Genomic DNA, 72089 nt, shown 5'->3' with positions numbered 1-72089 from the left:
CCAGCCAGGTGGAGGAAAGGGATAATCGGATTTACTGGACAGTGTGGATCCGATGGCCTGGCACGTCAGACCCACAAGAGTATGAGGCTTTGGTGGACACTGGCACACAGTGCACCCTGATGCCATCGAGCTGCAGTGGGGTTGAATCCATTTGCATCTCCGGAGTGACAGGGGGATCCCAACAGCTGACCCTACTGGAAGCTGAAGTGAGCCTGACTGGGAAGGACTGGCATAAGCACCCCATTGTGACTGGCCCAGATGCCCCGTGCATCCTGGGCATGGACTACCTCAGGAGAGGGTACTTCAAAGACCCAAAAGGGTACCGGTGGGCTTTTGGTGTAGCTGCCCTGGAGGAGGTTGAACAGTTGTCCACCTTACCCGGCCTCTCAGAGGATCCCTCAGTGGTGGGGCGGCTTAAGGTTGAGGAGCAGCGAGTGCCAACTGCTACCAGGACAGTGCACCGGCGGCAGTACCGCACCAACCGAGATTCCCTGGTCCCCATCCATCAGCTGATCCGTCAACTGGAGAGCCAGAAGGTGATCAGCAAAGTTCACTCACCCTTCAACAGCCCTATATGGCCAGTGAGAAAGCCTAATGGCAAATGGAGGCTAGCTGTGGACTACCGTGGCCTGAATGGAGTTACGCCAGCAATGAGTGCTGCAGTGCCGGACATGCTAGAGCTCCAGTATGAACTGGAGTCGAAGGCAGCCAAGTGGTACGCCACGATTGACATTGCTAACACGTTCTTGTCCATTCCGATAGCACCAGAGTGCAGGCCACAGTTTGCGTTCACTTGGAGAGGCATCCAGTACTCTGGAATCAATTGCCCCAGGGGTGGAACCACAGCTCCACCATCTGCCATGGACTGGTCCATACTGCACTGGAGAAAGGTGGGGCTCCAGAACACCTGCAGTACATTGATGACATCATTGTATGGGGGGACACAGCTGAGGAAGTCTTTGAGAAAGGGAAGAAGATAACTGAAATTCTCCTGAAGTCTGGCTTTGCCCTTAAGCAAAAGAAAGTTAAGGGGCCTGCAAGGGAAATTCAATTCCTAGGAATAAAATGGCAAGATGGGCGTCGCCACATCCCAGTGGAGGTGATAAACAAGATAACAGCCATGGCCCCACCAACCTCTAAGAAGGAGACTCAGTCTTTCCTGGGCGCTGTGGGGTTCTGGAGGATGCACATCCCGAACTACAGCCTGATTGTGACCCCTCTCTGCTACATAACCGGTAAGAAGAACGATTTTGAATGGGGCCCTGAGCAACAACAATCCTTTGAACAGATTAAATGGGAGATTGCCCAAGCAGTAGCCCTCGGGCCAGTCCAGGAAGGGCAGGAGGTTAAGAACATGCTCTACACCGCAGCCGGGGAGAATGGCCCTACCTGGAGCCTCTGGCAGAGAGCACCTGGGGAAACCCGAGGCCGACCTCTAGGCTTTTGGAGCCGGGGATACAAAGGCTCTGAAGCTAATTACACACCAACTGAGAAGGAGATACTGGCAGCGTACGAAGGAGTTTGGGCTGCCTCAGAAGTGGTCGGCACTGAAACACAGCTCCTCCTGGCACCCCGACTGCCGGTGCTGGGGTGGATGTTCAAAGGAAAGGCCTCCTCCACGCATCATGCAACCGATGCCACGTGGAGCAAATGGGTTGCATTGATAACACAATGGGCTCGAATAGGGAACCCCAGCCGCGCAGGGATACTAGAGGTGATCACGAACTGGCCAGAGAGCAAAGACTCTGGGATGTCACCAGAACAGGAGGTGACACGTGCTAAGGAGGCCCCACCATATAACGAGCTGCCGGATGAGGAGAAGCGATATGCCCTGTTCACTGATGGGTCTTGTCGCATTGTGGGAAAACATTGACGGTCGAATGCTGCTGTATGGAGTCCCACACGACGGGTCACTGAAGCTGCTGAGGGACAGGGTGAATCGAGACAGTTTGCAGAGGTGAAAGCCATCCAGCTTGCTTTGGATATTGCTGAGCGGGAAAAGTGGCCAAGGCTCTACCTCTACACCGACTCGTGGGCAGTGACGAATACCCTGTGGAAATGGTTGCAGCAATGGAAGCAAAAGAACTGGCAATGTAAGGGTAAAACCGTCTGGGCTGCTGAAGTATGGCAGGACATTGCAGCCCGTGTGGAAAACCTCATTGTGAAGGTGCGCCATGTGGATGCCCATGTACCCAAGAGTCGGGCCACTGATGAACATCGACACAACCAGCAGGCAGACCAAGCTGCTAAGATTAGAGTGGCTCAGGTGGACTTGAACTGGCAGCGCAAAGGTGAACTGTTCATAGCCCGGTGGGCCCACGAGACCTTGGGCCACCAAGGTAGAGATGCAACATACAGGTGGGCTCGAGATCGAGGGGTGGACCTCACTATTGACACCATTGCAGAGATCATCCACAGATGTGAGATGTGTGCTGCAATCAAACAAGTCAAGCAGGTGAAGCCCCAGAGAAATGGAGAGCGATGGCTGAAATATAGATATGGAGAGGCCTGGCAGATCGACTACATCACACTGCCACAGACCCGCCACAGGAAGCGCCACATGCTCACAATGGTGGAAGTAACCACTGGATGGTTGGAAACTTACCCAACGCCCCACATCACCACCCGGAACACCATCCTGGGCCTCGCAACCCAAGTCCTGTGGTGACACGGAACCCCAGAGAGAATTGAGTCAGACAATGGAACCCACTTCTGAAACAACCTCATAAGTGCCTGGGCAGAAGAACATGGCATTGAGTGGGTCTACCATATCCCCTACCACGCACCAGCCTCTGGGAAGATCGAGCGCTACAATGGACTGTTAAAAACCACATTGAAAGCACTCGGAGGTGGGACCTTCAAAGACTGGGACATGCATCTAGCAAAGGCCACCTGGCTAGTCAACACAAGAGGATCTGCCAGTCAACCTGGCCCAGCTCAGTCGAAACCTCCATGTGCTGTAGATGGGGATAAAGTCCCTGTGGTGCGCATGAGGAATATATTGGGAAAAATGGTCTGGTTTAGTCCTGCGCCAGGCAAAGGTAAAGGCAAACCCATCCACGGGATTGCTTTTGCCCAAGAACCTGGGTGTACCTGGTGGGTGATGCAGGACAATGGAGAGGTCCGATGCGTACCACAGGGGAACTTGATTCTGGGTGAGAACATGCTGTGAATTAGGCTGTACCTTTGTAATTGTTATTTTGTTATTGTTAACTGCTAAATGGCAGCTGGACATGACGCAGATGGTATAGAATAAAGGAGTGGATTATGTCCTGATTCAGCTAGGATAGGGTTAAGTTTCCCCAGCAGAGAAGGGGGAAGGGATCTCCAGCCGGATTATTCATACCATGCTGATGTCAGGTCCAAGTGCGGGAATTTTTTCCTGGGTGGCTTTGGTGGCAGGGAGCTCACGGCAGGCTTGTTCCATAACCATTTGTGGTATTTCTCTGTATATCTTTTGTCTTGCTTACTGTTATTGCTGTTTATTGTCGTTATCATTGCTACTGTTGTTGTTCAGATTGTTTATCACATTGTTGTATTGAACTTCCTCTTATTTTAACCCAGGGTTTGTGCCTCACTTCCAGCCTGGCTGGCTGAGGGGGGGGAGGGGGGGAGGGGCAATGGCAATGTGGTCTCCGGTCCTGGCAGGGCTTAAACCAACACAACTGGAAGGGCTGAGGTGGTGACCCTCTGAAGAGCCCGCACTGCTCTAGACCAAACCCAGAAGAACAACAGCAGAGCGCAGCCATTGCTTACATACTTCTCAGCAGCATTTTGTTCTGCTCAATTGATACAATGATTACTTGTTTTGAGACTTATTTACTTATAGATAACTGCTTAACAATTTATTTACTTACTTAAAGTAACTTATAGTATTAATTATAATATTTCTGAATATTGCTAAGAATCGTGCTTGCCCAGACTGTTCTCTGAAATTTTACCAAGGACTACTGTGTGCACCAAAACAAAGAAGTTTACTGAGAAAATCTACCAAGAACGATAATGTTCAGCAAAATACCGGTTTTGCCCTTGGGAAACAGATGTGCTCTAACTAGTTGGGTCTTGGTAATGAGTAAAGATAGCCATATATGGATGGTAGAAGTTCTCTTTGGTCTCTTAGATAAGATAGAAGGAATAAACCAGCTGAAAAACACTTGTTATTCAAGAAATTGGCCAAGAGAATCTGCGCATGCTCTGGGGAAAAATACAAGGTGAGAAAGACTACGAGCCTTCCTCCCAAAGACCCCCGAAGACGCCCACCAGGAGGCAATGCGCAGGTGCAAAGAGAACATAAACTGCTGACACCAGTCTTTCAAACTAGCTGAGCCTTATTCATGCATATATATGTTTGTGTTATGTAATCCAGTGAATATGGATATCCACACTCCATCAGTTTTTCGTAAAATGTGCAGTGTGTGTGCAAGCTTTGTGGAGAAATCCTCTTGCACCCAGGCACCAGAGTAAACATACCTGCTTTATAACTCTATTCAAGTTGTAGAGTCTGTTTCCCACAAGGCAGTGTGAGAGCTGGCCCAGTCGGGCTCTTGCCTTCTGGCTGTGGGACAGTTTTTCCTAGTGGGGTGGTGCTGGGAGAGATGGGGTAGGGGCGTGAGCAGGGAGGTGTCCTGGTGCCCAGCCCCTCTGCAGAGCCCTGCTGCTCCTCTGGCTTTCTGGACAAAGTGCTGAGCTTCTAATTTGCACCTTTGCGAATAGACAAATCCTGTTGTTTTCAAGCTGGAATGATCTGCTGCTCTTTCACAGAAGAAGCTCTTGACATCTGCAGGCAGAGCAGAAGTCTCACACAACTGAGGTACAAGAAGTAATTGAATAGTAATTAAAGGACAAGTTTCTGTGTGCTGCTAAACTGGGAGTGCTTCTGGTTGGGAAATCTGGCAGCAGCACTTGCTCTGAGGCTGCAAACAGCCGGCAGAGCTCGTTCCATAGATGGCACTGATTCAATCTCCCCCATCAGCTTTCCTTCATCTCTACCACGCCCCCCCTGCAGCAGCTCTGCATAAAATAGTTGCTTTTATCTGCATGACGCTGTGGCTGTGGATTGCTGTAAATGTGCTGTAACCAGTTGCTATCAAGTTTCTTTGCAAGCTTGTCCTGCCCAATGTGCTGTCAGTCTGCAGATCGTCACCTCCTTCCTAGGTGAGGCTGGTGCTTCTCCTGTACATCCAGGCTGTTCAGGCAGCCTTGCTGCTGCTGCCCCTTCCCCATATCCAAAGCCTGACCCTGCTCCTGCCCCAGTGACAAACATCCCTGGGCAGCCGTGGCGAGTCCCCAGCTCCTTCCTTGCAGTGGCTGCTCCGTGCTGCTCCTGTGCCATCTTTCTGCCCGAGGGCGGCTACTGGGCTGCTCCTCATCCTGAGGAGACCACAGAGATGTGCAGAGGCTGCTCTGTGCTGGCCTCTTGGGACAGCTGCATCTTCTTACATGTTGAGAAAATGCCTGTGTGGAAATAGAATTAATCATCAGAATAATTGATAAGGAAGAATTAATCAAGATTTAAACAAAACCAGGCTCCTGTCCAGAACACCTGTGTCGTTTGCCTTGCCTGTTTTTTCTTCCTGTCGCCCTCAGGCTCCTGTTCAGTTCTGCTTTGCCCTGCATCTCTGCTTGTTCTCATCCCGACTCCATGTAGCCAGACTTCCTCGTCCTCCTTTTCCCTGGTTTTCTCCCCGTGAAAACTGTTTTCTGTAATTGCCTGGTCTTCATGGAAACACATCTAAAAACTGCTCTTGCAGACTCCCGCCTTCCAGGAGGTGCCTGTGGCTGCTGGGATGCCGTGTGAAGCAGGTGGGACAGGGCTGGTGTCTGATCTGGGTAGGGTTTGCACCCCTTGGGTGCTGCGGAGAGGCAGGGTGCTGCGGGCTCGTGGTGGTAGCTGGGGTTCAGAGCAGAACCGGGTCTTTGGGGAAAACATGAGTTTTCCTGAAGTGACTCCCTGTGCCTAAGGCTGGCTGGCGGCCTGCAGCTGGCGTGTGCCCTGTGCTGGGGAGCTGGCCGGGGGGGCTGTCAGGGGAGCAGAGAGGTCTGACAGGACCTTCCTGGGGCGCTGGCTGGGACAGGCTGGGGAGGTCTTCAGCTCTGTGTGTGGTGGTCAGGGGAGGTGATGCAGCAGGTGGGGCCGGCTCATCTCTGATCGACCTTTTCAGGCAATTTCTGTTGGGGATGTAGGTTTTAGGACAGATAACTGAAATGTAGTTTTATAAGATATTGCTGATCCATATGAAAAACCTCAGAATGGCAGTACATCTCAGAGGTGGGCTGCATCTGGATCCAGGTGATGTTCCCCTGTCCTTAGAACTTAAGGAAGGAAGCTTGCAGGTGTCAGTAGTGGGACTGTTTTTTCCAGAGCTGGGGAGCAGATTCTTACCCTGTCTATACTGCGTCTGCACTGTGAAAGCTTGTGCACAGCAATGCCTTGCTGCCTGTCCCTTCTGTTTCTGAGGTCTGCTGTCAGTTATTTAATACCCTACTCTGGTTACTGTTGTCATGGTCCTGTTTTCCTTCATCCTTCACTGACCGTGGTGAGCAGCAGGCATCTAAAGGTGATGATGAAAATGTGATGGCTCAGGAGAGGCAGCAGGACCACTGGCAGTGAAGGATTTGTCAGGTGTTCCGTCTCGCAGGAGAAGCAGCTGAGCTATTTCAGACTGGTGATTTGTTTGAAGATGGATCACCATAGTGATTAATTTTGTGTTATAAAGGGATTTTCCACTCTTAACCTTAGGCAAGTAGCAGTTATTTCTTAGTATTTTAAAAGCACTTAGAATCTCCTTTACTACTTTTGTCATCACCAGGTGTTGAATTGGCAGCTGAGAATCCCAGAGGTCTCGCTTCTGTCTCACCATCTTCCACATCACACCAGCTGTTCTTGTGTGGTTCAGCTGTGTGCATTGCTGAAGGGCCTGCACACATTCCTCTCTATCCCATTGTTTCCGACGGAGAAAAAAGGGAATTGGGAACAGTTGCATTTTGGGGATTCCATCCTGGCCAGGCAATGGGATGTGCCTGAAACTGTAGTCTGACTGTATGGAAATGTTGCAGAACCAGAGTGTAGGGTTGTTACCAAAATGCTGGAAATGAAAACTTATTGACACCAATTTGATGCAGATAAGCAGACACTTCTTTATTGACGGCTGGACATGTAGGGGAGTATCCTTACCAACAACACCTGCCAGGCACCAGAATCATACACCTTATATAGAACCTACTCATATATATTCATTAAGTCTTCATACATAAGCATACAACTTCCAAGAAATCATTAACACATTCTCCTCCTATTTCCGATTCTGTGCAGTAGAGGTTAGAAATGTCTAGAAATGGGTCTGGGGTGTAATGTGAGTAGGTGGTCCATGAGTCGGTGGTCGCGATCTCCCCCTGCCGGAATTACCTTTTGCTTAAGGACACAGTTTTCTTGGCAGGTACCTGCAAGCTGTTACGGTTGCTTCCCTTAGTTCCCATTAATCCTGGACCTTGACAACTGCTTGCATTCTTCTAGTCTTATATATGTATTATAAATCAGTTTACAAATCACCTTGTGTTTTGTTACCTAGGTTCTAACAATTCCTACTCAACAATTATGACCAATCCCTTCGGCCTTGGTACGGGGCTGTACAGGGGATTTTAGAGTAACAGTCGGTTGCTAGATTCAAAATACAATAAATGTAAAATAAATTATTCTTACTAAAATATCTCTTAGCTCTATACTTATATTAAAATCAAAACACAATCAAACACAATTTTATCAGTTGATAATAAAATCAGTAACATTTCCCCCCTTTGAAAGTGTTGAAAATCATTTCAATACTTTCACACTTTTGTTTTTCTCTTTGAAGCCAAAGTTTGTTTCTCAATATGATGGTGGTGGCAGGTTATACTCTGGTGGCATAGTGGGTGCTTCTCTTATAATTCTACGATGTATTGCAAGTCTATTAGTAAACTGTCTTTTAAGACATGCATACACCAGTATAATCATTAAAAAAGACGATCAGTAACAAAAACAAGAGTCTTGATTAGGGATTTCAGCCAAGAGCTCAAGTTCCAACCCAATCCACTAAAATGTATTCCTAGCCAATCTTCTGACATATCTTCTTGAATGGCTTCTGTTTCTTTTTCGATTTTGCCTAACAGATCTAGATCGCATTCTACATCCTGTGTAACATTCGGGATATGAATGCAGCAATGATCCAATCTGTCTTTGAGATATCCACACACTCCATGCTCCTTTAACAGAAGCATGTCTAATGCCATTCGGTTTTGAAGTGTCATTTGGGAAGTTGCTTGTAACTGTATGTTTAATTCTTTAAATCCTTTTCTTGTAACATTGGCCAATTTTTCTACTTGTCCTGTTAAGTGATAAAGCCATCCTCTATTCCTATAGGATGCTATTGGGTTCAAAAGAGACTCTAAAGCCCAAGCCAATTTTTACTCCTGTTGATGGTTCATTCCAGGTGTCATAATCTATTTCAGACCTTTTAATTCGTTCTAATTTTAAATTTTCCAGGGATCCCTTGAATGGCGATCTCTTCCAAATTGGACACAATGTTGGCAGGCCTAAAGTAATTTGTTTCACCTTACCATCTACTGGTAAGTGTGTTGTCCAGGTGGCATCACTTAATGCCCAAACTAAATGCCCTGGACTCTGAATTGTAGATTTCTTACAACAAAAAACATATCCTCTTCTGGGTGTAAAGATGCTAGTCATGGTGAGGTTATTATGAAAAGCTCGGCAATAACAACCAAACTTTAAAGCAGCTGCCAAATGAGGAATTCTTTGAATTATTAAGTCTGCATTGCTGCAATCGTATACCTTTTCACATTTCCACCATGGTACTACATGTTCTTTTTCTAGTCGGGTAGTGCCTTTATCTACTGTCGAGGGAAGGATTGTGAACACGCCTTTAATCCAGGTACCATCCCAAGTAAAACAGCAAGGGGTTCTGGCCATGTACTGAAATCGTGAGAATATGGACATAGACCATACAGAGTCCCACTGAGCCTGTCTTTGGGTACTTTGACCAGTTTTGTTATACTGCCATTCCATGATGCTCCTGCTCACATTGGTTTTAATCTGTTCATCATATGAACACCATCCAACAGCTGGAACCCCAGGAAGAGGGACCGGTTGGATTGCTTTTGTGAAATTGTAGTTTAACATTTTTTTACAATCAGTTTCTCTGCCCATTGATTTCCATTGTTTCCTAACAAGTTTTATCTGTTCATACCATTGAGTCACTGGCTTCTGTTTGCAGTATGTAGTAGCAGTCTCGTTTTTATGTTCCAAGTTGGTCAAATTCATAGTTAAGATTCCCCTAGGAACAGATTCACCTACTGCTCTTGGAATTGGTAAACCAGCTGTAATCTGGGTGACATTTTGTAAGTTGGCGAATCCCTTAATCAATCCTAACAGCAAATTTTCCTCAGGCATTTCTTTGGGAATTTGGATTAATTGTTCTGTATCTGATTGCCTTCTGTTCCTTGCCACCAGATCAACCCATGATTCCACCAGCGTCACCTTCCAAGCCAATATAAGGAAAATAATCACAAACTGATATGAAATATTAAACATGTTTTAAAGTCAGTTTTAAAGTCTTTGGGTCACGGCTTATAATTTTCCATGAAGCAAGTGCTTTCTTCACTCGGGTATAGTGTATCCCATCATCTGATTCTGCAATCTTAATAGCCGTAAATGTTGTTAACAGTATCTGGAAAGGTCCTTTCCAACGCTCCTGTAAAGGTTCAGAAGTCCACATTTTCACATAGACATAATTTCCTGGTTGAAAGTCATGCACTGGAGTTTCCAGGGATAATGGTCTATTCCACACCACTGCACTCCAAATCGCAGTCAATGTTTTTCCTAAAGAAATCAAATAGTTATACACATCCTGTTTTCCATTTACATGCGTGTTTGGATTTGGTTCTGGGGACTCGTAAGGTTTTCAATACACTAATTCATAAGGACTGACTGAGGTTCCATCTTTGGTTGTACTCTGATTCGTAATAATGCCAATGGAAGTGCTTGAGGCCACTTTAAATTGGTCTCTTGACCGATCTTACTTATTTGCCTTTTTAAAGCCTCATTCATTCTTTCTATTTTTCCACTGGATTGTGGCCTCCATGGAGTATGCAAATCCCAAGTGATGCCTAAAACTTTACCAGCGTTTTGGACTATTTCTGCCACAAAGTGTGGACCTCTGTCAGATGAAATTCCAAGAGGAACTCCAAAACTTGGAATTATTTCTCGCATTAACCACTTCACTACTTCACTGGCTTGTGTGATGCGACAGGGAAAAGCTTCTGGACATCCTGTAAAAGTATCAACCCCCACCAGAATGTATCGGTACCCATTTTGCCTAGGTAATTCTGAAAAATCTACTTGCCAATAATCTCCAGGTTCTTACCAGATTTTAATCTACCCATTTGAACTCTTTTCTTGGTTACTGGATTGTTTTTCAAACATACTTCACATTTTGCAGTTATTAATTTAGCCAGGTCTATAATTTTGACAGATATAACCTGTTTTTGTAAAGAAGTTACTAAAGCTTCTGCTCCCCAATGACATTCTTGGTGTTTGGTCTGCATTATTTATCTCATTAATAAAGGTGGAACTACTACTCATCCATGAGGAGTTATCCACCATCCTGCTAAATTTTTCTTAGCATTCAAAAATTGACCTAATTTTTCATCTTCTACTGAATATTTAGGCCTCTCCCTAGGAAGAGTTACTGTTTTGGAGGGAATGAATGCCATTTGGGATGCTTGTTCCTTTGCTATTTTCCTTGCTGTTCGGTCAGCCAAATTGTTTCCAATAATTTCTTTTGTATTTCCAATTTGGTGTGATTTACAGTGCATGATTGCTACTTGATCTGGTTTCTGAACTGCCTGTAATAATTGTAAAATTTCCTTTCGATGTTTAATATTTGATCCCTGAGAGGACAATATTCCCCTTTCCACAATTCCCCTTTCTTTCCACAAAGCTCCATGAAGATGTACCACCCCAAAAGCATACTTTTGAGTCTGTCCAAATATTTACTTTCTTCTTTTCACTTAGTTCTAGGGCTCATATCAAAGCAATGAGCTCTGCTTTCTGAGCTGATGTGGTACTCGTCAGTGTATATAACTGTGGTGCCTGTTGTTACCGCATATCCAGCGTATCGAACTCCTTGCTCCATAAAGCTGCTGCCATCTGTATACAATTCCCAGTCTGGTCGCTCCAGTGGTACATCCTTCAAATCTTCTCGACTGGAATAACCATACTCGATAGTAGCCAAGCAGTCCTGCTCCAGTTGTCCTTCTTCCTGTGTAGAGCTTAAAAAGACTGCAGGATTTACCAGGTTAGTTGTTTTTAAAATCACATCATCCTGTTCTTTTAGTATTACTTGGTACGTCATCATTCGGCTCGGAGATAGCCAATGTCCTCCCTTTTGTTCTAAAACAGTTATCACCATGTGTGGGACATAGACTGTTATTTTTCTTCCCAAAGTCAGTTTCTGAGCTTCCTGTATGAGCATCACTGTTGCAGCCACAGCTCGAAGGCAGTTTGGCCACCCTTTACTCACTGTGTCCAGTTGTTTAAAGAAGTATCCGACAGGTCGTTTCCAGCTTCCCATCTTCTGAGTCAGCACATCTGGTGCCAGGCGTTGTCTTTCGTGAACAAACAGCTGAAAATCTTTGGTTAAATCAGGAAGACCTAAAGCAGGTGCAGACATTAAGGTGTGTTTTAACTCTGTCAAAGCCTTCTGTTGTTGGGGGCCCCATAGAAAAGGAGAATTCTTTTGAGCCTCATACAATGGTTTAGCTATTAGACCGTAATTCATAATCCAAAGACGACACCACCCGGTCATTCCCAAGAATGCTCTGAGCTCATGAATATTTTTCGGCTCAGATATATTGCAACTGGTTTCTTTAGGATCTTTTCCTAATTGTCACTGTCCTTTTGAAATCTCAAAGCCCAGGTAAATCACAGTCTGGCTGGCTATTTGGGCTTCTTCCGAGATACTTTGTACCCATTCAGTCCCAGAAAATTCAGAAGGTCTATTGTCACCTATATGCAGGTAATTCTTTCTTCCGTAGCAATTACTATGTCATCCACATACTGTAAAATTAAATGTCCCAGCCTTGGTTGGTTCTGCTTCCAAATTTCAAGTTCTTTTGCCAACTGGTTTCCGAAAATTGTTGGGCTATTTTTAAATCCTTGGGGTAGTCTTGTCCATGTCAGCTGCATCTTTCATCTTGTTTGTGGATTTTCCCACGCAAAAGCAAACAATTTTCTGCTTTTCTTCTCCAAAGGTATACAAAAGAAAGCATCTTTTCAATCAAGCACTGTAAACCACTGATAAGTCTCCTTTAACGCTGTTAACAACGTATAAGGATTCGCCACCACAGGATATATGTCCTTGACTATTTGATTCACCGCTCTCAAGTCTTGCACTCACCTGTATTCACCCAAGGGTTTTTTGACTGGTAAAATAGGAGTATTATACTCAGATACACATTCTTCTAAAATTTTATACTTCAGAGATTTATCAATTAGTTTCTTCAATTCCTGTCTAACCTCTGGTTTATTGGATATTGTTTAATATTTACTGTCCCTGCACCCTCTTTTAAATCTATTTTCACAGGCTCTGCCAATTTTGATTTGCCAGGAATGTCTGTTTCCCATACTGTAGGAATCACTGCAGAATCTACCTCTGGCGGAAATTCTTGCTCCTTCACTTTTTCTGGTATCATCAGGATTTCTCCTGGTTTTGACTCAGGTATTTTTTAAAAAAAAGTTCCTCTTCCTCAAAAACAATTTGTGCGTTTAGTTTAGATAACAAATCTCTTTCTAACAAGGGTATCGGAAATTCTGGTACATACAAAAATTCATGTGTAATCATTTTGTTTCCAAATTTTAAATCCAGAGGTTGCAGGATTGGCCTATTTTCCTCCTTCCCTGTTGCTCCTATTATGTTTGTTGATTTTGTTCCAATTTTGCCTTTACAAGTATTTAATACCGAAAATGTTGCTCCTGTATCTACCAAAAATTTTACTTCCTTTTCTCCCAGCTTAATTACAACCAGAGGCTCAGCTGGGTTCCCCTCCGGTCCCCTTCACTCATCTAAAACCATCAATTTGGCTATTTCCTGCTGAACATTTCTATTTCTAGGACAATCCTTTTTCCAATGTCCTTCCTCCCTGCATAAGGCACACAGATTTATTCCTAAGGGGCCGCTAAAATTCTGATTGCCACAGTTCATAAATCCTCCCCTTCTGCGGATTCCTTGTCCTCTTCCTCTGCTTCTTCCTCTGCCTGCTGTCCCTGTCATTACAGCCAACAATCTATTTTCTCTGGTCTTCCTTTCCTCTTTTTTCCTATTATTATATACTTTACATGCTGCTTCTAGCATTTTATTCAGACTCCTTGAGTCCTCTCCTCCAAGTTTCTGGAGTTTCTTTCTTATATCTGGTGCCGATTGTCCCGTAAAAATCAAACCAATTGTATCTGAGCCACCTCTGTTTCTACTCTCAAGTCAGTGTATTTTCTGGCAGCTTCTTTCAGCCTTTCCAGAAACGCTGAGGGAGATTCATTCTTATCTTGTCTCACCTCATATAACTTAGACCAATTCAGCAATTTAGGCATGGCATGTTTAACTCCATATAAAATCCATTTTTGATACCGACTCAGTCTTCTCTGTGCTCCACATTATGTGGATCCCACTGTGGATCCCCAGATGGAAAATTCTGCTCTAATGTTCCACCTGTTGTCCCACTCAGTACAGCCACCTCTGCCTGTGCTTTGCTAGTTTTTAATACCATCTGCTTTTCTGTATCATCCAACAAATTATCTAGAATTACCTGTAAATCACTCCAATCTGGATTCTGCATTCTGATTATAGTATCTACCACTCTGCTTACTCTCTCAGGATCCTCTCTGTACACTCCCTGCTGCCTGCTTCCAAGCCATCAGATCCGTCACGGAAAAAGGCACCTTCACATACACCGGCCCATCATTGCCAACTCCCTGCCGCAGGGGAGCTATTGTTTGTACCTGCTGCTGAGTTCTTCAAGAAACAGGGGTATGAATTACAACCTCAGATGGCCCTTCATCCACATCCTCTATTCCACTACTCTCAGGTTCCTCTATGTGCTCTCTATATTCTTGCCTCCGATGCCGTTCTCTCTGCAGAGGGGATATATCTAATTCAGGCCCTTCATCCTTTTCAGCAGAAGCAATTATTTTCTTTATCTTTTCCAAGCTCATATGTTGAACAACACTTTTTCACCGATCTACCGTCCGTAGTCATAGCCATCACTAAATTATCTCTACTGATTAACTTACATTCCTTCTGCCATTCCTTCCTTTGCCTTAAATAAAAGAATAAATCAACATATGGCACCTCACTCCATTTTCCTTCCCTTCTGCAAAACAGCATTAACTGAAAAATGGTATTATAATTTAATGTCCCGTTCATGGGCCATTTTTCCTGATCATCCAATGTGTACAGAGGCCACCAATGATTACAATATTCAATCATCTGACTCTTTCGCAAATCATCCTGCAAATCTCCCCAATGTGCTAACAAACATCCTAATGGAGAAGTTTTCGGAACTTTGTCATTTGCAGCCAGATTACCCATACTTTTGCTTTTAAACAAATGAGTCAGCTTAGATGCCATCGTTCAATTATTTCGTTAACACAATATACAATCAATCACTTGCTCAAGTCTATCACTTCGTCCTTCTCCAGCTGCACCCCTCGTGGGATAACAGAACCATGGATCCTAACTCTGCACTCGCTTCGTGCTCAATTGCACGTCTCACACTTACAAACACACTCACATTCACACCTTTCCACAATTATTACCATAAATAAAGGTATGCCACACAATATAACACAGTTCTTAATCACCACACAATACTCAACCGAGGAAATAAACAGTACCACAATAAAGTGCATAAAAACGTCTAACTTTTCATTAGAGACACTACCTTTGAGAACTCTATACCGTATAGGTTCCTGTGCAGGTTTAGCTCCTGCCGGGATCGGAGAGCACGTTGCCGTTGCCCCTCCCCCACCCGCGGCCGGTCGGGCTAGAAGTTAGGCACAGACCCGGGCTAAAGTAACAAGGAGTTTAATACAACAGAGTGATAGAACAATCTGAACAACAACAGTAGCAATGATAATAACAATAAACAGCAATAACAGTGAACAAGATAAAAGATATACAGAGAAATACCGCTAGATGATCAAGGAGCAAGCCTGCCGCGTGTAAGCAACCCCCAAAAACCAGAAGCGAAAGTAAAAAAGGCTCCGCCCCTGGACCTGACGTCAGCATGGTATGAATAACCCAGCTGAAGATCCCTTCCCCCTCTCTCTCTGCTGGAAAAAAAAACTTGACTCTGTCTTAGCTGAACCAGGACATAATCCACCCCTTTATTCTATACCATCTGCGTCATGTCCAGCTGCCATTTAGCGGTTAAAAATAACAAAGTAATAATTTACACAGGCACAGCATAGTTTACGGCATGTTCTCACCCAGAATCAAGACCCCCTGTGGTACGCATCGGACTTCTCCATTGTCCTGCATCACCCACGAGGTGCACCCAGGTCCTTGGGCAAAAGCAATCCTGTGGATGGGTTTGCCTTTACCTTTGCCTGGCGCAGGACTAAACCAGACCATTTTTCCCAATATATTCCTCATGCGCACCACAGGGACTTTATCCCCATCTACAGCACATGGAGGTTTCGACTGAGCTGGGCCAGCTCGACTGGCAGACCCTCTTGTGTTGACTAGCCAGGTGGCCTTTGCTAGATGCATGTCCCAGTCTTTGAAGGTCCCACCTCCGAGTGCTTTCAATGTGGTTTTTAACAGTCCATTGTAGCGCTCAATCTTCCCAGAGGCTGGTGCGTGGTAGGGGATAAGGTAGACCCACTCAATGCCATGTTCTTCTGCCCAGGCACTTATGAGGTTGTTTCAGAAGTGGGTTCCGTTGTCTGACTCAATTCTCTCTGGGGTTCCGTGTCACCACAGGACTTGGGTTGCAAGGCCCAGGATGGTGTTCCGGGCGGTGGCGTGGGGTGCTGGGTAAGTTTCCAGCCATCCAGTGGTTACTTCCACCATTGTGAGCACGTGGCGCTTCCTGTGGTGGGTCTGTGGCAGTGTGATGTAGTCAATCTGCCAGGCCTCTCCATATCTCTATTTCAGCCATCGCTCTCCATTTCTCTGGGGCTTCACCCGCTTGGCATGTTTGATTGTGGCACATGTCTCACATCTGCGGATGTTCTCTGCAATGGTGTCAATAGTGAGGTCCACCCCTCGATCTCGAGCCCACCTGTATGTTGCATCCCTACCTTGGTGGCCCGAGGTCTCGTGGGCCCACCGGGCTATGAACAGTTCACCTTTGCGCTGCCAGTTCAAGTCCACCTGAGCCACTCTAATCTTAGCAGCTTGGTCTGCCTGCTGGTTGTGTCGATGTTCATCAGTGGCCCGACTCTTGGGTACATGGGCATCCACATGGCGCACCTTCACAATGAGGTTTTCCACACGGGCTGCAATGTCCTGCCATACTTCAGCAGCCCAGACGGTTTTACCCTTACATTGCCAGTTGCTCTGTTTCCATTGCTGCCGCTATTTCCACAGGGTATTCGTCACTGCCCACGAGTTGGTGTAGAGGTAGAGCCTTGGCCACTTTTCCCTCTCAGCAATATCCAAAGCCAGCTGAACGGCTTTCACCTCTGCAAATTGGCTGGATTCACCCTGTCCCTCAGCAGCTTCAGTGACCCGTCGTGTGGGACACCATACAGCAGCCTTCCATCGTCGGTGTTTTCCCACAATGCGAGAAAGACCCATCAGTGAACAGGGCATATCGCTTCTCCTCATCCGGCAGCTCGTTTTATGGTGGGGCCTCCTTAGCACGTGTCACCTCCTGTTCTGGTGACATCCCGGAATCTTTGCTCTCTGGCCAGTTCGTGATCACCTCTAGTATCCCTGCGCGGCTGGGGTTCCCTATTCGAGCCCATTGTGTTATCAATGCAACCCATTTACTCCACGTGGCATCGGTTGCATGATGCGTGGAGGAGGCCTTTCCTTTGAACATCCACCCCAGCACCGGCAGTCGGGGTGCCAGGAGGAGCTGTGTTTCAGTGCCGACCACTTCTGAGGCAGCCCAAACTTCTTCGTACGCTGCCAGTATCTCCTTCTCAGTTGGTGTGTAATTAGCTTCAGAGCCTTTGTATCCCCAGCTCCAAAAGCCTAGAGGTCAGCCTCGGGTTTCCCCAGGTGCTCTCTGCCAGAGGCTCCAGGTAGGGCCATTCTCCCCGGCTGCGGTGTAGAGCATGTTCTTAACCTCCTGCCCTTCCCGGACTGGCCCGAGGGCTACTGCTTGGGCAATCTCCCATTTAATCTGTTCAAAGGATTGTTGTTGCTCAGGGCCCCATTCAAAATCGTTCTTCTTACCGGTTATGTAGCAGAGAGGGGTCACAATCAGGCTGTAGTTCGGGATGTGCATCCTCCAGAACCCCACAGCGCCCAGGAAAGACTGAGTCTCCTTCTTAGAGGTTGGTGGGGCCATGGCTGTTATCTTGTTTATCACCTCCATTGGGATGTGGCGACGCCCATCTTGCCATTTTATTCCTAGGAATTGAATTTCCCTTGCAGGCCCCTTAACTTTCTTTTGCTTAAGGGCAAAGCCAGACTTCAGGAGAATTTCAGTTATCTTCTTCCCTTTCTCAAAGACTTCCTCAGCTGTGTCCCCCCATACAATGATGTCATCAATGTACTGCAGGTGTTCTGGAGCCCCACCTTTCTCCAGTGCAGTATGGACCAGTCCATGGCAAATGGTGGAGCTGTGGTTCCACCCCTGGGGCAATCGATTCCAGAGTACTGGATGCCTCTCCAAGTGAACGCAAACTGTGGCCTGCACTCTGGTGCTATCGGAATGGACAAGAACGCGTTAGCAATGTCAATCGTGGCGTACCACTTGGCTGCCTTCGACTCCAGTTCATACTGGAGCTCTAGCATGTCCGGCACTGCAGCACTCATTGCTGGCGTAACTCCATTCAGGCCACGGTAGTCCACAGCTAGCCTCCATTTGCCATTAGGCTTTCTCACTGGCCATATAGGGCTGTTGAAGGGTGAGTGAACTTTGCTGATCACCTTCTGGCTCTCCAGTTGACGGATCAGCTGATGGATGGGGACCAGGGAATCTCGGTTGGTGCGGTATTGCCGCCGGTGCACCGTCCTGGTAGCAATCGGCACTCGCTGCTCCTCAACCTTAAGCCGCCCCACCACTGAGGGATCCTCTGAGAGGCCGGGTAAGGTGGACAACTGTTCAACCTCCTCCAGGGCAGCTACACCAAAAGCCCACCGGTACCCTTTTGGGTCTTTGAAGTACCCTCTCCTGAGGTAGTCCATGCCCAGGATGCACGGGGCATCTGGGCCAGTCACAATGGGGTGCTTATGCCAGTCCTTCCCAGTCAGGCTCACTTCAGCTTCCAGTAGGGTCAGCTGTTGGGATCCCCCTGTCACTCCGGAGATGCAAATGGATTCAACCCCACTGCAGCTCGATGGCATCAGGGTGCACTGTGTGCCAGTGTCCACCAAAGCCTCATACTCTTGTGGGTCTGACGTGCCAGGCCATCGGATCCACACTGTCCAGTAAATCCGATTATCCCTTTCCTCCACCTGGCTGGAGGCAGGGCCCCTCTAATCCTGCTCATCATCACTCACTTCTTGTAAGAATGATTCACTGGTCCCCTCAAGAGGGTCAGACATAACGTTGGCCATTCTATTCTGTCTGGGAGATTTCCAACTGTACACTGGAGCTGCACTCCTCTTGGAGGACTCCCCTTTTGTGATGGTCTTCCCTTTCAGCTGCTCTACTTGTGCAGCTCGGGCAGCAGTGGGCTGTCCATCCCACCTCCTCATGTTTTCTCCATGGTTGCGGAGGAAAAACCACAGGGTGCCTTGTGGTGTGTGCCTTCTGCTGCCTTTCTCTTGGGTGGGGAAACGTTTACTTCTAATGGCTGAGACATCAGCCCGTGCAGGTGGAATGTAGGACATGTCCTCTTCCATTTTCTGGACCCTCTGAGACATTTCCTCCACAGCTGAGACCCAGGAATGTTGAGATGAAGGGAGATTTCCCTCATATTGCCGTAGCTTGCCAACCACTCCATCCACTGTTAGAGTGTGGGTGTCTGTCCACCAGGACACTATTGCCAATGCTTTCGAGTGTGCTTCTGGTGCGCTCTTCAGGAACTTTCGCCACATCAGGTGTGTGCAAGGGGCCTGATCTGGGTCCATGGGTGACTGCTCATCATTCAGATCACCATAGATCACCTCAAACACAGCCAGTTCCCTGAGGTTCTGGATGCCTTTCTCAATGCTGGTCCATTGGCTTAGCTGACATCGGATATCATCCTTGTAGGGGTGCCTCTCCCTTACACTGAGCAGGAGTCGCTTCCAAAGGCTGAGGGTTTGAGCCTGCTTCCCTATTTCCCTATCAATGCCAGCATCCTTGACCAAAGATCCCAGCTGCTTGGCCTCTCTCTCCTCCATCTCAAAAGCACTGGCTCCATTGTCCCAGCATCGGAGCAGCCAGGGGCAAATCTGCTCACCTCCCAGGCGGCCAAAATCTCTCCGCATATCTCGCAGCTCAGTCGGGGACAGAGATCGGACAGTCACCTCTGGTCCTTCCTCCTGTTCCCCTGATGGACCTGGCTCATCCTCATCCCTCACTCTGCGAACTGACTTTCTGGTATATTTTGTTTTCTGTACTGGGGCGACTGACACTGGCACTGCCTGGCTCTCTGGCCCAGTCTGTGTGCTGGTGGAGGCGACTGACACTGGCACTGCCTGGCTCTCTGTCTCAGTCTGTGTGCTGGTGGAGGCAACTGAGACTGGCTCTGCCTGTGCCCCTGGTTCAGATATTGTTTGTGTGGCCTTTTCTTCCATTTGAGGGCAGTGGGTGGTATTAAAGAGGACACGGTAGGCATGGGCAAGTCCCCAACACATTGCAGTGATTTGTGTCTCCTGGGTTTTGCCAGCTTGGTAACACACCCTTTCTAAGAACTCCATCAGCTTCTCAGGGCTCTGCATTTGCTCAGGAGTGAAGTTCCAAAGCATTGGAGGTGCCCACCAACTCAGGCCTTTGCCCATCTTTTCCCACACCCCTTGCCACTCACTATTATCTGACCTCGGGGCAGGTTTCCGGGCACTGCTATTGTTAGAGAAGTGCCGCATGGCCAAAACCAAAATCAGGCAGAAATTCAGAAGGCATAGTGCTGCAATCACAGTGGCCTGCAGGCTCCAAGGATAATTGAAACTCCCAAAAACCAAGAGGATCTCTTCCCCTGGCTCACCCACAATGGGGGTGGTACCCCTAACAAAAGCCCAAACGGCAAACAGGTACCGGCCCACCCCCACACACAGCGATGCAAAGGCAGCATAAGCGTTCGATAGCCCATATAACAACATAAGACCTTTTATACATTTTCCACCGATAACAAACACCACCACTTGGATTATACACTGGATATAAGGATTAATCCAGCCCCACCATGCAAGCAATGGGCCAGCCTTGCAAACATTTTCTTGTCAAATAAACACGAATACAAACAGAAAGATTACACCCAACATATTTCTCTATTACACTCTGGTCAGGGTCTGCCCCATGTTGGTGCGCCAATTTTTAATGTGCAGGTTTTGCTCCTGCCGGGATCGGAGAGCACGTTGCAGTTGCCCCTCCCCCACCCGTGGCCGGTCGGGCTGGAAGTTAGGCACAGACCCGGGCTAAAGTAACAAGGAGTTTAATACAACAGAGTGATAGAACAATCTGAACAACAACAGTAGCAATGATAATAACAATAAACAGCAGTAACAATGAACAAGATAAAAGATATACAGAGAAATACCGCTAGATGATCAAGGAGCAAGCCTGCCGCGTGTAAGCAACCCCCAAAAACCAGAAGCGAAAGTAAAAAAGGCTCCGCCCCTGGACCTGACGTCAGCATGGTATGAATAACCCGGCTGAAGATCCCTTCCCCCTCTCTCTCTTCTGGAAAAAAAAACTTGACTCTATCTTAGCTAAACCAGGACGGTTCCCTTGTCTACACTGTTGTCCAACCCTGCAGTAGCTTTCGCTTATGTCTTACAGGCAGACGCCTAGGCTTACACTTTATGCTAGGATACTTTGGTCCAACCCTGCGCAGCTTTCGCCGTCTGACAGGCAGACTTATACTAGTGGGACTCAAACCCACTTATTACAACAGTACCTTAAGAATGTAAAGAAGTGTCTTACCAAAATCCAGGGGACGTCGCGAAGAGCCTTATGGATCGGGGATCGATGGGTATCCCCGAGAAATCCTTGGTGCCGGCTGGAACCAATCAGGTCCCTGACTCCTCTGGTCACTCTCAGCGAGGTCCCACCTGAGTCTCCGGAAACTGTTACCAAAATGCTGGAAATAAAAACTTATTGACACCAATTTGATGCAGATAAGCAGACACCTCTTTATTGATGGCCGGACATGTAGGGAAGTATCCTCACCAACAACACGTACCAGGCACCAGAATCATACACCTGATATAGAACTTACTCATACATATTCATTAAGTATTCATACATGAACATACAACTTCCAAGAAATCATTAACATATTCTTCTATTTCCGATTCTGCTCAGTAGAGGTTAGAAGTGTCTAGAAATGGGTCTGGGGTGTAATGTGAGTAGGTGGTCCATAAGTCGGTGGTCGCGATCTCCCCCTGCCAGAATTACCTTTTGCTTAAGGACACAGTTTTCTTGGCAGGTACCTGCAAGCTGTTATGGTGACTTCCCTCAGTTCCCATTAATCCTGGACCTTGACAGCTACTTGCATTCTTCTAGTCCTGTGTATGTATTATAAATCAGTTTACAAATTACCTCGTGTTTTGTTACCTAGGTTCTAACTGTTCCCATTGGACAATTATGACCAATCCCTTCGGCCTTGGTACAGGGCTGAACAGGGGATTTTAGAGTAGCAGTCGGTTGCTAGATTCAAAATACAATAAATGTAAAATAAATTATTCTTACTAAAATATCTCTTAGCTCTATACTTATATTAAAATCAAAACACAATCAAACACTATTTTATCAGTTGATAATAAAATCAGTAACAGGGTTGGGAAGTCCATATGTTCCAGCAGCAACGAAGAGAGAAGTATGCAAGGTTTTCAGCTGCAAGCCTGCACACACTGGGTGTGCATATACTCAAATGCAGGGCTGCATTGCACTAGGCTGCAGAGGTGTGGTGGTTTGACTTTGGCTAAATGCCAGGTATCCATCTTGTTTTCTCAACAGGGCAAAGAGGGGGAAGAAAATAAGATAGACCAACCCTTGTGGGTAAAACAAAAGCAGTTTTAATATAAGCAAAGCAAAGCAAAGGTCCACGTGCAGAAGCAAAAAAAAAAAGAAAACAGATTTATTCTCTACTTCCCATGAAGAGGCGATGTCGTCCCTTCTCAGGCAGCAGGGCTCCGACACAAGTAGTGGTTGCCTCGGAGGACCAAGGGTGACCCCACCCCCTTCCTCCTTTCTCCCAGCTTTATCCTGAGCAGACGTCATACGGTCTGGAATATCCCTTTGGTCAGTTCGGGTCAGCTGTCCTGGTTGTGTCCCCTCCCAAGATCTTGCCCACCCCGTCCCACTGCAGGGGGGAAAATATCAGAAAGAGCCTTGGTGCTGTGTAAGCACTGCTCAGCAGCAGCCACAACACCAGGGTGCTACCAACACCCAGGCAGCTCCCAGCATAAAACACAGCACCGTGAGGGCTGCTATAGGGGAAAACCAATTCCAGCTCAGCCAGACCCAGTACAAGAGGTTATCGTGTAGAAAAGCCCGTAGTGTCTGGAATAATTCTCTGTTGTTGAAGATTTCTGGACAGTACATGGTAGAGGTGTTATGCTTCTGTCTGACTTGTTTATTCTGTCACTACAGCCAGGGTTGCTCTGACTGTGTCTTAGGGTGTCCCTTCCTAGCCTTGGCCTTTTGTCTGAAGTTGGTCTGCTCAGTTTTTGTGATCCTTAAGGATGAAGTAGTTTATGACGGAAACTAGATGTCTTCGTCTGAGTTCATGCTGATATTACAGTTCATGATTATGCTGGGTCGGGTATTGTTTCTTTAATGCTCCTGCGGTGCTTGTGGCTGAGTCTGCTACTTGGTCAGGGCAACTGCAGCTCTGGAAATTGGTGACAGCCACTGCGGCTGACCAATCCGTGAGCCTCAGTGGGACATCCCATAGCACAAACCTGGCATCAGTTTTAACCACGCAGTCCTTGCACAAGGAGTTCTTGAGGTGGGACATTAAAGCAAATGAATCTTATCTGGCTCTGATTTTTCTGACCCAGGAAATCTGTTCCCAGCATGATGTGTCAGAAAGTACTGGGAAGTGAGTTAGGTGTAGACCACTGATGTGCTGTAGTGAGCTGGCTGGAAAGCCGTTGTATTAACCACACCCTTCCTTGCTAAGAAGAAATGCGAATTATCTAAGAATTGTCTGTTACAGCTGTGTGCTGGGGGTACCAGTTGGGGACTACACCACCACCCCCACCACCCCCACCACCCCCTTTGTTAGGGTGGAACAGACATCTAGTTCTGGGCTGTCAGAGCACAGCTGGTCTTGTGAAAGCTGTGGGATCACCGCTGGATCTGGGATGCAACTGCTTTCCAGAAGAAACTGAGGAAAGTTGCATGCTTTTGGCTGAACTCTGCTGTCTAGGGGAGCAAGAAAAGTGGCTGTAGCAAGCTGGGGGGAAGGAGAGGGCTCTCTCAAACAGATGTGAGCCCAATGCTGGCTGGTTACTCAAGGATGCTGAGGCAGTAAAAGGAGGGAATGGCTGGGTCAGGCTGAGTCAGGGAATGGGGCACAGTCCAGGCAGTAAAGCAGAGATCTGAGCGGATAATGATAGTTTCAACTGCTGCAGAGTGCCTGGGCATGTGGAGAACTGGAGAAGGAACAGCATAGGAACTTCTGGAGTCTGGAACTCGGAGGGCAATGAAAAATGTGCCTTCAGGCTCAGGAGACTGAGTGTGGGGGCTGTGGCAGGTGAGACGAGGCTGTGTCTGTCCAAATGCACAGCTACCTGAACCATAGCCACCAGCTTCCAGTAGCACCGTAAAGTGTGCAGGGCTCCTTCTGTCCTTGAGCTGACTGCAGAGCATCAGGTAAACCTGTTCTCTGATGTTTGAATGCCGGGGCAGCCTTGCTCTGGCTGGGAAACAAGGAGCTTTGCAGCCAATACTGTGACATCAGGAGTGCTGTAAAGCCACAAGAGAGAGAAGTTTGTCGAGTTGCACCATCAGACATCGCAGACCTGTGATGTGACAATGGGAATTGCTAGAGCACAGGGCAGAGGGCACAGAAATTTTGTCCTAGGTGGCTTCTTGGGGAAGACTGACTTTTTGTCAAGGATTTGGCTTGCCCGCTTCCCACTGAGCTTTGGGATGCAGATCTCAGAGCTGGCTCCATTTAGATGGAGCTCTGCTTCCAAGCTGCCCTTCAAAACCTTGTGGAGAATGTACCTGCATGGGGGACAAGAATTGCCTTGTATTTTGACCATAATGACATGGGGAAAAGAGCAGGGTCAGCTGTAAGGAATAAACGAGCTGTTATGTCTGATGACTCCCAGATGTTATTTTTCCTGGGTGTTAGGTCTGCTGTGGAAGGGAGGAGGAGGGAGTGGGAGCCTGCATCTCCTCAGCTGTGTGGGTGCCCCTTTTCTGAATCCTGGCTCAGCAATGGGGTGCTTGTTAGAAAGCAGGGATCAAGAAGGGAGACCTGGGCCAGGCTCTGCTGGCAGAACTGTGCTGAACTCTGTGACCTTGCACCAAGAGATAATTTGCCTCCCAGTGCTGGAGGGCTGAGCAAAAGCTCCTTGCGGCTGGGAAACAAGTTGTTCCATCTCTCCCCTGCCCTTGCCTTTTTCCTTAAGGAAACGGAGAAAACCCTACCGAAGATGGGATCCCTGGCACAAAAGCTGAGTTGTCTGGAGCTATTTTCAAAACTTGCATTACCTCTATGAAACCAGAGCAGAAGAGGTCAGGGTGGCTGAGCTTTTGATTTAGCTTCCGCTGTGGCTCTGACAAGCCCATGAACCCGTCCCGCCGTGAGCATGCACAGCCCACTCCAATACCTGCCAAAGTCAGTGTGTTGGATCAGAGGGAGCTCGCCTTCCCCAGGTTCACCAGCTGGAGAAGAGATGGTGTCCATCCTCACGCTGCCTCGGGGCTGTGGCCATTGCCTTCGGGAAGGGTGCTGCCTTGGTCTGGCTTTAGGCAGCGGAATGGGATATTTACCCTGTGACACAGAGGAATCTCTCAGGCAAAGCAAAATACTAAGTGATTTTTCTGACAAATATTCACTTTCATTCTGATTTCATGCTGCCTGAACTTTTTTGTCGAATCCTGACTGTCCTCCCAAACAGTCCATCACTGACTCTCACGTTTGGATGGGCTTTTGTCACAGACAGCCTGGTAAAAAGATCTTGGTTATGTTCTCTTTCCTTTTTTTCCCCTTTGAGAAATCTCATAAACTTTTTGCAGCTGCCCTGACTCTCCTCCCCTGTCCTCACTGGGCAGCAGTGTGGCAGTTAGAGATGGCCACCCCTGGGAGGAGGTGTGCTCTGCTGGCTGTTAGAGTTGGCAGCGCTGCACTGTGTGCTCATCTCCAAAGCTTCTCTGTTCTCCCTGGGCAATGGGTTTTAGTGTTCTGCCATTGTGAGTACAGTAACATCTGTACAGATACAAAATGTCTAGTTCATGAATTGGGTTCATGAAGCCCTGATTCTTTCGATCTCCTTTGGAAGCTCTATTGCCCCACATTTTCTCTCTCCCTTCTTCTTTGTCAAACTGTTTCACAGCTGGCCGCCTTCCCCTTCTCTCATCTGTTCAGAGAGAGCAGGGCCTGATCTCTACAGGAAGGCAGATTTTGTGGTCTGACTCTGGTCTTGCTGAAGGTGCTTTTGTTACACTTTCAGAAAAATGGCCAAGGGCTGAATCAGAGCTGGCGGTTTGCTGAAGGTACCAAAGAATAGGGGGTTTAGAAGCCAATGCCTAATACCATGGACAACCTTAATGCTGTTTCCTTGATAACTTGTTGGAGGTATAGTATTGTGGATTATGTGTAAGGTGCTATCAAGCCATCCCATGCAGCTGGAAGCCAGAGGCAAGACTGTTTCAGGGCTTTGAAGATCTCTACTCCTGGGACAGCTGTCTCACTGCTGCAGTGCTTGGTTTTTATTTTGCTTTGGAAAAACTGGACAAAAATTTTCCTTCAGTTTCCTTTCCCCTGAGGTGGGAGAATTCCTGGAAGTCTCCAAAGAGAGTTAAGGGATGTCTTAATCTTTTTTTTTTTTTTACCTGAGCTGGGCTGAGCGCAGCTCCCAGAAGGCCGGGGTTTGGAAGGCCAGGATCACTGACCCGACTGGTCCCAGCAGACTGCTGACGGCAGGGCTGGGCTGCAGATGTGGCTGCAGGTACTGCAGGGAGAAGCTGGGTGTCTGAATGGGCTGAGCTGGCTGGTTTGGTTGTTTTGAGGGCACTGTACTCTCTGCAGTGGCTGCTAATAAGGTTTTTTCTGTCGGCAGGGCTGATGGCCCATCAGTCTGTGTTCTCAGAGATGAGCCCACGGGAGCCCCTCGCTGGGGCTTGGCTGCAGAGAGCTCTGTGGTATCTTGACAGTGTTTGCCATTGCCCAGACAATGCTTAAACCTGCCAGCTGATGCTATTTAACACTCTCCTCTGTAAGAGCCTTCCAGTGGTGGTGCCTATCAACTCTGGCTTTCCCTTCAAAGAGTTGTTACCAAAAGCTGCTGTATCTTTGTCACTTGCAAAATACCACCAATGAATCTCTACTTTTGTAGCTTTGGACTTTTACATGTTGCCTTCAATTAGGATGTGTCCTTTTCTGGCCAGAGGCGGGTGGACAGCACTCTGGTGACCAAATCCAGGAGAAAACAAGAGGGTTTACTGTATTACCTCTTGTACTTGAAGGAGCAATCCTTTAGCCCAGGTGTCGTTGGACATGTGTTTTGGGAGGGGGATACCAGGCCTCCAAATCCAGCAGTTTGTCAGTTTATTCTTTGTTCTGTTTCACTTGTGGCCCGTAATCTGCAATGGCAGATTGGGCTGCCTGATGCACAGATGGCAGGGCAGGGTTACCTAATTCCTCCAGGACAGACTCTGCTGATTCAGCTCAGTATTTTAAGCAGGTGTCATATGCAGGATGGAGCCAAATTAATCGTCCTTCTAGCAAGAGCTGGTAGCCAGGATGGATGAGGAGTTCATTCACAGTTACTTAAACCCTGAAGGAAATCAGATTTTTTTTATATTTAAAATTGCTTTCTTAACCAATGTTTACCATTTTTGGGTCTCAAGGCTTAAAATACTTCTGGCAACTTGGATCAATATATGGAGATTTAAAAGTGCTCTAGATTAAGCAGGCAAATGAGTTAAACTGTATTTAGCTGATTCTCTGGCTGTGAATAGTCCCCCAACATCTGGGGCTTGTCTGCTGTTTGCAGTGAGGTTTTGGACCCTTTCTCAAAGATGTCACCAGTCTGTAAATTACGACTTTACTGACCAGAAGGCAGGAGACACTTTGGGAGTGGCCCCTTTTGATGGAGACTGGAGACCTCTGCTCTTCTGTCCTGGACAACAGGCAGTGGATTTCACAGAGGTCCCATCTCTCAGCTCAGCTCTGCTTTCTGTCATAAGGATACAGCTTTGATTTGCCAGGGTTGAGTGAATTGGGACATCCCGTACTGCAGATCTGTACGAGACATACCCCTCTAGCAAGCCATATTCTATCAAGGTACAGGACACCCTTACAAATACAGAAAGCTAAACCTCCCACTAATAACTCAATGGGAATGCAACAGGCAGAGCTTTTTGTCTAGATTACATCCATGCTGCTGTTAGCTTCAGGGACCCAGTGCTTCCAACACTGCATCTTCCTCCCCGTTCTCCCCCATGTCCTGGGAAGATCCCTGTTTCAGGTTTGGCCCTGCTGTTTCATGAGCTGTGCCCTCTAGGCATGGTTATCAAGTGTCAGGACAGACTTTGGGTTTTGTGCTGTGTTATTGCAGTGGTTGTGTAAGTCAGATGTGGACAAGTCCTAAGCGCAGATGTGTGGTGACAAGTGCCCATTATTTGGCCCTGACTCCAGGAAGAAAGGAACATCTTCAGCCTTCTCAGTCTGGATGGAGATGAGTGATGGAAAGCAGTTGCATACTTTCAAGGGATCAGTGAAAGAATCATAGAATCATCTAGGTTGGAAAGGACCCTGGAGATCATCTAGTCCAACCATTCGCCTAGCACAGGTCCCACCTACAGCATATCCTTAAGCTCTAAATCGACCCGACTCTTGAACACCTCCAGGGATGGGGACTCCTCCACCTCCCTGGGCAGCCCATTCCAACGCCTAACAACCCCTTCTGGAAAGAAATTCTTCCTAATATCTAGTCTGAACTTTCCCTGGCGCAACTTGAGGCCATTCCCTCTTGTCCTGTCGCTTTCTACTAGGCTAAAGAGGCTCAAACCCAGCTCTCTGAAGCTTCCTTTCAGGTAGCTGTAGAGGGTGATAAGGTCTCCCCTCAGCCTCCTCTTCTCCAGGCTGAACAATCCCAGTTCCCTCAGCTGCTCCTCACAGGACATGTGTTCCAGACCCTGCACCAGCTTTGTAGCCATTCTCTGGACATGTTCAAGTAACTCTATGTCCTTTTTGTAGTGAGGGGTCCAAAACTGAATACAGGAATCGAGGTGCGGCCTCACCAGTGACAAGTACAGGGGTCACATCCCTTCCCTGTCCCTGCTGGCTACGCTATTGCTGACACAAGCCAGGATGCCATTGGCCTTCTTGGCCCCCTGGGCACACTGCTGGCTCCTGTTCAGCTGGCTGTCAATCATCCCCCCAGGTCCCTCTCTGACTGGCAGCTCTCCAGCCACTCCTCCCCAAGCCTGTAGCGCTGCTGGGGGTTGTTGTGGCCCAAGGGCAGCCCCCAGCATTTGGCCTTATGGAAACTCCTCCAGTTGGCCTCAGCCCATGGCTCCAGCCTGTCCAGGTCTCTCTGCAGAGCCTCCCTACCCTCGAGCAGATCAACACTCCCACCCAACTTGGTGTCATCTGCAAACTGACTGAGGGTGCACTCGATCCCCTCGTCCAGATCATCAATAAAGATGTTAAACAGGAGTGGCTTCAGGAGCCCTGGGGGACACCACTCGTGACCAGCCGCCAGCGGGATTTAACTCTGTTCACCACAACTCTCCGGGCCCGGTCGTCCAGCCAGTTTTTTACCCAGCGAAGTGTGCAATTGTCCAAACCTCGAGCAGCCATTTTTGCCAGAAGAATGCTGTGGGAAACGGTGTCAAAGGCCTTACTGAAGTCAAGGTAGACAACATCCACAGCCTTTCCCTCACCCAATAAGCAGGTCGCCCTGTAGTAGAAGGACATCAGGTTTGTCAAGCAGGACCTGCCTTTCACAAACCCATGCTGACTGGGCCTGAGCATCTGGTTGTCCCTCATGTGTTGCATGATGGTGTTTAGGATGAGCTGCTCCATCAGCTTCCCAGGCACCAAAGTCAAGCTGACAGGCCAGTAATTTCCCGGATCATCCTTCTGACCCTTCTTATATATAGGTATCACATTGGCCAATTTCCAATCAGTCGGGACCTCCCCAGTCATCCAGGACTGCTGGTAAAGGATAGAAAGTGGTCTGGCAAGCACCCCAGCCAGCTCCTTCAGCACCCTCGGGTGTATCCCATCTGGTCCCATAGACTTGTGAATGTCTGTGTGATGCAGCAGGTCACTATCTCCTGGATTGCAGGGGGGTCGTTCTCCCAGTCTCTGTGTTCTGGCTGTGGAGGCTGGATTTCATCAATACAACTAACCTTGCTATTAAAGACTGAGGTAAAGAAGGCATTAAGCACCTCAGCCTTCTCCTCATCACTTGTTACCAAATTTCCTCCTGCATCTAGCAGGGGATGGAGACTCTCCCTGGACTTTCTTTTTCTACTGACATAGAAACTTTTCTTGTTATCCTTGATTGAAGAGGCCAAAATAATTTCCAGTTGGGCTTTAGCCCTCCTGATTTCCATCCTGCATAGCCTCACAGCCTCTCTGTAATCACTGTGAGTGGCTAACCCCTTCTTCCAAAGGCTGTAAACTCTCCTTTTCTCCCTGAGTTGCAGCCAAAGCTCCCTGTTCAGCCAGGGTGGTCTTCTCTGGCATCGGCTTCTCTTAGAGCACCTGGGGACCACCCGCTCCTGAGCCATTAACACTTCCTTCTTAAAGAGCGCCCAGCCTTCCTGGGCCCCTATACCCTTCAGGAGAGTCTCCCAGGGGATCCTTTCAAGCAGGTGCCTAAACAAGAGAAAGTCAGCCCTTCTGAAGTCCAGGATGTCAGTCTTGCTTAGCTCCCTCCTGACCTCTCTAAGAATAGAGACTCATTATTTCATGATCGCTGTGCCCTAGTCGGCCTCCAACCTCCACGTCGTCCACCAGCCCTTCTCTGTTCACAAAGAAGAGATCCAGCAGGGCACCTTCTCTGGTCGGTTTACTCACCAGTTGCGTCAGGAAGTTGTCTCCCACACATTCTAGGAATCTCTGGGACTGGTCTCATTCTGCTGTGTTGTATTTCCAGCAAATGTCTGGGAAGTTAAAGTCTCCCACAAGAACAAGGGCAAGCGATCGTGAGATTTCACCTAAGTGCCTATAAAATATCTCGTCCATCTCTCTGTCCTGGTTGGGTGGCCTGTAGTAGGCTCCTACTACAACATCTGCCCTGTTGGCCTTCCCCCTGATTCTAATGCAAAGACACTCCACCCTGTCTTCAATACACCTGTGCTCGAAGCAATCATAACAGACCCTAACATACAGCGCCACCCCACCACCTCTCCTTCCCTGTCTGTCCCTCCTAAAGAGCTTGTACCCATCAACTGGCACACTCCAGTCATGGGAGACATCCCGTCATGTTTCTGTAATAACAACATCGTAATTTTCCTGTTTCATCATGGCTACAAGCTCCTCCTGTATGTTACCCATGCTGTATACATGCACTTCAGATGGGCCGATGTTTTGCCCCTTTCCCCCTTCAAATCTAGTTTAAAGCTCTGTCTATGAGCCCAGCTAGACGGGCTAGATCCCCCAAAGAAGGATCCTTTGCTCTGCTCCCTCCATTAAAATGCTCTGCTGGCAAGCAGCAGCTCTGAGTTTGCCTTGATTTTTGCAGTGACTCCTTGTTCTGTCTAATCTGCTGTGCTGTTATAAGCAGTCTCCCTGCGAGCAAGAAACTCACGAGTGGCTGAGCTGAGATTTCTAGGTTCCTGATCAGAGGAAAGGCTGTCCTGGCCAAATTGGAGTTGGGTTCCTGACTGCATCCTGATAGAAAAGATTATTCATCCAGTAGAAAAAAAAAACCAAACAAACAAAAACCAAACAAAAAAAACACCAACCAAACCAAAACTGCTGTTTTATTGAGTGTTTGGCCTGTCTTAGCTGAGCAAATCTTGGCGCTCAGTATGAGTTACAGCTCTACTTTTCTGAGCCCATGGGCTGGGTTCACTTACAGCCGTCCTGACTCTCAGCGATGCTACCTGCTTTCTGTCTTTTCCTGCCCTGTGGGGCTTGGGGGCTTCAGGAACCCTTTTCCTCCTTTCCATCAGCCCATTTACTACATGCTCTACTATCAGGTTGTTTGGGACTCTGGCCTCTCTTCAGTATTTTCTGGCTGAAACACTTCGGTTTGTACAAGCAACTGTCTGTCTAGATGTCCGTCTCTGACTTGCTCTGTCTGTACTCAGCTGACAGACCAGGAAGTGGAACAGGCATCGGTGCTTCCCAGTTAACCCCCTCCCACCACTGCAGGGAGCTCTGGGTGGCGCTGGGGGACTAGACCTTACCATTCCTATAACTTAGGTGACCCTGAGTGAGACTGGGATGTGCCCGTTCTGTGTTACTGCTCCAACCATCACCTTTAGTTTTTCCAGGAAAGGGAAGCACAAGGAGAAGTAGCACCAAAAAAATGAAACTCTTCTTCCTGACTTTGTGATGAGACCCAGTTCAGCCAGCATCACTGACATGCTGACCTCTCCTCTTCTGGCTGGCACAAGTCTGTCAGCTTGTGTCTCCAAGGGCTTCTTACTGAAAAGGCCGCAGGACAGACATTAGCACTTTAGGGTAGCTTATCTGCTTGGAGCAGGCACAAGTCTGCACCCATTTGCTGCAACCACCCATATTTAAAGGCAACTGGTACCTGTTCACCTTGTAGTAGCAGCAGGGATGAATGAAGTACCCTTTCAAAAATTACTGTAGCTGTGGGCTTTTGGGTGTGCTAGACATGCTCACTGCCCATGTGCAGTGTTGCCACAGGGATGACCCTTGTACTGCCATCATCTGCATCCCCACCCCAAGGAGCACAGAGCTGCCAGTCTGGATGGTGGTGAAGCTTTGTTGGACCCATGTGCTAGATGCAACCAGGTTTTTCAGAGCAAGGTGCAAAGGCTTGTCATGGGAGGATGCTGGATAACCCAGCCCATACTGTGTCTCCTGCTGCTAGTTAAAGAGCTAGCAGTTCCTTAAAACAGTGGCGCTTAACTATTCTTTTACCAGCAGAGCCCTGGTGGTTCTTCACCTTCAGGTTCAGCTTGTTTGACATGTTGTAACCAGGGACTTCCTGGTGCTAGGGGATTGCAAGAGACCAGGAAGAAGGGGTAGGTATCTTACTAGATGTGCAGGGCCAAGGATAAAGGCTGCTAAAAAAGGCTGCTTTTTTTCCCATGGGCTTGTTGATCTGTTGCACACCTTCCAGCACTCGTGTGCACAAGGCAGATGACCTCAGTGCCTTTCTGCTCTATGCTGCCTTTCCTCTGTGGTGTGAAGCAGCTGGCAAATGTTTTGGTCTCAGACAATAGTTCAGCAGATGTCTGCTTACAAACAAAACCCACCCAAACCAGGAGGCTTTCTCTTTCGTTCCAGGAGCCAAGGACTTTGAAGGCACATGCTGAGGTTAACGTCCAGAACAAAGGCTGCAGGGTCACAACACATGGTATCTCTTGGAGCCTGTGCTGTGGCTGAGGACAAAAGTCTGGTGACTTTAAGGGCAGGTAAAGGCTTATTGTGATCCAGAGAGGTGGGGAATCTCCATCCTGGGAGATATTTCACATTGCTGAATGCATCCTGGCACAATCTGTTTTAACTCTGAAATTGTCCATTTTGTGCGGCAGGGTTGAACTGGAGACATCCAAAGTCTCTTCCTCCTAAATTTTCCCATGTTCCTGTGCCTGATCCTGCTGATGACCCATGCAGTCTGCTTTGTGAGGAGTGAAAGGAAGAGAAAAAAGCGTTACACAACATGTAAATGCGGCAATATTCCTGTCTGTTGCAAGCTGTGCCAGGGAGCAGATGCTAGCTGCCTTTCCTCTTCTAGATTAATTTATTTTACTGGAAAGACAGCTGCTGTTGCTGTGACATTGCCAGATGAACCTGTGTGTATACTTGGGGCAAGCGGGAATGTGAGGGGGGAATTTGGGAAGGCAGGGAGCCCATGCTGGCAGCAGCCCATGCCCTGGCCGTGGACCAAGCAGGGCTCTGGGAGCGATGTGCAGGGGAGGAGCTCCTTGTGTTGCTTCTTTCCTCAAGAGCAGCTGTTTCAACCTTACCTGGATTATGACTATAATGAGAGAGGGGTTCTTGGGTGTGTGTCCCCAGGAGAGGTTGCACTTGATATATGACCTGTGTTTTCATTTCATACCAGGTGTTTCTAGGCCTTGAAATTTTTATGTGGGCTCAAGGGGACAGTTAAGTGAAGGAGGGCGAGCATAGGGTGGGTTGCCAGGGAGACAGGACATGTGCAAGGGTTACAGAGTCACAGAATCATCTCAGTTGGAAAAGCTCTTGAAGATCCTCCAGTCCAATCATGACACTGACCGTTCGCAACTTCACCAGATCCCTCAGCTCTGGGTCAACCCAACTCTTCAACCCCTCCAGGGATGGGGACTTATCCACTGCCCTGGGCCACCCATTCCAACACCCAACAACCCCTTCTGGAAATAAATACTTCCTCTAAGAGCCAGTCTAACCCTGCCCTGGCACAGCTTGAGCCTGTGAAGAATATGGTGGTGATTCATGTTAAAAATGTAGTGACTTGAATATGGGGAGCATGGGTGCTGCTGGTGTTTTGCTATGTGTGTGGGTTGGGGGAGATTTATCATAGTTTTATTGTTGGAATGGTTTGGGGGTTTTTCTTCCTCAAGCACAGACTAATATGGACTGTTGTTGCAAGTGTGGAGGGGCACTTGGAGGAACCCCTGCTGGAAGCCCCCAGCAATGCCAGATTGTGCATGCAGAACAGAGTGGAAAACACCAGACACACATCCCACCCCACACCCAACACCAGAAAAGTTGAAAAAATTCGAGAAACTCCATTACACTTGTGTGGACTAAAACACACCCATCTTATGAATATGTATCAGAAAACACTATAAAGGGTGAGGGGTTTGTTTTCGCGGGTTATGATGATCACCATCATCATCATCGGTATCGAGCCGTCGGTGCAGAGCAAAAACCTCTCCCCACTCCCCGGCATGCTGAACCTTTTTTGTTTTGCTTGTTTTTATTTCAAATATACTTATAAAAGTTATTTTCTGGTTCTGCCTCTGCATTTATAACAAGGCCATTCTCTCTTGTCCTGTTGCTTGTTCCTTGGTTCAAGAGACTCAACCCCCCCTCTCTGCACCCTCCCTTCAGGGAGCTGTAGAGGGCGATGAGGTCTCCCCTCAGCCTCCTCTTCTCCAGACTAAACACCCCCAGTTCCCTCAGCCGCTCCCCGTACGACCTGTGCTCCAGAGCCTGCACCAGCTTCGTTGCCCTTCTCTGGACACGCTCGAGTCATTCAATGTCCTTTTTGTAGTGAGGGGCCCAAAACTGAACCCAGTTATCAAGGTGCGGCCTCCCCAGTGCCGAGTACAGGGGTAAGATCCCTTCCCTGTCCCTGCTGGCCACGCTATTGCTGACACAAGCCACGATGCCACTGGCCTTCTTGGCCACCTGGGCGCACTGCTGGCTCACTGCAATTGTGTCTGTTGCATGGTTATATTAAGCCTGTGAAAGCAACTGCCCAGAGCAGGTAAAGCCATGTTCCACTTTGCCTTTGTTCTTGGTGCCTTCTCACACTGTAAGCAGAGCTGGTGCTTTGAGGCTGCCCTAGCACCTCTTGGCACAGCCCGTGTGCTGCAGGGAGCTGCAACCCGCTGGCCTGGCAGTGTCAAGGAGACCAGCTTGTCCCTTCAGTGCTTCACAAGGCATCAAGAAAACAGCTGCTCCTTTCCCAGCACTGCTTCTGAACATGCTGTGGTGCTTTGTAGTTGCCGTGACTGTGCCTGGGACTCCTGTGGGCTGAGGCTGAAATTATATATCACAGGCTGGGTTTGTCCCTATCCTGTGTCCCACTTACAGCTGTTGGTTTTTTAATCTTCCTCTCCTTTGCTTCAGGTCACAGAACTAGATGTTGGAGTTTGCAAATGCTGTGCAGAAGAGGCACTGGACCTGCTGGGCCTTTGGATGACTGATCTACTGTGAAGACAGGAGCCAAGGAGACCTGTCCTACTGCAAATGGAGCTGCCAAGTGATGTCAGAACCTGCAAATGCCAACCAAGCTGTTGTGGACCAGGTAAAGCACATCAGGGTTGTTTGGTTTTTTTTTTTCTTGTCCTGGAGAAGCTGGAGGGAAGAACCACTTGTGGCATTTAGCCCAGCTAGAGCTCAACCTGGCTACAGCTGTTAAAGACAATAAAAAATATTTCTATAAATTAATTAACAACAAAAGGAGGATTAGGGAAAATCTCCCTCCTTTACTGGATGCAGAGGGAAACATGGTAACTAAGGATGAGGAAAAGGCTGAGGTGCTCAACGCCTACTTTGCCTCAGTCTTTAGCAGTGGAACTGGCTGTTCCCTGGACACCCAGCCTCATGAGCTGGGAGATGGGGAGGGGAAGCAGATTAAGGTCAGCACAGTTGAAGAGGAGGTGGTCAGAGACCTGCTGCACCACTTGGATGCACACAAGTCTGTGGGACTGGATGGGTGACACCCAAGGGTGCTGAAAGAGTTGTCAAAGGTGCTCGCCAAGCTGCTGTCCATGATTTACCTGAAGTCATGGCTGACTGGGGAGGTCCCATTGAACTGGAGGGTGGCAAATGTGACACCCATCTACAAGAGAGGCAGAAAGGAGGATCTAGGAAACTATAGACCTGTCAGTCTGACCTCGGTGCCAGGGAAGGTCATGGAGCAGGTCATCTCAAGTGCCATTGCAAGTCATATAATGGACAACCAGGGGATCAGGCCTAGTCATCATGGGGTTATGAAAGGCAGGTCCTGCCTAACGAACCTGATCTCCTTCTATGACAAGATGACCCACCTACTGCATGAGGGAAAGGCTGTGGACATTGTCTACCTGGATTTTTGAAAAGCATTCGACATGGTTCCCCATAGACTTCTCATAGAAATAATGGCTGCCCATGGCCTGGATGAGTGAATGGTCTGCTGGGTCAAGCACAGGCTGGATGGACGGTCCCAGAGAGTGGGGGTCAATGGAGATAAATCCAGCTGGCGGCCGGTCACAAGTGGTGTTCCTCAGGGCTCGGTGTTGGGACCATTTCTGTTCAACATCCTTATTGATGATATTGATAAGAATATAGTGTGTATCATCAGTGAGTTCACAGATGACATGAGGGTAAGCAGGAGTGTCAATCTGCATGAGGATAGGGAGGGTCTGCAGAGAGACTTGGATAGATTGGATCGGTGGACCAGCATTAACGGGATGAGCTTCACAAGGCCAAGTGCCAAGTCCTGCACTTGGGCCACAACAACCCCCTGCATGGCTACAGGCTTGGGGAGGTGTGGCTGGAGCTGTCTGGGAGAGAAGGATCTGGGGGTTCTCGTTAACAACCAACTGAACATGAGCCAGCAGTATGCCCAGGTGGCCAAGAAAGCCCACAGCATCCTGGCTTGTGTCAGAAATAGTGTGACCAGCAGAAGCAGGGAGGTGACAGTCCCCCTGTGCTCTGCACTGGTGAGGCCACACCTGGAGTGTTGTGTCCAGTTTTGGGCACCTCAATACGAGAGAGATCTTGAGGTGCTGGAGCGAGTGCAGAGGAGGGCAACGAAGCTGGTGAAGGGCCTGGAGAACAGATCCTGTGAGGAGCAATTGAAGGAGATGGGACTGTTTAGTGTGAGGAGAAGAAGGATGAGGGGAGACCTCATGACCCTCTACAACTTCCTGAAAGGACATTGTAGAGAGGTTGGTGCTGGTCTCACAGGTAATTAGTGACAGAACAAGGGGGAATGGATTTAAACTGCAACAGGGGAGGTTTAGACTGGATGGTAGGAAAAAAATTTTCTGAGAAAGAGTGGTCAGACAGTGGAATAGGCTGCCCAGGGAGGTAGTGGAGACATCATCCCTGGATGTGTTTAAGGGTCGTTTAGATGAGATGCTGGGGGATATGGTGTAGGGGAGAACTTGTAGAGTCAGGCTGAGGGTTGGACTCAATGATCTCAAGGCTCTTTTCCAATCTAATGATTCTGTGATTCTTCTGGTGTTCTCCACAACCCCTCCTCCCCCCATCCTTTCCCATGGCCCTGAGCACCTCTGTCCTTGGCTCATGAGTTGAGATAAAAAATAGTTTAGTAATTGTAATAAAACAATAACAGTGATAGAAAGTACAAACAGGCAATGCATCCTGTGATTGCTCATCACTTGTCGCCTGATACGCAGCCCCTTCCCAGCCAGCAATCCTCAAAACCCGAGACCCCACAATTGCAATCCCAGATGTAAGAGAGAACCTCCTGCTTCCCAGCTGCTCCTCCTTGACATCCTGAGCATGGTGTTACAGGATATGGGATATTCCACTGGCTAATTTGGTGCTCTGGCTGTGCCCCCTCCCAGCTTCCTGTATACCTGTGCATGGACAGGATGTCAGGAACTGGAGAGACCTTGATCTCTTACATCAATCCCTGTAATATCAGCATTCTTCTCATGGCAAATCCCGTACTGAATCCAAACCACAGCGCTATTCTAGTTACTAAGAAGAAAAATTAACTCCTCCCAGCTGAAACCAGGACTCCACCCCTTACATAATACCATTTATATACTATTTACATTATGCTTATGTTTCCAGTATGTTCTAAAGAATCCCCATCCCATTCCCTGGTCTCAAATGTATTTCCACAGACTTCATTCCCTTGGTCTATGGGCCACCTCTTCAAAATGTGTAGTGAGATCATTTACTCTATAACTTCAGGTTCCATCTGTCATGACAGTCTTTTAAGGCAGTAGGGATGAGGAGGCTCCATCAGTGGAGCAGGTGACCTTGGGCTCAGTGGGACGATGGCGTGAAGTCTCTGCTACGAGCAGGGCTGGTGCATCTAGTGCGGTCCCTGCTCACAGTCTGCAGGTCAAAGATGTTCATCTCCAGGGTGTTGCTGGGCACCAGTTGCTGAAATCGGTCCTGACCCCACCAAAGTTCATTTTTTATTAATGTGATGCCATTAGTGTAAAGTCTATTGACCATAGCGATGATGCGATGCAATAACAGGCTTATCACAGAATCACAGAGTCGTTCAGGTTGGAAAAGACCCTTGGGATCATCGAGCCCAACCCTCAGCCTGACTATATGAAGTTCTCCCCTACACCATAACCCCCAACAGCTCATCTAAACGATCCTTAAACACATCCAGGGATGGTGACTCTACCACCTCCCTGGGCAGCCTGTTCCACTGTCTGACCACTGTTTCTGCGAAAATTTTTTCTCTTCCAAAGTTCATAGATTCTCCTTTTGTTCCTGAGATCCAGCCAAAGGTCCCTGTTTAGCCAGGCCAGTCTCCTTCCCCGCCTGCTTTTTTTTCGGCACATGGGAACAGCCTGCTCCTTTGCCTTTAAGACTTTTCTCTTGAAGTATGTCCAGCCTTCCTGGGCTCCCATATCCTTCAGGGCAGCCTCACAAGGCCAAAGTTTGCCCCCCCAGAAGTCCAAGGTGGCAGTTTTACTAACCTCTCTCTTTGTTTCTCCAAGGATGGAAAACTCAGTCATCTCATGATCACTGCACCCTAGACGGCCTCCAACCTTTACCTCCCCCACAAGCTCTTCCCTGTTCACAAGCAGCAGGTCCAGGAGGCACCTTCCCTGCTCGGCTCACTCACCAGCTGTGTGAGGAAGTTATCCTCCACATACTCCAGGAACCTCCTGGACTGTTCTCTCTGCTGTGCTGTGATCCCTGCAGATGCCCAGGAGGTTCAAGTCCCCCACAAGAACAACAGCAAGTGACCGTGAGATTTCTCCCAACTGTTTATAGAAAGCTTCATCCACCTCACTGCTTTGGTTCGGAGGTCTATAGCAGACTCCCACAGCAAGATCTGCTTTATTGGCCTTTAACCTAACCCAAACACTCTCAACCTCATCATCACTGTACTTGATTTCTGAGCTCTCACAGCATTCTCTAACATACAGGGCCACTCCACCACCTCTCCTTCCCTGTCTGTCCCTCCTGAAGAGCTTGTAGCCATCAACTGCAGCACTCCAGTTGTGTGAGGCATCCCACCACGTTTCTGTGTCAGCTGCTGTGTCACAGTTCTTGTGCTGCATCATGGCCTTGAGCTTCACCTGGTTGTTGCTCATACTGCGTGCATTGGAATAGATGCACTTGAGATGAGCTCATGAATCCAACACCTTTTTGTGAGTGTGGGCCCCTTTCCCTACCAGACCCTTCTCACATGGTTCCATGATTTCTAAGCATCGATCCCTTCTCTCAAATGAAGTGGCAGAGGGAGAGCCCTCAGCAGCCCACCATCCTTCAAGCCTTGGCATGCTTCCCTTGAGCTTATTGCTAACGGGCCCAGTTAGCCCCCCCCGCCCCCCCCCCCCGCCCGCCCCCCCCCCCCCCCCATCTAGTGGAAATGATCGGATGGTTTAGAATCCCGATATAAGGAGGAGCAGGGACTGATGCCAATTGCCACTCAGTGAGGTGGAGGCCCAACTCTGAGTGGTGGACGTGATAATAAAGGCCAAACTAGAGTGAAGCCCATCCCGTTATAAGTGTATTTTATTTGTCTTTATCACTCTACAAGACATAGAAATATCTGTCTTTTATGCTGCAGGCCTGAGTATGATAGAAGTTTAGAAAACATCAATAAAAATGAAATGAGGAGAGAAGAAAAGCAAAGAATATTTTTAAATAAAATTTTCATCTTTTAAAAATATTTTTGTGTTTATTTCCTCTTTAATATACTTGCTTTGTTTTGATATACCAGTGTTTGGGGCATTTCATGAACATATTTTCAATCAGGATTTTGAAAGACAAAAATATTTCTAGAACTGGGGTGGGATGTAGCTACAGGAACACAGATGCCCTAAGTCACAGGGAAAGAGTTTTGTCTTTATCACTGGAGATCTCCAACCGGTGCTCCCAGGGCTGTGCCGTCCTGTGGCTCTTCCATTTCTTGAAGCCAAACTGTGGAGATTTTTTAAGGGTTTTTTTTTTTTTGGGGGGGGGGGGAGGGAGGAAAAAGAAACCCCATTACAACCATCCAGGAGCACCCGTGAGTGCCCCCACCCCTGCCACAGCCACCCACTTGAGCTGTCGGAGAGCTTGTTGGCCTCTGTGGCTTTTTCAGCTGCAGACCCCACCCCCCCTCCAAGTGTGATGCTCAGGAGGGGGAACCCCCCAGGTACCCAGGATGGGGGGGACCCTCCCCAGTGGCCAGGACTGGGGGGAGACACCCTATCAGTGCCCAGTGTGATCCTCAGGTGGGGCGACCCCCTGATACCCAGGATGGGGGGGAACTCCCCAGTGCTTGGTATAATTGTCGGGAAAGGGAAGACCCCCCCAAGTGCTCCACCCTGCTCACCAGGTGCATCCTCCGTGCAGAGGCAGCGGAGGGGAAGGGGGGGAGGGGGTCGGGCACCCCCTCACTGGCCATGGTGGTGTCTGTCTGTCCATCAGTTGGTCAGTGGGTCCGTCCTGGCTTGCTGGTATTTAACAGGAGGTGCTCGACATGTACACCCCCCCCCCAACCCCCCAAACCACCTCCCTTCCCACCAGGAGGGGCCGGGGCCGACCCGCCTCTGCCAGGGCCTGGGGTGCAACTGATAATGGAGTGCGTGGTTATCGGGGTGCACAGAAAACAGATTGCGAGATATATCGGGGTACACAAGGGTAGGGATGCACGGGAATTGGGGTGCATGGTGTATTGGGGTACACAAGGATGGGGGTGCACAAAGAGCAGGGTGCATGGTATATCAGGATGTGGGGGTGCAGAAGAATCTGGGGTGCCCAGGGAGTGGGGGTACAGGGTTTACCTGGTTGCGCAGTACACTACAGTGCAGGGAGGGGGGGCAGAGTATGTTGGCGTACAGAGGGACTGGGGTGTGCTGGGGTACACAGGGGCTGGGGTGCAGAGTGTATTGGGGTACAGGGACTGGGGTGTATGGTCTATTGGGGTACCCAGGGAGAGGGGTGCCCGGTGCATTGGGGTACATGGTATATTGGGGTACGCAGTGTATTGGGGTACCCGAGAGAGGGGTGCACAGCCTATTGGGGTACACAGGGTGTGTTAGGACACACGGGGTGTGGTTTCTGGGGGTGCCTGGGGACCAGGTGCAGGGTATTATCGGGGTGCAGAGTTATCATGGTGTGCAGGGACCTGTTAAGAAACACCCAGGTTTGGGTCCAAAAAAAAGATAATTTCTGCCCATCAAGAGCCGTCAAGAGCCTTTGGCAGGTGAGTATTGGGGCTGGGGCAGGAGGTGGGGGTCAAGCCCAGCTAAACCCGGTTCTTCCAAGTCCCCCCTGGGCGTAACAACTGACTGAAGGGTGCTGAGCCCCCAGAAAAGCCCAAACCAGTGTTTGCTCAAACAACTCCTCTAATACAAGAAAAAACCTGGCAGCTGCTGGGGGATGAGAATTGCCAGGAACAGCCGGTTCACACCAAAAGCCAGCATCTCCTCCCACCCTGCAGAGAGAAAATACAGCACAAAAATAGATTTTCTCACACCAAAGCACAGGGGGTTCCCTGCCCCTGCTGCAGTTCTCACGTTTTTTATGCACAAATGGTTTTTCTGGCACTTGACCACTCACAGAGACCTTCAGCATCAGGGGCTTATGGATTTTTATTCCCCTTTGAAAAAAAAAAAAAAAACAATTAAAACTCTACGTTTCCAGCACCCTTATTTGCCAGAATTTCCAGAGCTTCTCCTCCCCCATCTATAAAAAGGTTTTTTGGCAAATACTGAACAACTCTGCTTTGAAACAAACCCAAGTGTGTATTTCCCCCCAAAGGCTGCAAGAGACCGAGGGGCTGCAGCCACAGGTCAGTCCGTCCGGCTCCCAAAACCCGCGGTTCTGAGCTCAAAACAAGCAGTAAACCCCTCCTTGGGCATGCAGTGAAAGGGCAGAGCCCGGGGTCTGCTGGAGGCACCCGCACAAATACCCAAAGCCAACAAAACCCAAAAAGAAAGCCACAAAAGTAGAAGAACAATAATAAAACAAATAAATAAATTTAAAAAACAAACCCAAACCAAAACACAACACCCCCCAAAATTTAAAAACCCCACAGAAAGAAAAAACAATAAGAAAATTAAAATACAAAAAATAAAATTCATCTTCCCCAAACCAGCAAGTCCAGCCCGGTTTTCTCTTTCGTCCCCCCCTGCAGCACAAACCCCAGCACATCTCGTGGGCTCAGAAGACCCGATTACACCAATAATCCCATATAAAAACCCGCCATTTTTCTTCTCCTCAACCAGAAAATGCCCCAAACCGAGTCTGAAGTTTTCCTGCTGGTTCTCTGGTGCCTCTCTGGCACCACACGGCTCCTGGCCTCGCCCAGATCCCTGCACCCTTCCTCGCAGCTCTGTATGCCCTCAGCAAGGCCGGCCCAGCCCCCAGGGACAGGTGAGTTTAGTCCCTAGATCAGTTAAGATCAGTTCCGTGGCCACAGAGAACAGAATAGAAACAGCAAAAGGCTTTTGAATGGGATCCGTTGGGGTGAGGAGCCAGGAAAAGAAAACCTGCTGGGGGCTTGGACACAGCGGCATTTTGGCAGCAAAATGTTTTAAATAATATCACCCCCAAACCCTCTCTGGAATCCCAAATGCTTCCCCCCACCCACAAAATGAAACTGAATTACCCCTTTTCACAGCCAGCCCGGCTCAGTCAGCAACACAACAACACTGCTCGGTTCCTCTTGGTGTCCCGCGGAGTGGATGTTCCTCTCCAAAGATCCACAGCACGTTGACTCCCGACAAACCCAGAAGGACACACCTGCAGAAATAAACGTTATCAGGGGAAATCGCATGGGAACCGAAGCGCCGGGTTGAAATAGGAGATGGAAAACTCTCCAGGGGCACTTTATCACACAGGCGTCGTGCCTGGCCATGACTCGAGCATGGCTCTTCCAGGACGAAGAAGAATCTGGACACAGTTGATCGCTCCCACCCATTCAGATTTACCCAATGGGATGAAAAAGCTGCAGTCGTTCCAGACACAAAGGTGGTTTTAGACCTGTTCCTGTCCCATCACTGGAGCGGGTTCAGCTTAACGAGCAGCCTCGCAGCAGGATGTTCCCTTCACCCTGGCACTACTCACCCCAGCATCCCGCAATCTTTGGTCTCGATGATGTATAGAAACACGACCAAGGTCTGGAACAGGCTGTTTCTGCTCTGAAGCCACAGGGAGAGAAAAGAGCTTTGAAATCAAGTCCCCAAGGAGAAATCACAGCAAGGTTTTCAGGTGGAGAAAACGACCGTTGAGAAAGCCATCGCAAAATGGCATCAAGGGGAAGCAGGGGCGGGGGGGGGGGGGGGGGGGCCTGGCAGGATTTTATCTTAATACTTGTCTGCTTTTTTCAGTGAGAGAAATACCAGAAAAAAGACAAAAGGTGGGTTTTTGGCTGGAGTATCATCTCAAAATACTTGATGTGCTGGAGGTTTTTGGAAAGCAGAAGAGCTCCAGCAATGACCAGGGATCGAAAACATCAATCGATCGAAAACCACCAAAGCCAGAACCACCAAAGCAAGAACCACAGGCCTCAAACCAGAGCTGACCTCTCAGTGAACCTCCTGGCCAGCATCCTATCAGCATGAAATATGACCATATTTCCTCTGAAAACTAGATGAAGAATATCTATTTCTGGACCCTAAGCCAGCTGTTTCCTAGAAGGCAGGAACTCCCCAGATGTGCCCCAGATCCTGGTCAGATCTGGGATGCGCCTGAGTGAAGTCGATCTACCAGATGTTTCTGCATTCTTTTTTATTTTATGTGACTTGTTTGTGAAAGTGTATATAAGCAGGACCCTCTCCCAGCAAAGACGGAGACCTCCCCTATGAGTGGACTGGCTGTATAGGATTTCCCCAATTGCCGGGAGGGATTATCCGACCCCACGCTGAGACGGGGCTCCCCAGCTGAAGCACGGATCCGGGTGACAGTAAAGTAGGAGGGCAACTGGGGATGTATTTTTTCTAATCCCTAGAGCTAACTTTATGTCATAATGATCAAGGATCAAGCATCACCTTGCTTGTTCTCTCTGCTGCTTTCAACTAAAATGAACCAAAGCTGATCTTTTTAACTTGGTGTCTGTGCCCATTCTGTTGACCCTGTCAACTGGCAGAACAGAGGAGCGACATGTGGGAGTGACCCACACTGGAGGATCTAGAGCAGAATTATCCCGTGGGGAGGACTCACGGCGCAGAGAGGTTGGGGGGGACTGTCCCCGTGAGAGGGATGTCCCGAGGAGCAGGGGCAGGGAATGCGGAGAGTGCTTCCCCCCACCTTGAAAGGAAGAAATGGTGGGACTGACTGCACCCCCCATCCCCTGCCCCTGCGCTGCTAGGGGTCGAGGTGGAGAGAGCAGGAACAAAACTGAGCCCGGGAAGAAGGGAGGGGTGGAGGGAGGTGGGTTTTAATGCTTCTCTCTGTCCCATTCTGTCTGTTAAGCGCTGCCTTTGTTAGTGCTTGAATTAAAGGGATGTACTTGCTTTTCTTCCCCAAAGGAGTCTGGGCTTTTGCCTGGTTTAATGGGTGAGGAAACTCCTCCCTGTCCTCATCTCTATTCCTGAGCCTTTTTGTTCAAATTTTTCTCCTTCCCAGCACTAGGGGGGGAAGGAGCAAGTGAAGGGCTGTATGGGGCTTCATTACACTCTGGGCCTAAACCAGGACAGAAGCTTCTTCCCCCCAGGATTCTTAGGGACAGGCACCACGTGACAACACACATCAAGGATTATTTGATGTGGTATTTTAAAATAAATTGTTACAAAATGAACAAGAGCAAGCTACTTGTCCTGATCCGATATCAGGGAGGGTTCTTAAACGATCCCAAGAATGAGATTAAGACACAAACGAGGTCAGATGCTGTATAAACTTATAATTATATTTTCTATAACAAGTGATAAGAGTGATAGGACAGAGAGGAAAAGGAAAAAAAATGTCAGAATCCCTAAGCAAGGGAACAGTAGAGAAGCAGCTAATTACCACGACCAGGGATCCAGCGATGTTCTGTCGGCTTGTTCTTGGTGCCAATGATGTTCCATGTTCCTGGCTCCACTGAGGTCTTCAGCAAGCAACAAGCAGCAGCATCCCAAGAGAGGAGTATGCAGTCCCTTTAAAGTCCCCCGTCCCCATGATTTCTCCAAAGAGTCCACCCGTTTCCACGGGTGCTTGTTGTGACATTTGCTGCCCCGTGGTCCTCCACACGTGCATGCCCAGGTGGTCACGGTGGTCTTGCTGGTGGGGGTCGACCTGCAATGCCTCCAGCCTCTCCTCGCTCCCTACAGTCTTGCACAGCCTACCCGGCTTGCGTGCAGATGTAGCTTGGTGGGCGCTACCAAGGCTGCTGTTGTTCCAGCCTTGGGCGTACGTCGTGGTTTCGTTGGGGACTTTCCATCTTCAAGGCGTACTCCTCCACAATGACAGGATGCTGAGGCCAGGAATTGGTGGCCGTGAAGTAGCAATGTTGAGACAAACAAAAAGTCTAAAAGGTCCCTTACACTACTACCTAGGTATGTATCAATCTCAAGCAGATACTAAAACTATTCTTTAGGAGCAGACTAAGTCTGCTAGGTCATCATGGTCAAAGGCCAAGATAAGGTTTACCGCCTGCACTCAGCCAGCCTATGTGTCAACAGTCAATAAATCTGGCTACAACTGAAGAAAAAACCCACCCCAAATCAGACACAAATCAGGTTTTCTGACAGCTGGAGGACACCGCTACCACCACCGTACCTGGGGCAGGCTGTAGACGTGACGCTGGTAGATTAGCTCATAATGGGGTGGATTGATGCTGCTCTGGTAGGTGCAAACCAAGTTTTCATCTGAAGTGTCTGCAAATGAAAAGTTTCAAAGGCGTCGGGGATTTCAAGGGTGCTGACAAGATCCCAGAGGCCAAGGGCAGCTCAGTGTGAGCGCCGGTACCTGGTTTATCCGGTGTCTGAACAAAGTGTTGGGAAGTGAAGCTTTTGCCCTCAGGATACTCAGGGTGAGGCGACAGCCTGGAGTCGAGGTAAGTACAGAACACATTCATGATGATCTGGAAACAGAAAAACAAATCTCGCTTTAGTGTCCTTAAAATACAGCAGCTTTCTTGCCATAATCTTGGCTATTAGTTACAGGTTTTGCGATTGCAATGTTGACTCAAGGCAGTTTAACGCTTAAAGCAGAGATTTCAACGGGCCCGGCACACCACACTGCTGGGGAGGCAGGTTTGGTTTTTCCAGTAGTGAAACACTGTCAGTCACAACACAATGAAACTGAAGCTGCGTGTCAGCAGCTCGGTTTCTCCACGAGCAACTTCATCCTGGCACCCTACAGAATTTGGCAAAGTCACGGATTTAACAGATTTAGGCCACGGACTCCAAGCAAACTCTTTCAGCGACGTGTTCTGCGCTAGCTGCGAGGATTCAGCTCAGAAGGTCAGATGAAATCCAGTGACAGCAAACCTCTCCTTTTCCCTCACAAAAGGCCAAACAAAAATCACTGGAAAAACCTGAGCTGGCCATGAGTCTTATTAAGAATGCCAAAATGTTGAAATCAAGTCATAAAACAAGTATCCAGAAAACCACAATGCAGGCTGCTATTGATGGCTTAACCCTTACTCAGGAGTTCTCAACATTTTATGTGGGCAACGTCACCCAGTTATCAGTAATGTGATACTTTCGGTGTTCGTTCTATATAACAGGGTGTGTTTCACAGAAAAACCGAGTTTCTCTGGGCTAAATGGCCAAAGTCTCAAGAAATCTGGAAGATGCACCTTGGAAAGCACAGCTTTGTATTATTTGCAGTGTGATCAACAAAGAGGCAAAATTGTTTGTTTTTTTTTTTTAAACTTCCAGTAATTGTCTCCAGTCACTAAATGTCAGAACTTCATGGCAAGAGTTTCTTTTAATCTGTTAGATCAGAACTTCTTTCCCAGAATTCCTGGAAGTTTCATTCCAGGGTGCCCTCCTCTGTCTCATGATCTTTAAACACTTTGAGCTGCTCCCCCCACTGTGGGTCAAGACACTGAGAGCTGCTCTGTGGCCAGTCACTATCAAATATTTCATCATCTTCATAAATAGAAAATCAAATCCTATTTCAAGACTGATTTTGTACAACTTCAGCTTCCAGCAACTGACTCTCACGATATCTTTGTCAGCAAAGCTGTGAAGCTCTGACATTCACATCTCCTGGTTTTATCCTCCCAAGTAACTGAAAATCTACTTATCAGGTGGGAAAAAAAAAATAAATTGCCCTAGCTCGACTTTCAGATAAAGAGTTCAACTGAAGACTCACACTGTAAAGCCTCATTTTTGACTCCCTGAATTGTTCTGTGCTCTTCCTTTGAATTCTTTTCATTACCTCAGTTGAATTTTCAAGTCATGTTTACACTGAGGCCCTGTTCCTCCTGACCTCTCAGATTAATGGGCGAAGCATTGCTACAAGTCTTCTCTCACGTGGGATACATAACAGATTTCAGATTTCTCACAAAATATTACCAAATTAAACTGCAGTCATGCCACCTCATCTGCGTTTTCCCCCCCATCCGTTACAGAAAAGGAAAATAAGAACAAGGTGAAAGCTTTCCCTTGCATTAGAAATTGTTAAGTTAAGGCAGATATTTGGCTTTCTAAAAGAAATATAGCAAGCACAGCACCCCGACAAGATCCCCAGCTGTCAGGCTGCCCGCCTGTAGTTATCTGACCGACACTGCAGAGGAGTCTAAGAGCCTGCCCTAAGGCTAAGACGTGTAATTGCATTGTTGTCATCCTCACAACGTCCAATCCCGTTTGCACTGTTCCCCACGGAACCCCACTGACGGCAAAAAGATTCTCTCTGGAAATGATGCAAACAGGATTTTACTGTGTTTCTCAAAAGACTGACTGGCTGCTCCCTCCAAAAAACCTGTGCCAAAAGGCAACCCACTTTATGCCATCATATTAAGACAGCTTCAAACACTTACAGAGGAGTCGGTGGGCAAGAGGGTGTTCCACTCGCGGCCATTGAATTCCCCTCCTCCGTTCCATCGGAAGGAACTCAGGCATCCTCCCTGAGAAAGCTCTGCAAGCAACAAGATTCATGCAGTTACTGGGGGTTGAAAGTGCATGAAAGCAGAAATTTGTGCTAGTTTCAGGGGCTTCATATACAGTTCTGGTGTACAAAATAGGAAAAGTTCCACTAATGAAATGCTTGTAAAGGTGACAATACAGGGAGGTAAATTTACAGGATAATTTTTGGTTTTAGTTAGTGAAGAGATTAACTGGAGCACTTTGCACCTTGAGCATGCAGGAGGCAAATGAGAAATAAAGCTTTTAAAGAACATTCCCAAAGTTTCATCCCAATCCTGCATCGTTCCATCGCTACAAAAAATTACAAAGAAACATCTCTGGTGCTTCAAAGCAGCTCTCTTCCCAGCCGTGACTCTTCAAACGCCTCCACTGAAGCAACACCTGACACCAAGAACACTCGACCGGTCACGGGACAGTTTTAGTCAGACCGGTGACAGCACGTACCTTTGATCCTCTCGACCAAATACTGCTGATTTGGGGTAAGATCCAGATATGGCACCAGAGCATTGAGGGCTAGAATGAGCGGAGCTTTCAGGAGCACTGCCTGCTTCAGACTGCTGATGGTGGCTTCTGCAAGAGAGGAAGCGCCAGCGTAGGTCAGCCCCGAGCACCACAGGGCCCCCAGGCACCTCCTGCGCCAGGTATGGCTACAGAGAGCTCCCCTGTTTGGTCCTCGATTCAAACCCTAGAAACAGTGACCATCTGACACTGCCCCACAGACCCCTTTCAATTCCAGAGAAGTAGGAGGTGTCGCCTTGACATGACAGAATAGAAAAGCTACAAGGAACCAATGTGGCCTTTGAAGAGCAGAGGGAGAGTAACAAAATGAGGCTGAGAACGGCACTGGCCAGTTTTTCTAGCGGCACGGCAGGAGCTGTGCCTCTTGAGGAGTCCCAAGAAAGAGCCCTCCAAAGGTGGGTGTAATTGAAAGGCAGCCTATGAAATGGAGTTGTGGGTGAAGCGCTGGATTCACCAGGATTTGAAATTCATCTGGATTGGAAGCAAGAAGAGCAGCAGTTGTTTCAGAATTGTCTAGGGGCAGAAAAACTGTAAGTGGAGTTGATGAGAATTGTTCAGACTAGTTGTTGAAGGCAATATTTGGCAAGAGGTGTAGCAGTGGAGAGAGGGAGAGTTTGGAGGGAGAGAGTGAGAATTTCCAGCCCAGCAAATGGGGGAGGAGAAGCAAGGGGCAGGGAGGGGGGAAGCAAAGACAAAAGGAAGCTGGGGGGGGGGGGGGGGGAAGTGGTGGTGGTGAAGCAAGCGGGGGAAGAAGAGGGCGCCAAAGCCTTATCCTACCTCCGACCTGCAACTATGGACACTCCATTCTTCTCAGATGAGTGCTCACAGACTCAATCTTTTGCACAAGCGGCACCAGAAAAGTCTCATTCATCCACTAGGAAAGAAAAAGGTGAAAATTCAAGAGATCAGAAGCAAGAAAAATGTTAAAAAAAACCCCTTGTAACCTTGAGCTTACATCCTACTAATCACAAAGAAGCTCAACAACAGAAATACTGAAGCCAACCAAGGAGAAAAGGAATTAAATTAGAATATCAAGTTAAGTGAAGTTTCAATTACTCTCTAATACTTTCTAAAAGACCAGAAAATTCAGTATAGAAATGGACTAAACGGTCTAAAAGACTAGAGGTCTAAAAGACCAGAAAATTCAAATAAAGGAGATGGGAAAAACACATCTCTAGAAAGTATCAGATAAAGCTTTTCTTTCTGAAGCTTTTCTGAACCATGAGGAAAGGGGTATTATGAAGCACAGCTCTCCACCCATAACGGGGATTTATACTTTGATGAGGCCACTCCCTCTCACATTTGTCTGAGGAAATCAAGAAGCTGATAAACACTCCCTGTGGGATTTGTACGTGACAGGAGTTGGGAACTGAAGCGTGCTGGCCCTGGGTTTAGGAACAGATGCTCAGCAATCTGGCATGGATCTCATACTCATCTTTGCTTTTCACCACTCTTATTGAAAACCAAAAAAACCCAAAACCCACACAAAACACATAAGCAAAACTACAGACCTGATAGATGCTCTGAATGAAGGCACAATTCAAAGCTCGATTGACTAATTATTTTGCCACCGTGTGCAATTCAGTCTGCCCTGCTCCGGCAAGGGCTATTGCTAACTAAGATCGAGGTTTTTTCCTTTTGCTTTCATTACACTGCTTGAGACAGCCAGAAAAAAAAACGGTCTTTGGGTTGGAATTTGCCATGCTTTGAGCCCGGGAGAGCGAGTTAGAAATACTGCAGAAATACCAGTTTAGCAATCTGGGTTCCAGCAGGGAAAACCAAACCTTGTCATAGAGACGGCACGTCTTGTCACAAGACAGGACTTACGTTTCTGAACTTCGTGGTCCAGGAATCTACATGATTCCTCGTCACCCGTGCCCAAACCTATGGAAAGGTTTATTAAGTACGGGTAAGAACTTAAGAGAATACCAAGAGTTTTTAGGGTCTGTGACAATTTCTGACACTAACTACATCACTCCAATTGCATTTTTCCCAAAATTCTTATACACCTGCTGGCTGTATCGCGGCACTCCTACAGCAGCTTCATGGACGACGCGCTCACTCTCCAGTCATGCTACAATCACCTGGCATGAGCCCAAATTCAGTTTGAAGCTCTCTGCTCTATTAGGATAACATTGCTCTGAACTGCAGGCTTGATTGAGGAGATACTTGAATGGAAAGTTTCATTAGGTTAATGTAGGAAATAATGGATCCAATTTAACTGAAGCCACGTGAATGGTATTCCTTGGTATCAGACTTCTTTCAGACACCAGCGTAAAGGCTTTATGCTTTCTGTCCTTCAGCTGTTCCACAAGGTTAAATACAAATCCCTTTCAACTCCATTTTTAGATCAGAAACGTACTGTATCCAGTGTAAGCCTTGCTCTCCAAGGGAGAAGTACTTTTCCCACTACAATTCAGAGTTTGAAATGGCCATTTACAGTGACCAGGAGCCTCGCAAGCTGTATGAAGATAGCTCAGTGCTAGAGGATTACTCTCTCCCACATTTTTGACGCAGCTCAAATCCAAACCTCTGCACAAAGCTGTGTACTTTACAGACCCGTTTCTCTCTCTTGACCACTTTTGCCGTAGAATTTTACCTCTTCTGCAGCCCATATTGAGTGCAGATCAGCTACATCCTTGTGTGCCAATGGGGCTGATTTGCAGAAAAATGACTCTACAGCTCGAATAGAGTTATAAAGCAGGTGTGTTTACTCCGGCCGGGGTGCAAGGGGATTTCTCCTCAAAGCATGCACACCCACCGCACATTTTACCAAAACTTATAGAGTGTAGATATCCATATTAATTGGGTTACATAACATACATATGCATGAGTAGGGTTGGGTTAGTTTGAAAGACTGGTGTCAGCAGTTTATGTTCTCTTTGCACCTGCACATTACCTCCCGGTGGGCATCTTTGGGGGTCTTTGGGAGGAAGGCTCGTAGTCTTTCTCACCCTGTTTTTTCCACGGAGCATGCGCAGATTCTCTTGGCCAATTTCCTGAATAACAAAAGTGGTTTTCAGCCCATTTATTTTTCTATCTTATCTAAGAGAACCAATAGAACTTCTACCATTTGTCTATGACTATCTCTACTCATTAGCAAAATTCCAACTAGTTAGTGTCAGCCACCTGTTCCCCAAGGACAGAGCATAATATTTTGCTGAACATTGTAGCCCCTGGTAGATTTTCACAGTAAACTGTTTTGTTTTGATGAATACTGTAGTCCTTGGTAAAATTTCACAGAACAGTCTGAGCAAGCAGGATTCTTAACAATATTAAAACCACTGTAAGTAAGTAAATAAGTTGCTAAACAGTTTTCTCTAAGTAGATAAGTAAATAAATCTTAAAACAAGTAATCACTTCTCTGTATCACGGCCCAGGGCCTGCAAGCCAGCTGGTACTGGAACTTTCTCAGCACCTGTGCAGTCAGCTATGGAACGGCTGCAGTTCCCCAAAGTTGGGCTGCTGGAAAGACAGCTGGAATCCGAACATCCTGAAACAATTCCTTCATTAAACAGTCACGTACAGTTATTGCCAAGATGTTCTCGACGCAACATCACAGGCACAGCAGGTCAGTATATGAAGGCTCTGGCCAGAGACATGAAGTGCCATGAACAGGGACACTGAGATTGGTCTGCAGCAACACCAACTGCACCCCGATTGTCCCTATCCAGGACAAAAACTGCCTGCAGGTAATTCAACCCACATATCTGAAATGCCTTCTCCACAAGATATCCCTCTCATCACATGGTGACAGAGCCCGGCAGCTTATCATGGGCCACTACAGCCAACAAGTGCCACAGAGACAACTTATCAGCACATGTTCCCAGCCAATCCCCAGGAAAACTTTGGAGGAAAACGTTCTGAAGGTCCTACGCCACGGAGACAGGTAGAAATGATGGTGTCCTACCTCACGTCCAAACCACTCAGTAGACTCAAGTAGTCAGCAGCCCCCTTTACCAAGGTCACAGACAATTACTATAAACGAATTAGGTCTATTTACTAGTATGGCTACACTGGAATCCTTCGCGAGTTTTCTCACCTGTAAAAGCCAATCTCCCATAAACCCACCCCCTTCTCCTGACCAAGCTTTCCCCATCAAATCAGATTGTTTTTTTACCGAGTTGAACTCTGCCGCTTCTGTTCTTCTCTCCGAAGAAAGGTGTGCAGTGCCTTGAGGTCTGTCACATACTCCTCTTCACCAACAGAATTATACAGAACAGGGGAAGAGTGGCAATGAAACCTTAACGGGCCGCTTTCCACTGGCCCAGCGCTAGTGGGGTACGGTGACCCACTAGGAGAGGAGCTGGAGCTGGAAACCTTGGGCAAAGAAAAATAAACGGTTGTGTCATAGAAGGAAGACAGAATTCTGCCTTGATTTCTAAACAACATGAACATAAGAGACTCTCATTTGGAGTCTGAGTTGGGTTTTTTTGGTCTCCTTTGCACTTACATTTTGATTGCTTGGTTTTGCTTTGTTCCAAAACAAACCAGATGCTCCAAACCAAAGGAAGTGGCACTAGAAAGGAAGAACAAATCCCAGTACAACAAATTTAGATCCGCTTTGCAAAAGGAGATAAACACACACATAGACAACTCTCCGCTGGCTACTGCTCCACTTCAATGGTACAAGGCACCAAACAAAGACCCACACTGCACCCTCGGGAGCTGTCCTGGTCCTTACCTGACTGGAGCTGCTGCTCAGGGAATAGGTTCCAGCACTGCCGAAAGAAGCGCTGCCACTTGACGGAGCCCGTCGTTGAGGGCTGTACCCCGGGATACAACCAGTAGCAAACTTCGGCCGGGCATGAGGAGAGCGGGACGGGCTGTAACTCAGCACACTCTGGCCCCAGAGCGGAGGAGAAGGGGCTGCCAGCTCACATGGTGGAGTTGTTTGTACCGCTGCAAGAAGGAAAAACAGAATTAGCATTGTGGATGCAGCAGCCCCAAACTCTCCTCCCGGCTTTAGGCGCACACACAACGCTATCTTAAGGCCATTTAAATAAGATGCTAGAAGGGATGCTAGAAAAATCTGGCCCCTACAGAACTTGGCAGTCAAGCCACTGACAAAAAAAAATCGAAGATGGAGACACAGGACCACAGCTCAGTGCAAATCCTGCAGCTTCAGATTTCAGTTCAGTGTTACCAGGCACCTAGTGTAACCCGGGGGGGTTCTCTATTAAATCAGCTCCTCTACCTGCCTACTCTGTGCATCTTTAGGTGTTGAATGTCTCAACTGATCGGTACAAATAAACACAGGAGATGCTCGAATCTTGGTGTTACAGCTTTACAATCATCTGCTTCCCATTTTCTAGGGACAGACGAGCAGAGCACAATACTACCATGTCAACATTTCGCTTTTGGTATATTTGCCTTGTCAGGTTCTTTTTAGAACTTTGCTTTGATCTCCAAAAGCTTTCTGAGTGACCACTCTCTAGGCTCACTTTCAGACTTCGCACAAAGGTCTGTCTGTCCCTCTCATTTGGTTCTCCTTACCCAGCGTGACAGTAGTAGGACATATGAACCTGTGTTCTCTGTTTTGCTCCTTGTTCCATGGACAAGTCACAAATTCCTTGCCCAACCTCACAGTGTTCAAGTCCCTCCCTGTCCTTCAGCAGCTGCTCTCCTCCTGCCCTTTTCCACCATCTTGTGTTTGTTTCCCCTCCAGTTCTCCCCACAAACACTCACCAAATTATCACTCGATGTGGTGAATTTTAATAGGCTGCGGGTAATTCAGTTTACTGCTCCTGTCAGATGAGGCGATTCAGAATTCGGTTCGCTAAAGAATCCCACCGTTGAGAAGGACACCATCTCGAAACAAACAAAAAAAAGAATAAAAAAAGATTGCAGAGATCTTTATCGCACCTGCCTGCATTCTGTAACCCCAGCAGGATCTTCTGGCGAGGACTCGTGACCAAGCTGGATGGTGCCACTGTGTATTTGAAGTACAACCAGAAATCAAAGGCAGAGTTCAGGCTGAAGAGCGATGCAAGTGCGAGTTCTAGAAAAAGCAGAAGTTTTTACTGTAGCTTGAGCATGGGGAATAACCAGAGTGCTTTATTTGCAAAAACGCTCATATGCCCATTAAAAACAGGTCTCATTATTAGTGCTGTCCGTAAGTACCAATTTGGGCAATAGCTAAGATTTCTTCACGTTTTTATGCCAGAACCATTGGAGATAATTTTCCTTTCTGTATTGAAATTAATTGATACTGCTAAAATTGAATTTTTAAAGATGGACAGTCACTTTCCAAATCTACTACAATTAATTTTCACAGTATTTCTCAAAAACCATCTCTGTCAAATCATCTGTCACTCATCTCATGATTTTTCTCCTCCTCTTGCTTCATCCTTTAATCATATTTGATACAGCTGGCTTAGAGTCTGCTCCTCCAAAACAAACTTTAATTCTTGTGAAATGCCATCCATGCCCATGTACGAGAGAGCAGGAAAATCTGCCGTGTTCCCCAAAGCCTTCCTCTACATGGTCAACAGGTTTAATGCACCAACCAAGTTCTTCCTATCTAAGACACCTGTTAACACTCCTTAGCTGTCACTAAAATGGATGAAATTCCAAGTTTCAAGGGAGAGAGCAGAAAGCAAACCAAAGCTTTGGTTTAAATTTAAAGCAAACAAAAAACCCCTTTTTTTTAAATAAAAAAGATACTTTAAATTCTACCTCTCCAGCCATCAAACTGACAGGGGAAAAAAAGAAAAGAACCCTGAAAACTAATTTAAATTCTGCAGCAACTCACCAATATACCAGAGTGGCCAGCATGCGATGTTGTAATACGAGCTGATTAATTTTTCAGTCCTGAAAAGGAAAAAAAAGAAGTTAGCATTTTGCAACTATTCAGTCCCAGGAAATATTAAGGGAGATACCAAGGAGGAGGCTTTGGTTGTTTGACTCAGGTGTGACAATTAATGCACATTTCAGTATATATCATGCCTGCGAGGGACAGATGGAGTCCCCAGGCCAAGAGCCCTTTCCGGGCTTCAATCTGCTTCCTCATCTTGATGGCCCTGTCGATGACGGAAGTTGCTGGACTCTTGTTCTGGTGCCATGATCTGCAACAACAAACACAGAGAAATGACAGAATTTGACTACTTTTATACAGTAAGACGCTCAGTCAGCACACGATTCAAGGAAAAAAAGCAGTAATCCAAAACAGACTTGTAAATGGACTTTACCTTTAGCCAGATTCATGCTTAGCATCTTAAAAATATATATAAAAAAACAAACAAACAAACAAACAAAAAACCCAAAACCAACAGATTCTTTTTACCAGTAAAAATAGGTAATATTTCTTTGATCAACTCTCCTGTCAGCGTTGCCACCTCATTACTGAGGAACAGCGTCCACCCTCTCCAGTGAGGTGCAGATGAGATGACAGATTCCAACCTCAGTTTTGAAAAATAACATCCTTCAGCAGCAAGAGGCAAAGCTCCTGCCTTCTCCAAGCAAAGGGAGTCAGAGGAAGGAAAGGCCTTGCACAGCTCTGCAGTTTTTCTACTGGAAATTCCCATCCATTTCAGTGGCAAGAGGGGATTTTCAAACTGTACAGCCACGTCCTGGGGGTTCGGCACATCTAAAACTTAATAGCAGATGTGAAAGAAATAACCCTGGTGAATTTCACTTCTAGTCCCGTCACCAAAATATGCTACTGTTCCTTCCTGCCACTCACTTGAAAACTTGTCACATAATTCGTCACTGGAGTGCAACATAAATAATTTTCTTCCTGGCACACACACTTCTCGTATACATCACTACCTCCTTCCTGGTACAACAGTTCAAGGGTAAAATAAGGAACATCAGGATTGCTGGGAGAATTCTACAAGAAGACGTTGCCTTGTCATTTTCTTGACAGGTTTTTCACAGTTTCAGCACCAAGACTTCCCTTCCCACACCGATAATGGTAGCAGCCCCAAGCAGAGACCCTCTCCCTATCCTCATACTCCCAATCTCTCTCTGAACCACATCCTCCTGCAGAAGCTGGACTCTCCAGGCACTGAAATCAAAGGGACATTGGACCCTTTTCTACTCACTGAGGAGGGCTGGCTGTAGGGTTTTCACCTCCAGACTGAACTATGTCCCCGCCATGTCCCTGGCCGTGTGCTGCTAAAGCACAGGCATGAGGGGAGGCCTCACCCTGAGAACCCAGCAGGCATTGCCCCCAGTGCCACACAGGGAGGTCCCCCACACCTCCCCTTGCCCCAAACCCCCCAGCTTCCCCCCACGCCATCCCCTCTGCCACACACAGCACCAGATTCCCATGCCCCATGGCACCCTCGCCCCAGACCTGTCACAAACCACTTCCACAGCTTCCCCTGCCGTGCACAGGGACCCTCGGAGCTGCCTCTTCACAGACCCCCCTGTCACATGCCAGCAGCCTCCCCAGCTCCCCCCAGCCAGCACCCCCCACACCACCCCGGGGGGTCTCCCACAGCTTCAACCACCTGCCCCCCACTGTCAGAGGAGCTGCTTCAGTGCTGCCCCCAACCAGGCTGTTACTGATTTTGTTATCAACTGAAATTAAGTTATGTTTGATTTTAATATGAGTATAGTATTAAGAGGTATTTTAGTAGAAATTATTTGTTCACATTTTTTGCACTTTATACCAGCAACCAAATGCTACCCTAAATCCCCGTATAGGCCCGTACCAAGTCCGAAGAGATTGGTCAAAATCATCTGGTAGGAACGTTTAGAACCTAAGTAACAAACACAAGTTGATTTATAAACTGATTTATGATGCATCCATAGAACTAGAAGAATGCACAGAGCTGTTAAGGTCTAGGATTAATGGGAACTGAGGAAAACCAACTGTAACAGCTTGTGAGTACCTGCCAAGAAACCGTGAACTGAAGCAGACGGTAATTCCAGCAGGGGGAGATCATGACCACCAACTCATGGACCATCTACTCATATTACACCCCAGACCCATTTCTAGACATTTCTAGCTTTCACTGCGCATAATCGGAAATAGGAGGAGAGTATGCTGATGATTTCTGAGAAATTATGTTTATGCATGAATACTTAACGAATATGTATGAGTAAGTTCTATATAAGATGTATAATTTTGATGTTTGGTGTGCGTTGTTGGTGAGACGACTCCCCTGCACACCTGGCCATCAATAAAGAAGTGGCTGCTTATCTACATCACACTGGTGTCGGTATGTTTTTATCCCAGTTTTCAGTGACAAGACCTCACTGTTACACCCCGGCAGCCTCACAGCACACACTCCCCTCACACAGAAGAGGCCCCACATCCCGACCCCTGTCACACGCAGCCGGCCCCACATCCCGCCCCAGTGCTGACCCCCCCCCACAGGCAGCTCCACATCTCTCCCTCAGACCCCCCGACCCTGTGCAGGCCCCAGGAGCCAAGCGGTGCCAGGGCTGGGGGGAAGCCACAGTACCTGCGGCAGAGCTGGGGCTCCGAAGAGGTGGGGACACATCCCCTTCCCCTCAGGCAGCGCAGGGGTTCCCCCTTTTCCAGCTGGGAGCAGGCGGGGGGTGCCCGGCAGTCGCGGCCGCCACCCACCTCAGAGCCAAGGGCTGCACCGGCCGCGCCGCGCGGGGGGAGGCGGGGCCTGTTGCCATGGCGGCACGGCGGGGGCGGGGCACGGCGGGGGCGGGGCACGGCGGGGGCGGGGCACGGCGGGGGCGGGGCACGGCGGGGGCGGGGCACGGCGGGGGCGGGGCACGGCGGGGGCGGGGCACGGCGGGGGCGGGGCACGGCGGGGGCGGGGCACGGCGGGGGCGGCGCCGGGGCAGACCTGGCCTCCCCGCGCGCTGTGCCGCCGCGGACCCGGCTGCCGGGGGGCCGGGCAGAGGCGGCGGCGGCGGCCCCCCCACCCCGGGCGCGGGTCGGCGTCCTCCGGAAGACGGCGGGACCGGGCGCCCTTTGCCGGCTCCGTGTGCGCGTCCGGGCGCGGGTCCCGGCTCTGCCAGTCCCGCGCCGGCAGCACCCCCAGGCAGCCCCGCCGCGCCGTGCCTCTCCCAGGGGCTGCCGGGGGACCGGGCAGAAGCGGCCGCCGCCCCCTCCCTCCCCAGGCACGGCGCAGTAGGGACTCGGCAGCGGGGTTAGAGCCCCCCGCCGCAGCCGGGCACAGAGCCGGCGGGGACGCCGCTGGGTCCTAAAGGCTCCCGCCTGCCTTCCGCGGGCGGCAAAGCTGCTGCTGGCAGAAAGGGGGCGGGGGGGTGTCGGCTGGTGTCAGGAGCGGGGGGGGGGGGGGGAGAACAAAATAACACACACAGACCCCGCCCCCCCGAGAGAAAAGCTGAACCCACTCTGCGAAACCAACAGCTGAAGTCGGGGAGCGCCTGGGGGGCTGAAGCCGGGAACTCTCCCCGGGGAGCCGGCCGTCTCTGCCGGGGCTGTGAAAAATTTTTTTTTTGGGGTTGTTTTAAATAAATTTAGACTCACCAAGATTTCAAACCGAATTCCAAATCTGTCGTTTGGATAGAGACAAGCAAACAGCGCTGGGTGTGCCGGGAGTCTCCGCTCCACCAAGACACACACCGAGTTCTAAAAAGCAGCATCTTTAATACTCCTGTACCACCGTCTTAACCAATCCCCTTTCGTTAGAGAGTTGTCCTGCTCTTCTTCTTCTGTTGGGTCATTTGAGTTGCTGGGGTGTGTGTCTGCGGAGGACGGAGTAAGCAAGCAGTTAATTCAATGTGAATGATAGAGCAAGCTTCTTTATTGAAAGAAATAACACCTTATAGAAGCACTAACTATAATTATGCACACTAATCATAAATCTATTGGATACATCCAAAAGGTTACATTATAATATCCCAGCCCCCTGTGGCACTTCAGGTATGTCACAACATCCTCCTTCTTCTGGCATGCTTTCTTTCCCGAGGTTGTTTACCATCATACTCAAGGCTGTTGTGTACCTCAGTTTCTCTCTTTGTTAACATAACAGTCCTTTGTTAGCACAACTGTGCCCTGAATCTCCTTCCTTGTTAGCATAACTGTACCCTGGTTTTTTTTTTCCCTTTGTTTACCTCAGATGGCTGCAATCAGCTCCTGCACAGACCCATGGCCTTGTTCTGCAAACCATTCTCCAACATGTGTCCTCCTCCTATCGAGTCTTTTGAAAGTCTTGAAGCCTTGGTCTCTTGGCGTACTTTTCTCCTATTGGATCTTTTGAAGACCTCGTGATCCCCTCTTTCAGCGGGCTTTTTCAAGCAGCAGTTACATTAGCTCTCTAGGTGGGATTTCTAAGAAGTGGTTACATTGTTCCAAGAAAATAGCACACTTTATATTTTATCCATATATATTCAAACATTCATCATAATTATAATATAGGTTATAGTGATCACAAAGAATTTCAGATACACACAGGGTGCCATATTCTATTTTTACAATATTTCAGACAGCAGGATATTATGGTTTAACATTCAGAAATCATTCAAGCCTAACGTACCTGCCTTGCTTAACTCGGCAAATTAGTTACGATGGTTTATTACAGGGAGAATGACTCAGCACAGGTGTTTTCGCAGCCATAACATAGGCTGATCACAGCATAGCCCGAACATACTGCTGTCTGGTTTGGTGACGGAGGCCATCTTTGCTCCTTTCTTCAACAACAGCAACTGGTCTAAACAACAGGAACTATGTACATGACACCTTATTTCCCTGAAACCTGTGGCTACATAAAAAAGATCAAAAGCATTTAAGAGTTCCATACTTTAAGACAGTTGCATTTTATCATTCACATGAGCACAAATCAGAGAAACATATCTCACAAACCCCCATTTCTTTTTTCATAGCATTGATTCGTGCTTGATTTCCAAAACGTACTAAGGTTTGTTGAATAAAATTTGGTTTATCCGCCTTTTGTAGGGAGAGGGGCTCAGAAGATCTCGCGATGTACGGGAAGAATAGAGGTGCATGGAAGATCTCACGATGTACGGAAAGAACAGGGAACTAAAGACCTCGCGATGTACAGAAAGGCGTACATAAAGCAATTGCGCAGTTAATAAATTGAGCAAATAGCAACCACCATATTGGCGTTTGTGCTTTTGTTCCCGCGAAGGTTTTAACCTCCTGCAAGGGTTAGCTGTGATCTGAACGCCGCATTTCTGTGGCTTGGCAGGTAGAAAAAGACAGCTAATACCTTACCACAACAGCCTTTTTTAATTTTAGCATCATTAAGGAGTGTGTTGTTCCACCTCCGGCCATCTCAGGATCCACTGGCATTGCTGCAATCTGCATTCCTTGTACAGCTGAACGAATTAGTCTTATAAAACATGGAATCATACATGGTACAAATATTAGGGCAGCTAATGCACACAATAGATAAAATTAAGAGTTGTTTTACCCACGGTGCTCCAGGTAACCAGGACCACAAATCGCCATTCCAGCCACTCCACGTCTGGATAGGGACATGAGCCAGTTTTCTGATATCCTTGGTTAGCTGAAGGACTACTTCCCTCACATCATCTATTTCTAGGCAACAATTAGAAACACTTAACTTTCCACATATCCCTCCTTCTTCAGCAAGCAGATAGTCTAAAACCATGTGGTGTTGGAGAATCACAGTGCGCATCTGTTGAGCCTGTTGGGTTAGAAGATCTATGGCATTAGTAGTTTTGTTGGTAATAATTTCTAAAACTGCCTGTAGTCTGATAATATGATTTAGGTTATAAATTGGTTCTCTTTCTCCTGATATTAGTTCATTAGGATTCCAGGAGGCAGGCCCATAGTGCTTAACTATTCTTTCGAGGGGACCACTCATCTTCCCCCCACTTCTGGGTTCCACCTATCTTGAGATCAACAGATCGCTTTTTGCAGGTGATAACTTTTATTTCCTAATTTATCATACAATCTTATTCCCAGTTGAGGTCCATCTGCTTCTGAAAGAAGGAAAAATGGTGGTTCGATAATCCCTATGTAACATATCCCTGACCAATTTGCAGGTAATTGTATATAGGCAGTATATCCACATATCCAATAGTGGCCCTTTCTGGCTTTGGCACCTTTAGCGAATGGTTCTTCTGCAGTCCTTGGAGCTTGGAAGTAGGTTGTGTTTTTATCTCCTAAAGGACTGAAAACTTCAGTTAAATTATCATTTATCCGTATATAGCAATACCAGGATCCCGTATCATTTCTCCATGCACAGGTTCGATTATAAAAGCTATTTCTGTATAATTTAGCATATTCAGTTTCATTTTTATCTGACCAAAATCCCTTGAATGCTTTGCTATGTCCCTGTTCATTAAGCCATCACCATATATAAATACCTCTATCTTTGTTGATCAATTTATGTGTAAGTGTCCACTGGCATTTACACTCCCCTACATCAATTCCTCCTTTCTGAGTTCGGTTCAAACAAAATCTGCCCTGATTTGGAAACTGGATTGGCCATGTTCTGTTTTCTTCCCAGGTAGTTTTGTTAATATTGCTGTAATTACTCACAGTCTGCGATGGAGTAAGGGGTACAGAGACCAACGGCCAGCTGGACAGTCCTAAAGGTCCTCCACAGACCCAACAGTGGCTTAGATTGAAAGTTCTGCTTATTGTCTTGGCTAATAAAACAAACTTATTATCATCAAAGGGATCATATGGAACATTTTGACTTTCTGTATTCATTACAGGGCTGATACATATAATTAGGAGAAAAAGGAAACTACTATAGGGAGGTCTGGTATGGCACATTTTTCTGTTTGTCCCTAGACCCATTGGGTTGCTGCCAATGGTCGGGTGTTTATCTTCTTAACAGCAAAAATGGAGGCCAACCCGGTCTTGCCCTCACTTCGAATTTATTTTTAGTCTTCTCCTTTTTGTTACTCTTATTCAATTTCTTATTCAACTATATACAACGGCTTATACACTTATTTATAAAACAAATACCACAATTTATTATAACAAACATTCAGGATTTTAGAAAATCTCATAACAAATACCTTAAATTTTCTGTTACCAATATAGAGTCCTTTTAATTATTCAGCTAGTCTTAATGAGTCCATCCCTTTGTTGATTCCGCTGCATTCAAAGCTTTAGCTCTCCCGGTGTTGATTCAATCTTCTACTGAGGCTCTTCTGTAACAGGTCCTTTTACCCTGGAAACTTGAGTCCACCCTCTCTCAGCAGTTCTTATAGCAGTTTCTGTGGTTAATAGTACTAGGAACGGTCTTTCTTATCTATGAGATAAGCTTTCCTCCTTCCAAGTTTTAATCATTACTTCATCCCCAGGTTGTATTTTGTGTACTGTAAATCCTAAAGGAGTTGTCTGAGCTAATATTCTTTTCATTCTTAATTTGTTCAGGGTTGGGGTTTTTTTCAGTGATTTTAATATATTGTTGAATTGTCATGTCTTCTATTAATGGATGCCCTAAAGGCATACCTTGGGAATATGGTATCCCATATAGCACCTTGAAAGGTGAGAGACCTGTCTCTGAATTTAGCATTGTCCTAATGTGAAGTAAGGCTAAGTGTAAGCATTTAACCCGTGAGAGTATAGTTTCTATCATTAATTTAGATAACTGTTGTTTTAAGGTCTGATTCATTCACTTTACTCGTCCGGAACTTTGTGGATGCCACGGAGTGTGATATTCCCAAGTAATGCCCAGAGCTTCTGTAACCAACTTTATGATTCTTGATGTGAAATGAGTACATTCAAATCAAATGCTTATATAATTCCAAATCGTGGTATAATTTGTTCCAGTAGTATTTAAGCTTCTGACTGAGCAGTCGCTCTGGTGGTAGGAAAGGCTTCTACCCAGTAAGTTAATTGATTTACCCTTACCAGCAAATATTTGTATCGCCCAACTTTTGGTGGTTCTGTGAAATCTATCTGGACCCTCTCAAAAGGCTGATACACTGTTTTCCTTCCACCAGCTGCGGTCTGTCTCATAGTTCTTCTATTAATCTTTTGACATGTTAAACAACCGTATATAGCTTGTTTTGCAATTTCATATATTCCAATACAGCCAAAATATCTCAAGATATGATCACTCAAAGCCTTAGTGCCCCAAGTACTTAATTTTCTACAAATTGTAATTTAGATTTTGAAAGCTTTAAGCCTTTTTCTCTTACAAAGTTCAGCAGTTCTATAGTCCCCATCCTGACATCATTCTCAGTTTGTCCAGCTATTAATAAATCATCTACATATTGTAAAAGCTTTATTTTTGAGGATGGCTTGAATGTATGCAGTAACTTTTTTAATGCCTGCCCAAAAAGGTTAGGTGATTCTGTAAACCCTTGGGGAAGCACTGTCCATCTGAGTTGTTGTTTTCTATTATTAGATGGATCTTCCTATTCAAATGTAAATTTGTCTCTGTTCCCCTTGTCCAGGGGGGCAGTACCAAAATGCATCCTTTAAGTCAACTACACTGTACCAAATATAGTTAGGGGTGGTTGGTTAAGCAGCATGTAGGGGTTTGCTACCACAGAGAAACGAGCCACAGTTTGCTGATTTACAGCCCTTAAATCTTGCACCAATCTGTAAGATCTGTCTGATTTTAAAACCAGTAAAATAGGTGTATTATGTGGAGACATACAAGGTTCCAATGTGCCTTTACTTAATAATTTGTCTATAACTGGTTTCAGCCCCTCTCGACCCTTTAGGGGAATGGGGTATTGTTTTACCTGAATTGGTGTCTCCGGATCAATTACATCAATTTTAATAGGCTTTATTTTTCAATCTCTCCTTTTTTATACCAGACTTTAGGATTTATCTGTTGCTCGTCTTTTTCTGTTAATGTCTAAATTTTTATTTTTCTTGTACTATTATTTTTAATTTCAGCTTCTGGTAGCAATAATAAATCCCCTTGGAATATTTTTTACAGTTGATTTTTCTGCACCCCTATCTACTAAAAATTCAAACTCTTCTCTTTGGGGACTTAATTTTATTTTTATCAAGCGCTCCTTTGACGACTTTATCCCCAGAAAATAGAGCTCCCGACTTCCTTATTCTTCTTTAAACATCCTTTTATCCTGCTCCTGCTTTCTACAATTCTGCTGTAAATGTCCCTTCTTTCCACTATAACAGCACGCTAATTCGTTTTCTTTAATTACTGCCCCTTTCTTTTCACCACCCAAAGCTCCAGGTAAATGCATTAGAATGAGATCTCAGAGGTTTCTCTGCTGCAACAAATATTTTCACCTTTGCTTTCTGCTTTTCTTCGTCTCTCCTAACATACACTTTCTGTGCTTCTTTTAATAGCTCCTGCAGACTCCGGTCTTGCCAATTGTATACTTTCTCTAACTTTTTCCTGATAGCACCTCACAAATTGGCTACGAATTGAGTTTTTAATAAAGCCTCTGCCACTGGGCATGTCTGGTCTACCCCCGAATACATTTGTAAACTACCTCCCAGTGTTTCCAGTCCCCTCCTGGTGCCCCCCAGTCTATCCCAGTGCCTCCCAGTACCCTCCCAGCTGCCTCTCAATTACCTCCCAGTAGCCCCCAACCCATCCCAGTATTCCCAGTTGCCATCCAGTTACCTCCCATTACCCCATGCTTTCCTCCTAGTTACCTTCCAGACCCCCTCACTCCTTTCCAACACCTCCGAATGCTGCCCAGCCCCTTCCTAGTACCCTTCCCGGTGACCCCCAGCCCTGTCCCAGTACCTCCCAGTGCTCCCAGTAGCACCTGCAGGGCATTCCAGCACTGGTACTGGAGATTGTCAGGGCTAATGCTCTCAGGCTACCCCCGGGGCAGCAGCACCCACTGGGGGGTGTGGGACAGGTACCCCTGGGAATCCCAAATCCTCCCTGCAACCCACCCAAACTGCATTTGCTACCTCCAGGTACACCCTCAGCCCCCCTCTACCCCCCCAAACCTCATTAGTCCCGCCTGTCCCCCGCCCCCACCCCGATCCTATTGCCCCCCCCCGTTCTCCATTTTAGCCCCCAAGACCCCAAATATCTCCCCGGGACCCTTCCAGCCCACCCCCAGGGCTACCCTAAGCCCCATTACCCCCTCCCAGGAGACACCCAGGACCCCAATGTCAGCCACAATGTTGTGGTAAGGCATTAGCTGGTTTTTTCCATCGGCTTAGCCACAGGGGTGCGGCGCTCAGATCACAGCTAACCCTTGCAGGAGGTTAACCTCCGCGGGAAAGAAAGCACAAACGCCAATATGGTGGATGCTATCTGTTCGGTTTATTAACTACGCAATTGCTTTATATACCCCTTTCTGTACATCGCAAGATCTTTAGTTCCCTGTTCTTTCCGTGCATCACGAGATCTTTTCATGTGCCTCTGTTTTTCCCGTACATCGTGAGATCTTCCGAGTGCCTCCCCCTACTCTTCCCCCTCCCCATGCTTTATCGACTATGCGTCAGAAGTTGTATAAGACCGATGCCTTCTGGATCTTCCCTGTCTTTGTTCTGCAGCGGCGCCCGCAAGACCTGTCTGAGAGTTGTCTCAATCAAGGGTTAGTCAAACTTCAAAACCAGAGCACACTTAGAATAATTCCACAGAAGGCTAAAACAATACAGCAGTTATGATTACTAATTAAAAGATAAGCTAAGTTCACTTCTTATAATTAAGGGATGTGACTAATTACTACAAACTAAACAGTGAGGAAAATATGAAGTAACACACAATTAATAAAATACTAACGTTCAGATCTGCAATCACTAGGGAACCCTGGATGCAGAGAGAGTTTAGAGTGCCCTTCCTCACAAACTGGAAATCCTACGCGATGCGTCCATCCGTAGGTGAAGCATCCAATGTCGCTGCAAGCAGGTCCAGCCTCTAAATCAACAGGCCAAAATAACTGGCAATTTTCTTTGAGCGGAAACATCTGATTTCATCCTCCTGTTGGGTTCCACCCAGAGTCTGGCCAGCACTCCAGGGGGAAAACCAACGGAGTTTCTAAATAAGGTTAAACACTTGAGTTTTTAATTCTTAATATTCCTAAGCAAAGAAAGTTGAATACATGCATTCTTACAGCATTTCATCCTTATTAATAACTACATTTAATCTAAACTACATTTTCCACTATTGACTAATAAATCTAAATATTTCATTAAGGCAACTGTAGTGTGGTTCATTCTGTTGCAGTAGCACAATTTACCCAGACATTCTGCTTAAAAGATCAGTCGAAGAGATTACAAACAGTTGGTACAGGGGCATCCACAGCACCCACAGCTGGATCCCGAGTGCTGGCTGCCTCTCACGCCTCAGGTGTGGTTGCACACACCTTGTCAGTAATCACCAGGGACTGTGACCTGTGAACACACAAGTGTAACCTCCAGGTTATTAAAGAAAATGGTTCTATTTGCACCACACCTTTCCACCATCCATTAATTTAACCTTACCAAATGTTTGTGGTGTTGCCACCAAAATTAATATTTTGGGCAATGGTGTTGACCTGTGATAAACAAAAAAAATTCTTTTCCCGTCTCATTTGCTATAGTTACCCATATGTTAGGTCTGGGTGAGATAATTCGTCTCGCAGAGGATTTAAGTAGCCAAAGGCCACAGAAAATCTTCAAAATTTTTAAGAAGAAGTGATTATTTCAGATTTTATACATCGTGCAGGTATCCAATTAATTAAACCATCCTTTTCCACTGCTGCATACCCATGTCCAAACACTCTCAGCGACCAGCCCGATTCCCACGCCATCGCTCCCGGTTCCTTGATCTGAACTAAGGGAGAGTTTCTTGTTGCCTGGGTTGGCATAAAGTGTTTCCACAGGGGAGGTGTGGACTCATCGCCTCTAACAAAGTGATTTAGAGCATAAAGGGCGCGGGACAAAAGAGTCTGCTGTCGGTCTATGGGTATTGTCCCCTTATGACCTTCCCCCTCCCCAAGCTGTTGTAGTTTCGCTTTTAGGGTGCGATGTGCACGTTCCACTATTACTTGTCCTTGACTGTTGTAAGGAAGGCCGTGTACTAACTTGATGTCCCATAATGCACATCATTCTTTAGTACGTTTAGCAATGAAGCAAGGGCCATTATCTGTCTTGATTTCTTGTGGTTTCCCTAATAAGGCAATGACTCCCTCCCAATGACCAATAATGTGTTTGGCTGTTTGTTTGCAAGCCATCTTGGCTAATATTGTAGAGCTAAAGGTGTCAATGGTTACTATGAGGTATTTATTTGGTTTTAATAGGTCACATTCTGTTATGTGAGTTTGCCATACCTGACTGGAAGAGAGAGCCCTTGGATTGACACCTGCTTCCCACAATGGGCCCTTTTGACAGTAGGGACAAAGTGCTACTATGTTTTTTGCTTGTGACAGAGAAATATGACATGTTTTCGCTAGGGCTTTTGCTCCGAGGTGTAAAAGGCATGCAAATGCTTTGCAGCATCTAGTGACCATACGCCCTGAGCCGCCTGGTCATCGTGATGATTGCCTTCTACAGTTGGACCAGGTAGGGTTTGATGACTGTTCACATGTGTAAGAAAGACCTGCCCTATGCGTTGTTGTGGAGCATCATAAAGTAAAGTTGATGCCTCTGTCTGTACAAATCCTACTGTTGTCATTTTGTGTACAAGTTTATAAACATATAAAGAGTCTGTAACAATATTAATTGGATTCTCTGTTTCCTGTTGAAGTGCCATCTGGACAGCTTTGGCTTCCAACCATTGTACTGATTTGTCAATCTGAGTCCACAATTTCTTTTGCCAGCGTCCCTCAGCCTTCCATACGACTGCAGCTGTTTGGGATTGTGATGAGGCATCTGTAAAGTATGTGGTGCCAATAAGAGGGCGCATGACTAGAGGTAGTGTGAGTTGTAGGTGAAGTGTTTTCAAGTTTGAAACACATTGTAGACCCTTTCCAGTTACTAAGGTGCCCGGAAAGTCAAAGATGGCACACTGTAAACCTTCCGAACGCATAACTATGTCATCCCATACTTGCTGCTTCCAGGGGATGAGTATTGTGTCAGGTTCCTTCCCAAAGTGTTGAAGGGTCATATTACGTAGGCGTTCGATAAGGTCTGTTATAACAGCGACTATGGTAACAAAGGCGGCCTTGTTGGTATTTTGGTAAGCCCAGGCTAAAGGCGCAGGCTTGCCGTCCATGCCTTGAAATAGGATGCCTATTGTGCCATGGTCAGAAATAAAGCACCCTGCTGTGATTGGTTGTTTTGAATCCCATCGCTGCAAAGGTCTCTGTTGTTGTAAAATATCTTGTATAAGTGCTAAATTGTCCTGGCATTCTTTTGTGAGTTTTTTTGGTTCCCACAAGTGTTCCCCTTTCAGCAATTCATAAAAGGGTTGCATAAGTCCCAAGGGAATACAGACAAAGCTGTGGAGCCACTGTAAGGCTCCTACTAATTTCTGAACATCATGTAGAGTGGCAATATGTGGAGCAAGAGCTATTGGTTGTGGACTTATAGCGTTCCCAGCTGAAGTCATACCCAGATATTGTAATTGCGTACCTCGCTGGATCTTTGCCTCGGCAATGCTCAAATTATGTTGTTGCAACAAGGCTTTGGCATGCTGGGACAGGTGTTCCACTTGCTGTTCTGTAGGTGCTGCTAATAATATGTCATCCATGTAGAGTACCACATAATGGTCAGTCTTACCTTCTCTCAATGGTGCGATGGCTTTGGCCACATACAGCTAACAAATGACAGGTGAGTTTTTCATACCTTGAGGCAGTACAGTCCATTGCCAACGCTGAGCTGGTTGAGCGAGGTTCACAGAAGGCACGGTAAAGGCAAATCTTTGTTTGTCGGTGGGATATAAAGGGATGCTGAAAAAACAATCTTTAATATCAATAATCACAATGGACCAATCTTTTGGTATGGCGGAACCCCAGGGCAATCCAGGTTGCAGGGCACCCATTGCCTGCATCTGTTGATTTACAGCCCTGAGGTCATGGAGTAAGCGCCACTTAGTCTTATCTTTCTTTTGGATAACGAACACAGGAGTATTCCAAGGGCTTGTAGAGGGTTCCAAATGACCCGCCTGTATTTCTTTTTCTACTAATTGTTGAAGTGCACTTAGTTTTACTGAGTTAAGCGGCCACTGCTCGACCCACACCAGTGAAGAAGTTAACCATGTAAGTTTTAGGGCTGGTATGTGCTCGGCAGTGGCCTCTAATCTAAATTTGTAATGCCAATTTTCATTTGTTGCATGCAGTCACGGTCCAACAAAACTCCCTGGAAATTTGCTAATACTATAGGCTTGAGTATTGCAATCAAGGCTCCTTTCTTCTGGTCTTGGATTTTAAATGTTGTGTCGGTGATTGCTTTGTACACTGGTTTTTCTCCTCTGACACCTGCCACAAATCCCCCAAATGTAGTTTGCCACTGTCCTGGCCACCATTTTTTGCCCACTACTGTTATATCAGCTCCTGAATCAATCATGGCCTGCAGTACTATTTCTTCTGTTCTTCCTGGGCAAGGCTGGCTCATCCAAACGGTGACCATGGGCTTATCGGTACAATCTAAAACGAGAGCCATGGTTCCTGACCCTGAGGGACATCTTGTGGACAATTGTGGGCATACTTGACTGTCACTTGGGGAGTATAGGAGAAGTTATCTCTGATTTTTGGGGGTTGCTTGCGGGGCATTGGAGGAGCCCGGCCCCCATTCCTAGCTCCTCCCCTTTCATTTCCCTGATACTTATACCAACAATCCCGTGCCCAATGACCTGTTTTGCCACATACCCAGCAAGGTGCAGTTATCAAGGAACGTGGTCCTTGTCGTTTCATCTGATGAGATCTTTTATGAACACCAGAGAGGTTGTTTTTTCTATATGATATAGGTTTTTCTGCAAGGTGGATGTCACCTGGGGCATGTATCATTGCCTCCTTTTGCACCACTTGTCGTAAGAGGGTGGCAATAGGTGTATTCAAAGGAATATCCTTTATAATATCCTTGATCATTAGATTAGATTGCTGTCGGATACATTCTATTATTACAGCTTCTTTAGCACCATCAGGTAACTCTGATTCGGTGACCGCAGCGTGGAGCTTATTAACAAATTTTAAAAATGGTTCATTTTGTTCTTGCCTAATAGAGGTCCATAGGGGTTTAGTCTTTTCTAACTTAGCTATATCCATGAAAGCTTTTTTACCAGCTTCAGTAGTAGCAGGAAATTCCCTGGGTCTGAGTTGTAATCGAGGAAGGGTTGTTGAAAATACTCCCTGTCCTGTAAAGCAGTCGAAAGCAGTCTCCTTGTGAGGGGTGTTGTAGATCTACGATTGTAGGGTGAAGCTTTACTCCTAACATTATACTGTCTTTCGGTACGAGCTGCCAGTCAGTAGGGTGTTTTTATAAACAAGAGGAAGCAGCCCCGCCCAGGATCAGACGTCTGTTTTCCTGGGTGAAGGTTTCCAGTGTATGTACTGCTGCCGTCAGTTCCGCTAGCAATTTCGTCATTTCCTCCTCCGTTTTTTTCTCCTCCCTTTCCGGCAACGCCCCTGCCTTTCCCATGTGATTGGATTTAGGACCGCTGTCGTCTGATTCGTCATCTGAATCCGCCTGAGTTTTTTGATGTCGGCAATGAGCAAACTGACTACCTGATTGTTTTATATCGTAGGGGTCAGGAGGCTCCGCTACAGTCCAAGGTTTCACTTCCTCCGGAGGAGGGGGTGGACCCGGAAGCCAGTCGAGCAGGGGATCCGGCCGGAGCCGCCGCTTTTTGTTCTCCTGCCGTTTTTTAAATGCTTGCATTTCTTGTTTACATTCTTGCATTTGTTTTCTCCACTCCTCCTCTTCTAAGTCAGCCGATTGTATTGCAGCTTCTGCTTTTTGTGATGTTCCCCGAGGGTATACGGGGTGGGGTGCTGGCAAACCGGAAGGGCTAGTGCCACTTCCGCTCCCTTTGTTCTCTTCAGGGAGTTTGCCTGCTATAGGCCACGCCGCCCCTAGTTTGATAGCTTCTTCCTTAGAGGAAATATCTGCAAGGTCCTCTGTCTGAGTAATTTTCTCTGAGAAACCATGCAATCCCCTATACGCATCCTTAGATGCATGCTGTTCGGCTTGGTTGGCTTTCATCAATGCATTTGCCTTATCCCAAGTCATCAAGTGCTGCGGATTTCCC

At 47.3% G+C, this 72089-nt stretch overlaps 1 pseudogene; it reads right to left on the bottom strand.

Annotated features, from left to right (window-relative positions):
* Positions 1 to 43221: 43221 nt before the first annotated feature.
* LOC141973795 (transmembrane protein 209-like) lies at positions 43222 to 57293 on the bottom strand (annotated as a pseudogene).
* Positions 57294 to 72089: the final 14796 nt, after the last annotated feature.

Source organism: Athene noctua, chromosome Z, assembly GCF_965140245.1.
Source record: "Athene noctua chromosome Z, bAthNoc1.hap1.1, whole genome shotgun sequence".
NCBI lineage: Eukaryota > Metazoa > Chordata > Aves > Strigiformes > Strigidae > Athene > Athene noctua.
Note: the sequence above shows the minus strand (reverse complement) of the source record. Positions and strands in the feature narration are given on the sequence as shown.